The sequence below is a fragment of the Podarcis melisellensis genome (genome assembly GCF_964234715.1).
Source record: "Podarcis melisellensis genome assembly, chromosome: 2".
NCBI lineage: Eukaryota > Metazoa > Chordata > Lepidosauria > Squamata > Lacertidae > Podarcis > Podarcis melisellensis.
Window position 1 is genome coordinate 81,953,638 of NC_138529.1, and position 72,089 is coordinate 82,025,726.

At 43.0% G+C, this 72,089-nt stretch overlaps 1 protein-coding gene across 1 annotated transcript; it reads left to right on the forward strand.

Annotated features, from left to right (window-relative positions):
* The first annotated feature begins 18,213 nt into the window (after positions 1-18,213).
* Positions 18,214-43,087, forward strand: IP6K2 (inositol hexakisphosphate kinase 2). The gene is made up of 6 exons (XM_081899419.1): positions 18,214-18,372; positions 34,432-34,727; positions 36,818-37,040; positions 37,820-37,995; positions 39,969-40,144; positions 42,303-43,087. The coding sequence occupies exons 2-6, from the start codon at positions 34,526-34,528 to the stop codon at positions 42,798-42,800; spliced, it is 1,275 nt and encodes a 424-aa protein (XP_081755545.1). The 5' UTR covers positions 18,214-18,372; positions 34,432-34,525; the 3' UTR covers positions 42,801-43,087.
* The last annotated feature ends 29,002 nt before the right edge of the window (positions 43,088-72,089 follow it).

Genomic DNA, 72,089 nt, shown 5'->3' on the forward strand with positions numbered 1-72,089 from the left:
AGTTAAAGTGGTACCTCAGGTTAAGAACAGTGTATATGGGCTACTGCGGAAGGCCATTGCTTCCTACTCCCTAACCCATTTTATGAAGTAGAGCAGCAGCCAAATGGTGACCTCAAGGTGTTGTTAGCAAACAAGTTAATGCTTATTTTTGCTCTTTCAGTAGATAAAGATCTAACAGGGTTTATTATTTTCAATCCTATGACCTCTTCAAATGAACTTTACTACTTTTTTTAAAAAAACACACACACGCTTGACTGATCTTTCCTTTATTTTACTATGTCTGTGGTTGTTTCCAGCTGAGGTGTATATTGGGCAATCGTCCTAAGTTGTTTTCACAAAATCTGCACTGAGGTTATATGACATTGCCGCCAAGTAATTGTTATCCTCCACTTTCCACTGTAGTTTTCCATCGCTTTTTTTTGCTGCAGAAAGTCTGTTTTGTTTTTGTTTTTGGAAGAGCATTTGGGTACTACTTAGCCACTGTTATTTATCACAATGCATTCTCAGTTATGGGTTATGGAGAAGGGCTTAAAGGGCATACATGGGCATCTACTGAAATGTACGAAAGATTTTTGAAAACGTGTGACAGTCTGGAAGTGCCCTGAATTTTCAGTCACCAAACTTTTCAGGAGAGAAATTAACTATCTGCAGCAACAACACAAATAAATATTAAAGTTAGCCCAAGCTTTGATGTCTTCTAGAATCTGGATAAACATGGGCTTTCCAGAGCTCTATCCTAAAGGAGCAAAATGTTATTTGTTGAACTTTGGCTGATCTCTTCCAGACTGTGTTTTTTTGTTTTTTTAAAGCAGTTAAGTGGTCTGCAGAGCAGCTCTAGAACAAGTGAAAGTTATTCTTTACCCTCTCTCACCCTTTTTATCTATGGTGATGCAAAGGTTAGCAATTTCAAAGCAGCTGCAATAAGTAGCTTAAGCCACAGTCTGTTGACAGGGAATAACCATGATTACCTAGTAAAGCTGGCTTTGTGAAGAGGAGGAGGAGAAGCAGCTGCCTGTGCTGCTTTGCCTAACGCCATGACAACCAGTGATAGCCAGTTACCTACTAGTTCCGCTGTCCAACCCAGAAATCTCCCTAAATACCTTTTGCTACTGCTGCTAATGGTTCCTGTGGCACTTATTGCAACCGTTTACCTGTTGCTCTCATAAAAACAGCGCATATTGATGTGCTCTATTATAAATCAATGGCATTACTGGACAGGTTGTGCAGCACGATTGATGAAGATGCCTTGCCAATTCTTTACATGATATACGGGCACTGCAGTATGCCTGGGCACATTTACGGTTTACCATAAACGGAGCTTAGCTTATGTTAAGGCACAGATGATCTGCAGCATTACACTGGTAATTTATATATTGGGTGAAGCAGGAGCTTTAAAGAGCATCCTTTCACATTGTTCTGCCTTTGCAATAAAGATATATTGTGAATGGAAATCATGAAGATACTGCAGGTTCAGTCATAGGGCGATATGGATGTGCATTGAGATGGTCTATCTGCTGGGAGAATGGACAAAACAATGAGGTCATGTGCATGCCTTTGTGTGTGGTGGTGGTGTTTGCTTGTTTTGTGCAATTGCACAGTTAAAGCAAGAGCATGCAATCAATCATGTTGTTTCAGAGTAGTTGGAATGTGCAGTGGTGCATTTATCTGAGCGGTATTTGCAAATGCCAATCTATGAAGGTGTCAGGCAAGCAAATAGCACACATTTATCCTGCATAAATCTGAGTTATAACGAAATGCCAAGAACTTCTCAGGATGGCGTCAGAACTGCCTCAAAATACAAACAGGTCCATGTGCTCTAGATGTGACTGGTATCAATCACTTTACTCTCTTTTTAATTGCAGCCCATTCTGGGGATTAGCAAGTGAGACCTCTTGTGCTCTGGGATATTATCATTCAGCAACACAGAGGACAGAGGAGATCGTGAATAATAATAATCTCTTAAGCGTCTTCCATTGAGGAACAACATGTGCTTTATAAACATGAATGAGTTAAGCTGCTTGAATCCCCGTGACGAAGGAGAAACACAACATGAGCCTTCTCCACCTGCTGGGGCTGCGTGTAAGAACATGTGTGTGTGCCAGCTGCCTTGCCCAGCCTTTGTTGACATGACACCATTTTTCACATGGCCTTCACTGCTGTGCATTGTGGGCTTCCAATCTAACCTTACTCACAGGGTAATGAAGGGGCTGAGTTTGTAATCATAAGTATATTATGAATGGCCCAGATTACGAGGGTGCCTGCTGATAGAACAGGGGAAAGAAATCTTCATCGGGCTACTAAATCTTTCTCCACAATTTTGCTGAATGGGCTTAATTAAAAATCATGGATGCCCGTGCTATTTCTCTGCTGAAAGCTCCAGGCCCTGATTAAAAACTTTGCCCTACATGGACATTACTCTTTCGTTCCTGGCCCTGCTGCAAAACTCTTCTATATCTAAGGTAGTTTTAAGAATGTTTCACATCTGGCCCAGATCCAGCTGCAAGAAACCTATTTGATCCCAGGCTTCCCATTGTCAAAGATGGTTCTGGGTGAATGCGGGTTTACAACTCTCAAGAAGTTATTATCTAGGATGAGTTGTGAAGATAAGCCAAACTAGATTTCACAATGAGCCCACAATGAGTTCATTAGCTGCACCCACATACCATTTTCTTTAACTGCAAGGGAGGAGGAATCCTGGGATGTTTTCTAACAGAAGGTAGCTGATATAAATCTATGCATATCTTTCTTGCTACACAGACAAGTGGTTTTCCACCCATTGCCTCTTTCTCCTCTGTACTGTATGAACTGTGCCTGGTTCCCAGTATTGAGCATATGATTGATTAAGTTTATAGACCACTTTTCAGCCAGTAATACCTGCCAAAGTGGTTTTACAGCAACATTTGAAACATCCTGAACAAATTAAATTCTTAAACAAATTACAATTTAGACAGGCACTTCTGGGTGGCAACAACCTGGAATAAACCAAAAGTCACTGAACAACAGAAAAACCCACAGAAACATAACTTTCGCTACATCCAAACAAACCTACCTATGGCCTAATTTCACAAAGAACCCAAATGCAAACATTTTGGCTGATAAATTCTGATCAATGGGCCACATGAGAAGAGTCTTTCTCAGTCCTAGCTTTATTGCCCATTCTCTCTCTCTCTCTCTCTCTCTCTCTCTCTCTCTCTCTCTCTCTCATATAGGTGCCAAGTCTCTAGGGCCCTGGGTGCCCAAGCACCCACAAAATTCACCATGAAGGGGCCGAACACCCACAAATTTGGGTGCCAGGGCCATGCACGCTGCATGGCACCCATGACCCCAGGCACCCACAGTTATGGGGCCAAGCTGGCAGTCCTGCTCTCTCACTTACATGAACCCAACTACATTATCACACTTCCCGTCTCAGAATCCTAAAGCCTCAATCTCACTTTTTAAACCTCCTAATTTTCACCCTTGCAATTCTGCGCAATGTTATACTTTCCCGATCACCATTTCTCTCCTATCCCACCTGCCTCTGTCTCATCCTCCCCGCCCTTCCTACCCTGACACAGTTGAGGATTAGCATCCAGTGTATTATTTACATCGTTGCTAAATATTTAATTTAATCCTGGCTAGATTTGTTCTGCTGAGCCCTTAAACATGACCTGCTTTACTCTGTACTTACACCTAATCCAAACCCAAAACTTTCCACCTTGGGCAGCTGATTCAGCCTACCCTGGCTGCCACCTGAGTGTTGCACCTTCTCTTAAGGACACGGTGCTGCTGGGATGGGGAGCAAAGCTTGTGTCTGCACAAAACGACACTTGGTACTTGGGCTTGCACAGCATGACCTGGCCTTTCCCCTCTCATTGCTGAATGTCACAGCCAGTTGCAGCCTGAATGTCTGTTGCTTGGAGTCACAAGTGGGCAGAGAATTGTTGCACTTTGGTCCTGCTTTGGCATTTTCTAGAGGCACCTGGTTGGCCACTGTGAGAACAGTGGAAGCTTTATTTTTTCTGTGATGATTTCACTGTCTATCCCATGGGTAGGCAAACTAAGGCCCGGGGGCCAGATCCGGCCCAATCGCCTTCTAAATCTGGCCCATGGATGGTCCGGGAATCAACATGTTTTTACATGAGTAGAACGTGTCCTTTTATTTAAAATACATCTCTGGGTTATTTGTGGGGCATAGGAATTCGTTCATTTCCCCCCCTTCAGAATACAGTGGTACCTCGGGTTAAGTACTTAATTTGTTCTGGAGGTGCGTTCTTAATCTGAAACTGTTCTTAACCTGAGGTACCATTTTAGCTAATGGGGCCTTCTGCTGCCGCCGTGCCGCCAGAGCACGATTTCTGTTCTCATCCTGAAGCAAAGTTCTTAACCTGAGGTAATATTTCTGGCTTAGTGGAGTCTGTAACCTGAAGCATATGTAACCTGATGTGTATGTAACCCGAGGTACCACTGTATAGTCCAGCCCCCCACAAGGTCTGAGGGACAGTGGATCAGCCCCCTGCTGAAAAAGTTTGCTGACCCCTGGTCTATCCTGTTCTTCCTCCCAAAGAGCCCAGGATGGGGAGGAAAGGGTTCACCCCTCTCTGTGGACTACCTCCACCACCCCCATGCCTAGGATTAGATTTTTGAAATCCCCTGACATGTCAAATATTCATAAAATTAACATGACAGGTAATTAGACCTCCAGGGACAGAATCTGGTGCACTGTGCAGATAAAGCAAACAGCCTTAGGCTGAACAATCTCCCATTCCAAGGTCCACTGCAGATTTTCTTACTTAGAAATAGAACAACGGGTGCCAGAGGGAGACATAGAGGATCCCAAATCAAACTGGCTCCAGTGAAAACAAATCTGAAAAAGTGATGCAGGATTATGCAAGTCACTTTAACAGGATTACTGCAACAGGGGAGAAATGCCAAACATTCCCAGACGGACAACCTTCCCCTGGGCTTGCCCCGAAGTGAGCGAGGCTGCACTCCCCCAGCTTCCCTAAACAAGGAAATGGTATCTTTTTAAACACACTGCACACGATGTCCCCAGAGCTATACAAATGGGGCCCTCAGTTAACTGGATTCCCAGGCACGCAGACGTGGCTTGAGAGCCTGCAGCTGGCATTCCGCAGGGATCTCAGGTGACAATGACAAGAAGCAGATTGCAAGAGTATTTCTCCTTTCCCTCTCTGGTGCCATATGGTGCTCTAAGATGACAGTAAGCAGTGTGCTCATACAATGATGTGAGTCAGCCCCACAACCTCAAGCACGGGACTCCCATGCCCAGACACTGTCACGCGAGCGAGCTTGGTGGCAGGACACACACCTGGCATGCGAAAGGTCTCAGGTTCAGTTCCCTGAAATCTCTAGATAGAGCTGGAAAAAGTCCCCTGCCCAAAACTCTGGAGAGATGTTTCCAGCCAGGGTAGTGATCTAAGTGAACCCACAGTCTGACTTTGAGCAAGGCGGCTCCCTACAAATAGTAATAGTCTGGGAATTGTAAGAGGCTGGCTCTGTCACTCAGTTGGCATCAGCCGTCTTTCTGTCCTGAGTTTTATTGGCTGGGATCCTGTGAAACAGTAGTTTCTAGATTCTGCAGGGAAGATGGATGAAATGCAAACTGCGCAGGTAAGGATGTGCAGTTCAAACAATCCCAGTTTCACTAGAGAGGTGGAGCTATCAAACAAAAAGACCTCGTAGCTATTAGGATTTGGTTTTTTTTGTGATTTCTTGTTCAGATGTTTTTAAAGGATTGTGCTGTTTCATGGCTTTTCATCTGGTTGCCTAAGCCACCTACCACGTGTGCAAAGGGTGGCGTATAAATCATCTGAATAAATGAATGAAAGCAAGAAAAGTTGGCTGGGGTCATTAAATGGGAGCAGTAAGAAGGTCTTGGTGGGAATCAAAAGGAGTAAGATCTGGATGCAGGACAGGCTTAATGGATGTAGAATTTATTGTTCTGGCTCCTTTCTAGCATAACAGTGACTAACAGCCCCCTATTTCTTCCCACTAGAATATGGTTCATATAAGTCCTGGGATTGCTCACCCTGGGGTTCACAAGGCATTTTGAAATACTTTCGAGAATTCAGGCTGCTTGAAGGAGGAATAGGAACTGCAAGTTCTGGGGTTGATAAACCTGAATTTAGGGGAAAGGACAACTGAGTCTATATGGGGATGTTTTCTGTAAGGCAAGAATAGTATCTTAGTGACCTAACCATCAGAAACTGTGTGTTAAAATTAATAAATGTGGAATCAGGATGGAATGGACTTGTCAGGAGATACATGCAAAAGTGACATGAACCAATAATATTGTGATTTATCTATCCTTGCTTTCAACATAATTGCTTATGTCACAGGTGACAGAGACATCAGGCAATGTTATATGCCCATGCATAATTCTCTGGTTTAAATGCATGTTTATGAAATCTCTGAAAGTTAATCAATAATCTTGATTAGTAGAAGATGTGGCATACCGTGCTTTCCTGCAGGGTGATATCAGCCTGCATCTCAAGACGGGAGCGTGCGCATCAGTGACAAAGTGATATTGACGCAACCCTTAGCACCATTGCCCATCAAAGTGGATCGGTGTTATCTTATGGATAAATTCACTGACTTGCCCTTTGCTAGCTAGCAGAGGTGGCTGTTTTGTTTTTTTAAAATAAGTCATTCAACAAACAAACAAACAAACACCCCCTTGCACTAACCACTACACAGTGCCCCCTGTATCCTTTGTGCATGACCGTGATCAATTGAATATCTATTACTGCTCCTGTTCCAATGCTGACTTTATGAGTAGAGCTCTATTGTTACTCAGAGTGATTTATGAAGTCCTCTTTATTTAGCATTCTAGCTCCGTTTGGTGCATGTCAAGATATTTGCAGAAAATGACTATATGCAAGTCAGGACGATCTGCCTGGTTATGTAACACAAGCAACGCTGCACTAATAATAGAAAGCGGAAGAAAGCCTGGAGCAGGAAGAGCAGCGGAGAAGGGATAAATCAAACAAATGAAGTGCAGAAGAAAATGTCATTCTTGGACAAATGGTGACAGCGTTCATTCTGTCCTCTTGGCATTTCCCTCGGTGCTTTCATCAGTTCCCAGGAGGATCTGCATTCAGGCAATTCCGATCCGATGGCATGGAGGTCCAAAGGCCAAACGCAAACAAATGTGTGGAGAGAACCCACATTTCCTTGGCCCGTATTTGTTTCCTGGCTTACGCAAGAGGTGGATGCAATGCTAATTTGTTGCTGATTTAGGTTGTGCAGTCGTGGATGAGCAAATCCCATCAAAAACTCTGGGCTATTGGTGACTGAAGGACTGGAGTCCAGCTCACCGTTGAAATAAGCTCAACCATAGGAATACAGTGGTACCTCGTGTTACATACGCTTCAGGTTACAGACTCCGCTAACCCAGAAATAGTGCTTCAGGTTAAGAACTTTGCTTCAGGATGAGAATAGAAATTGTGCTCCAGCGGTGTGGCGGCAGCAGGAGGCCCCATTAGCTAAAGTGGTGCTTCAGGTTAAGAACAGTTTCAAGTTCGAATTAAGTACTTAACCCAAGGTACCACTGTATAGGAAACAGCCTTAGACCCTTAGATCTAGCCCAGTATTGTCTACACTCACTGGCCGCAACTCTGCAAGATTTCAGACTGGGGACATTTGCTTCTCTACCTGGAGATGCTAGGTGGGGATTGAATTTGCAACCTTCTGCATGCAAAGCAGATACTCTGTCGCTGAGCCATGGCCCCATAGGGCTGTTTCCCAGCATGGAATGACATGCTACATTCAACACAGGGCTCCTGTCAAAACTGACAGCTGTGGATTGACTTTGTCCATGCATGTCCCCATCATCTTTAGGCAGAGCTATAACCTTACCACGTTGTGTGTCTCTCTGCCAACATCCAATGCACACCACTGAGCGGGATGGGAAAGGACAATGCGCAATGTGCTGGTGATACTGCAGCATGTCCAGCATGCCAAGGGTGGGAGATCTTGACATGGTGCTGCTGCCTTCCTCTGAGGCTTCCGAATGTGGGTCTGTGTGGCACAACAGAAACACGTGTGCTCCCAGCACACAAAGGTGTGCATGCAATTCTTTAATGCAGAACTGATGTTTGTACAGGAAATTGATTGACTGAATGAATGAATTTATGTACAGTGGTACCTTGGGTTACATACGCTTCAGGTTACAGACTCCGCTAACCCAGAAATAGTACCTCGGGTTCAGAACTTTGCTTCAGGATGAGAACAGAAATCATGCTCCGGCGGCGTGGCGGCAGCAGGAGGCCTCATTAGCTAAAGTGGTACTTCAGGTTAAGAACAGTTTCAGGTTAAGAACAGACCTCCGGAACGAATTAAGTACTTAACCCGAGGTACCACTGTATTGCCTTTCTGCCGAGGTGTTCAAGGCGGTTTGACAATTTGAAACTGCATGAGGGGCCATGATTCATGAAAATAATTTGAGAGCACAGGAAGAAGGGCAAAGGGATTGTTGTTGTCTATATCTGTTTCGCTAGCAGTATCAAAGTTGTGCCGTCAATGTTTCGCTTTATTGCTCAGACACCCACAAGCACTCACACAGCCTGCCCTTCTAGTAGGTTGAGTGAAGTGGGTGCCTCAGATGGCAGATTCCAGGGGGCATCAGCAGCGTCTTCCAGCCATTTCCCCTTCACCCTGGCTTTTCCCATCTGCCTGAGCTGGTGCCCTGGTGGTGTTACTGCTTAAAAAGGTAAAGGGACCCCTGACCATTAGGTCCAGTTGCAGACGACTCTGGGGTTGCGACACTCATCGTGCTTGTTGTTTCAATGGTGCTGCATCTGTGTTCAAAGGGGCTGCGTGTATATTTTTTCATTATATTGTTATTTTAAATGTGGAACATTTTTTAAAGTGAAATACTGCTCCCGTGATTGGTGATGTGGGGGGAGGGGAGGAAAGTTTCTTAGTTCCATTTTGACTGTTAACTAATCAGTGCTGTGTACAGCCAGCATCTGTTGCAAACTCACAAAACCATTTTTTCAGATCTGAGCCCTAGAGAGAAGTATGTGTGTTTATGTGTCCCAGATTGGGCCCTCTGCTTCAGGAATATTGCATTTGTCTTCACCTTTAATCATACAAGAATGCTAGTATTCTTTCATTACAATTTGCTGAACTCAGCATTTCCTTAATGTGGGGGTTGATCTGCATATGGCATCTTAATGGGTCAGCAAGCCCAACTGATTTCAATAGACTCATTTCTGTTGATTGTGCTGTTAGCGTATGATAGATATTGATAGATGTTTTGAAATGCTTGCTGATTTTTTATAAATGTGAATTCTTTGTTGGGTTTAGTAAACTGTTGCAATAATTAATTGGATTATTCAGCAGGGTGTTACACTTTAGAGAGAAGCAAATTAAAGTGTACAAATATTTCAAATGAATAATGGTGGAAATCTGGTACTAATTATATTCCAAATGAGTTTCACAATGTCCTTTCCATCATATTTATTCTGTGGTAGCATTTTTGGTTAGTAATAAAAACCAGAGTATAAGTTCACTGGAATACATGCAGTATCCAAAAGCAATTGACCCTACAATTCTCATGCTGCTTACTCTGTGATCTCACTGGAAACATCTGGATTAAACAAGACTATAGCAACCTAAAGGTACATAAAGGATCTGGGAGTCACCTCTTTACGCTGAGCTTTGACACGTAAGAAAGTTTTTTAAGGGCCTGCCCTATTCTTCTGATGGTGTTTAATTTGTTGTGAACTGTTTTCAATACCATATTTTTAGTTACTACAACCTACACTGGGTTATGGTGATGGGTAAGTAACAAATCCTAATAATAATACTAACAACAACAACAACAACAACAATAATATCATCAGCACAGCTGACATAGAAAAGCTACATAATGTATCTTTTAATTTGAGTTTAAGGGTTGGGCTTAATTTAAGAATAAAACTAAATAAACAGAGCAGGTGTTTCTTTCCATAAAGGAAACCTGAAAAGACGAACAAAGGCAATGTTGTTAACCTCATTTTGGAGAGAAGGCGCAATGAAACGCAAGCAGAAGTTACTTTCCATCTTGGGCAGAGTTAGAAGAGCTGATGTTTCGGATATACCAAATTCCATCGCTTATTATCAGTTTGCTGAGCCAGCCAGTCGTGGTGTAACTGATATCATACAGAGTGTACATTTCAAACCTCCAAGCTTTTTCTGGATTGTAATTTAGAAAACAAATACCTCTTAAATTGCACATTACAGATTAATTAGGATTTGGTTGGATATGATTAGGCCAATTAAACTGAGCTTCGAATCAGGCAGTGATCACCCATTAATTACAGCCCTAGGCAAGAAAAGTACAAATTAATCACCTGTGACTCCCCCATTCCTGGCTTACTGGAAATGGCAGCTGCCCACCCACCTACTATCTCCGAAGCTTTGGGGAAATCCCTAAAGAGAATTTTCATGGTAGCAAACAAAGCCCTGACATATAGACATTTTCCAGCTGCTTAAGGACACAAGAAGAGCCCTTTTGATCAGACCAGAGGCCTATCTAGAGTCACTGAGTTGGAAAGGTCCACAGGGGTCATGTAGTTGAACTCCCTGCAATGCAGGAATCTCAGCACCCTGTTCCCAGTGGCCAACTCTGAGAAGCCCAAAACTGGGGCATGTGTGCAGCAGCACTCTCTCACTTGTGTTTCTCCACAACTGGTATTCAGAGGCATGCTGCCTTTGAGAGCCCTCATGCCTAGTAGCATCATCCACCAGGAATTTATTTAACCCCCTTTAGAAGCCATCCAAACTGGTGGTTCTCACACTACATCTTGTAGCAGCAAATTCCCTAATTCAGCTACGTGCTGAGAGAAGATGTCTTTCCCCATGACTGCTCCAAAGCTTCAACTGTTCAGCCTCACTGGATGACACCGGGTTCAAGTATTATGAGGAAGAAAAACTTCTCCTCCCATGGTGTTTCCTCCACACCATGAATGATTGCATACGCACCTCTCATGTTTCCCATCACTTGCCTTATTTCCTAAAGGTGGCAAACATTTCAAGCTTTTTTCGAAGAGAAGTTGCTCTACCCGGCGATAATTTGGGCTGCTCTTCTCTGCACCATTTCCAGGCAAGTGCACACAGTATTCTAAGTGCAGATACATTTGGATAAAGGCATCGTGATATTTGCCGTTTTGTTTTTTATTCCTTTCCTAATGATCTTTCGCCACAGCTTAGTAAAGGTGTCCAGCTGAGACCTAGCTCTGCCAAGCAGTCCTTTCAGAATAATAATAATAATAATAATAATAATAATAATGTCACCCATCTGACTGGGCTGCCCCAGCCACTCTGGGCAGCCTCAAACAAATTAGAACGCCGTAAGACAGAAAGGCTCTGGGCTCACTGAAATGACAGGTTCAACAAAGCCAGCTTTCTCCAACCATCTAGAGAGGTTTTGAACTGCAACTCTCATCAGTCTCAATCAGCATAACTGTGAGCTATAATCCAAAACATCTGGAGGAGGGCACCAGGCTGGGGAAGATGAGCTAAGCCTTTTTAAACCCTTCCGCTTTTCGAATGACTTTGCTCTAATTATTATTTCATGAGATCTTCACGGACCACAGAGAGAATTCGGAGGACATAGCATTCAGTCCTAAAGCACTCTTTTCTTTGGCACATCACTCTTAATGGCTTCAGCTACAAAGGCAGTCTGTGAAATCAGGGCCAGTTAACACTTTCATCACTCATGCGCGCACACACACACAAGCCCAAACATTATTGTCAATGCAAAGTCCTTCCAGGGCCCTTAGCTGGTATGCACAATGCATTGACTGTGATAAAATGGATTCTGAAGGCTCATATTGTTACAGGCTATCAAGTGACTGAACTGGATAGGCTCCAGTGAGTGGGTACATCCATTTTTTAGAATGGAAGCTTATGTTCAATGTCAATAAAAAAACAAAAACAAACCACCTGTACCTCCATGGTCACAAAAATAGCCTTCAAACAGCAAACATAATCCACTATTAATAATTAGTCTGGCTGCGCAAGTCTTGTTTCCGCACTCATATAACTGAGCAGCAGTGTCTTTCAGAGCTGTGTCAAAAGGGCACTGTGATCCCGAAGCCCAGCCTTGTAACTGGCAACTTGCTTTGTCACCCTAGGCAACAAGGAATTCTATCCAGGCGAGTGGTTGGGTGGGTGGGCGGAAGAGGGATGGGTCACGCCACCCATCCTCCACCTGCTGACTCAAATGATGAAAGGTCCTTGCCATGGCTGTGGACCCTCCAAAGTGCTAGGTGCTAAGAGAAGAGCTCTGTGCCTTGTGTCTTGTCGTGGCTGCCAATGGTCAAGTCTTAGGCGCATTGGGTTGGTCACGGTGAGAGGAAAGTGCTGGGCTAGATGTGCCCCTGGCCTGATTCAGCAGGACACTTCTGCTGTTCTTAAGGATATAGGGCTCAGACGAAAGGGCACTGTGGAAGCACTGCATTACTGAGGTCCTATTCTAAAAGCCATCCTTCAGATGAAATCTGGAATTGCTAAGTAACGACAGATCCGAGGAAAAGAGGCTAACCGATTGTTCTCAAAGGGAACATGAAATGCATCTGAGCCAAGGGCAGAAAGGCAAGTCCTGAGAGCCAAGGGATGAGGACCGAGAGGTGAGCCATAACATCACACCTGGCACACAGGTTCTGATCTCATCCTCTTATTACACTCTTCAGCTACAGCAGCCGGTAAGCTGATCATTGGCAAGGAGTGGGGGGGGGGGTTCAAGGCATCTAAATGACCTGTGTAAGCTGCAACCAAATCCCACCTAGCTAATTAAGAAAGGCCGGGTGCAGTGGAGGGGGGGGGAACCAGTGAAGTCTGAAGAAATCTAATATGACTATAATAATGTGATAATTATCCTAAACCACACGGGAGTGTAAGATAATCTCACATCTTCCAATAATAGCTTCAAAGGGCTGTACCTCAGCAGTCACTTTCCACTAATTGTTGAATTACAAACAAAATGAGCACATTGGGGCAATTACATAATTTATAGTTTCTGAATAAAGTGTTTCGAAAAGAAAAACCCGGGTTGAAGGGCTGATTCAGTTCATCAAGGGAATGCACATCTTTTCTGCATTTCAGCTTTCCCCTAATAGTCCCAGAATTCAACCCTCACTTAAAACTAATAATCAGGGTAAATGTGCACTCCAGTGCTGGAGCTCATACTCTTCAATATACAAATATGAGTCTCTTTTTTTTAAGAAAAAGAAAAAATTCATAAAATGGAAAGATGTTGCTGCAGGAGGACAGTAGCCATTCTCTTGTCTGAATGAATGGATTAACAGTTGATGGACAATTGCAATGCCTCCCTTATCCCTTCTTATGGAACTTTATATTCAAATTTGACTTGGACTGGACAAATAGAGGACATTATGGAGAATTATCCTCCGTAATGTAGGATGCATGGCTGCTGCAATAGGTGATGGTAGTTTGTCGATGTTCTAACCCTTTGAGACAAGATAAATGGAATGTATTTGCCCTCTGTCCATTACAGCATACTCTGGTGTCTTGGGGAAAGAATCACATGCAATAACCCTCACAACAGAAACAATGCCCCAAGGGGAAACTCTCTGTACTGTGAAACAAAAGAGTAATTATTGAGGAGAAATTGTGTCTCCAAACACAAGAAGCTCATAGCATACCACTAACTACCGTAATGACACAAAACGAGCAGTTCCACAACTGAACTGTGTTCATCTGTCACAGACCATGACCTATGCAAAAGACCAAGAGAACAGAAAGATCTTAAAATCTTTTTGAGCTGAGATGGGGTGTGAGAGAAAGAGACACAGATGGATAGGTGGGGGTGGAAGTTGTGAATACTAGAGCTGAAAATGATCTGCTCTGCAGACAAATTCATCTGACGCTTTTCGAGAATCAGCCCCAAGTTGGCCTTGCAGTACCAAGTGGCAAGAACACAGGCAGGGAGATTGGATCAAAAGTATACATGCTACTCAAATCTCAAGGCTGTTCTGCCAAGAAGAATGAACATAAGTGCTGGGACTGTACTCCTAGTTTTTATCAGCAAACTAGGTGGCTGAATGTTAACAAGAATCAAAATGAGGGGACAGCATGTTCGGCTGAACATTTTGAAACAACAACCCCCACCCCACAAGAGGGCACACATCTTCGCCTTCTCCAACAGTCAAATACAGACTTAGTGGTCTCCAGAAGCCACAGAATGCTGAGTGTCAACTGGAAAAGAAAAATGGTAAACTGCTTAGGCAGCAGAGGAAACCTGCCTGCCTGAGCCCTTTATAGCTTATAGTACTCTGGGGGAGGACATAAGATGGCTCCATCAATTAGAAAGCAAGGACATGCTGCAACATTTTGTTGCAGGGCCCATTTCAGAATGCTAATGATTTACAAGGGGAGTAGATCAGTGTTAAGAGCACCTGCCTTGCATGCAGATGGTCCCAAGTTCAATCCCCAGGTAGGAATGGGAGAGACTGCCTGCCCGAAACCCTGGAGAGCTGCTGCCTGTCAATCAGTACTCAAGTAGATGAATCGATGGACTTGAGCTTCCTATGTTCCTGTGTACAAGCCTGACAAAATGAAAGACTTGCTATTATTTCCTTATTATTAAAATTTGTATTTTGCCCTCCGACCCAAAGGCTCTCATGGCAGTATGTAACAATTGATCAAAATGCACAAATCAATAGAGAAATTATAATATATAAAATAGGTATCAAAAAACAAATCAACAACACAAATCCAAGCTATCCAGCATCAGTTTGCATCACTTTTAATTTGCATTGTCTAACAGGAAAGCCTTTTTACCCATTAGTAAACCCCCACACAGGGTGGGGCGGGGCAGTGGCTTCATTTGACTATATTCAAGGAAAAGTCTCTGCAACCTTTCTGGCAATCCATTCCATCGCTGAGCTGCCCTTTATTCCTAACGTTTCCTAATGTATGTAAATGAACCCACTCCTTTTCCCCTTTTTTTGTTTGGCATTTTGCAGAGGGGCACAAATGCTGTCCCTCTCCCTTTTGACATCCCTTTAAATATTTGACAACTGTCAAGCAATCTAATCTTCTCCTCTTTCCTCCTTAAATAAATATGCCCAGTTGCTTCAGCTGTTCCCCAGACAACTTTGTTGTGTTGATCCATTCTGCCACTTGCAGCTTCTCACAGAATCATTTCCCCCGTTTGTCTGCAGCCTTCTTGAACTCTGAACCTTTACTGAACTAAATACAGTATTGCAAATATGTTCTTTGCCACTGCTGAGCAGAGATGTAATATTACTTTTGGGGTTGTGGATGTTTCTATTAGCACAGTCCAAAATGTGCTACAGCAACTCATTGTTTACTCTTACAGTTCTCTACAAATGCTGAGCACATTGTACTGCTGTTGTACACACTGAGTTCTTTATTATATGTCCTCTTAGGAGAGGGGGTGTATTTGCTTTGGCCCCTTTTACCCTGCCGACCTTTCAGATGTTTAATATTAGCACAAAATGCTAGCAATTTGGAACTGCGCAGTACTGTCTCATTCCATGAATGTGATTAATTAGGTGGCACAGCCCAACTACGTTAATTGTCAGAGAGCCTGTCACTTGGCAAATACACCAGCAATGATCTTTTGCAGCTGCTGTTCTTTCAGAGATGACATCTCTATTACAGCTGGCTTATTTAGATGGTTTCAGGAAGGATGTACGGTAATTCATACACCTTCACAGCATATCTGGACCAAAGCATCATTTGCAATAGGATCAGAGCATGGATACCAATAAAACAGTACATCAAGAACAAAAGAGGTGCACATAGTATTATGTGGAATTCGGGGGGGGGGTGAGTGGCAGCAGCGGAATTCAGCTGATGTAAAACTCTGAAAAACTTTGACATTAAAAGCTTCAGCATAATGCATTATATAAATAGTTCAGACTAGAAAAAAATGGAGTAGTGACTAAGACCATTGCTGTATTTAAACACTTTCATTTTTCTGGGGGGAAAGACGTTAAGATAACTTCCAGATTTGAGCCTGCTTTGCTTGTACAGATTTTGTGGGGAGGTTATGTGATATTAACTATTTACTGAGCATTCTTTCTGATTTGCTTGTGAGAAGGCTGCATCAAACAATTGTTATCCCACAATTTCCGGTGCATATTCCTGTTGTTTACCTTATTAAAAAACCAATTTTTTGGGGGGTGGGGAAGAAGGTTTGCTGCATAACAGCATCAAACCAACTTTAATTGCATGACCTGAATTTGTCAGTATGTGATTACGATTACGATATCTTTATTGTCATCGTAATCGTAATCACATACTGACAAATTCAGGTCATGCAATTAAAGTTGGTTTGATGCTGTTATTAAATCTCTCTCTCTCACACACAAAAATAGTGACAGCCTGGAAGTGTCTCAACAAAAGGCAGAAGGGTCACCAGGAAAATAGAGAATGACAATAGCTGGATGATGGTGTTGTGTGGATGCTCCATAAAAAGTAAGGTATCTGAAGGGGGGCAGAAGAATTCCACACTAATCACCCACATGGAAGCTCTTTGTGCTACTAATTCAAAGTCCTAGGTGTATGCACCTTTGAAATGCACAAGATGGATAAGAACAACGATTTTGATTTCAGCAGCTTTGGCCACTTAAAATGAACACTTTCCTTAAATAAGCAAACCCTTTAGGCAAAAGGCTAGATTTGCAGATGAGCTTATGCAAGCTGTATGAAGGTCAAGTGTAATGGGAAATTAATGATCAGTGTAATGAATTAAAGTACATGGTTATTCTTGTTACATAAGAATTAAGGAAGTTATTAGTAATTACCTTGAGTAATCACTGTCATTCTTAAACAAACTTTAACCCTTGCCCAACCTTTTAGCAACTCAGTCATCAGTTGAACTAGGTAGGGGTGCTTAAAGGGGGTAAGGAGAGGGATGACATTTTGGGTCAAATCTAGTGTTGCTCTTCTGCAACCAGAAATGCTTCTTCCATTTGTGGAAGGAAACACAATCCAGTGGAGACTCCAGATGGATAATTTTTCACCAGTTCCCTCCACAGACTCTGCACCATCTTCCACCTGATTTTCAAGGGGCACAGGAGGCATCCACAAAACAAATGGCTTCCCTACCCCTTTCCTCCAGAGAGAACATCCCACAAGTGAGTGGAGTTTATAAGTGTGGTTATTTTTGTTGAGGCTGACTGTCAGGGCCAACCCAACCAGACTGAGAAAGCTGCCTAAGGTGGCAGAATCCAAGGAGCACCTCTGTGGGCTGTCTTGCAAAATCTCACTGGAACCCCCAAAACCACAGCCTTGCACCCCCAGTGAAGCTTCAGCAGAGGCAGCAAGGGGTGGGTAGGTGGGTGGAACGCGTGCAGTGCAGCACCTTTACATTTTGCCTCAGGCGGCCAAACAAGACAGGCTGTTACTGTCTATGGTCACCATTTTTTAAAAAACAAGAACTGCTTTTCTTACTGTGGAAACAATCTCTTTTGTTAAATGGAAGCGCTCACGTTGCAAATCAAACACGCTGCTTTTCCCAGCCTTGTTAGGTGGGTTGAAGTGAACCAGTGTCCAATCTCCACCCGACCCCACAAATCCTTCTTGCTCAGGGACCCTCGGCCTTTACTTCTGTGTAAAGATACTGAGGTCTGTGCTGCACAGACGGTGATTCCTAACCAGCAACAAAGGCATATTGGGGGGGGGGGGGACCAAAACCGGCCCAGGGCAGTCCATGATAGAGCAAGCGACCGTCACACAGAGTACGGTCTGCTGCTGCTCCTCCCGTGTTACTGAGGGAAGACTAAAGACCCACCACAAGCTTGTTGTGGAGAAAGTCCTTTAACGCACGACAACCAGGACAACCAGGACGGCCGTCGCCCAAAGCTGGGCAGGTTGCCGGGTCAAAACCGCGCGGGCGAAAGGCGCGTGCTAAGTTATGTGACGCCTTGATGTTCTGGAGCGGCTCGGGAAGCGCTCAAGGGACCCAAGCAAAGCTGGCAGTGGCACATAAGCTGAGCTTAACCGCCTATTTATAAGGAAGAGCTCCCCGCCACCCGCTGCCTTTTAGTAGTCTCTGCCCACATTTGGCTCCCCGCTCGCTGCCCAGTCCGTGCTCTTCCTCCCTCCCCATCCTTGTCATCATCCTAACTGCTCCCCGCCCCCCCACTAGTCCCCATCATCACGCGGCGCACGATGCCTTGCCGCCCGCCTCGGCTCCCCTAGCAACAGAGCCTGGCTCCCTTAACTCCCCCAATCAGCGGAGGCTTGCTCCGTCAGAGCCAATGGAGATGCACGGGGCGGAGCCTACCCTCTGCCAGCGGGGGAAGGGCCGCCCCGCTCGGCGCCGCCATTTTGGCCTCTGAGAAACAAAAGAGTCGAAGCCGCTGCTGGCGGGGAGCTATTTGGCAGGTAACCGCATCTCTCGGTTTTTTATTACTGTATTATTATTATTATTATTATTATCATCACCACCAACATTACCGTTCCCACCCTTGGGTGTCTCAAGGTGTGAGGAGGAACCGAGGAGTCTCATCCCGTCTCGGGATAGGAGCCCAAAGGTCCCTTCCATGCCGGCTTGAGAAGAGCCGGTGGCAGGGCCACCATCTTCCGCCCCTTCTCCCTGCGGGTGGAGCCGGTTGCCACATCCGCACCCCGTTGCTTTCTCCCGTCGTCCTCAGGCAGCCCGCCTGAGGTATTCGGCTCCCTCGGCTCCTGTAGCCGTTGAAACCCCAAAAGCGCCGCCGTGGCAGCGTCATTGGAGGCAGGAGATTTAGAGGGAGGCTTGCTGTTTCCAAGGGATGCTTCTAGGAGAGGGGTAGGATGAGGAAACGAAGCCTTTGATGTGCGCCCTACCTCCCCCCCGCAACCCCACACGTCCTAGTACCAGCCAGGTATCAGTGAATATGGTGTGGGTCGTTCCCCCCCCCCCGTTTGTCTCTCTGCAATCCCCCTCCCTACTTTCTACCCGGCAGGAATTGGTTTGCCGCTCGGTATATCTGAGCACCGCTCTCTCGCGCTCTGTGTTGCGTTTGGCTTGTGATGTGGGCCCGCATCACCGGGCATCCAAACTGAAAATGGTCGGGCGGGGGTGGGGAGGAGGAGAAAATTGCTGCGAACATTTCAGCCCCCCCCCTTTAATTGCGTTTTTATTATACATGCGCTTTTATGTTGGGTTTGTTTTAACACTTGAATCGTCATCCTTCTCCCCTTGGGTGAGATTTCTCTCTCTTATCGGAAGGTGTATGCAGGGTTAGAAAACCTTTAGCGTAGGGCCAGGAGGTCATAAAATGGTCAGGTACTTTGAACTTCTGGGTGGGTGTGGTTTAAAGCTTTTATTGTGATGGGAAATGCACGACTCATTGTTACTCTGCAATTTTGAAATAAGCTGGATGACTAACCAGGTACTTATATATGCCCTCCTGATTTTTTTCTTTCTCCACATGTTGCACCTGCCTGGTGTATTTGTATGAGATTTGTATCATGAATTTGGAACATCTTGATCTTACATTGTAGTAACCTATTACTGTAGTTATTTAGTTGAATGTCTAATTGACTTCTTCCCAGGCAGTAGTACACTGTGTGTTGAAAGACCTTTTATTGCCCTGAAAAAATATTAGAAGCAGCCCTGAGGTACTGTGGTTGTTTTGACATGCACATGACACAATCATGGTGTTCTGTATTTCTGATGTAATTTTCTTATGTTTTGGCCTGATTTTATAGCACACCATGCCCTACAGACTTGCTGTGGTTGGCATATTATTAACATGGCAAAAAATAAGTCAGTATCTACCCAAATAACTTCCTCTTAACAGCTCTTAACATTTTATTAGAATGCTTTTTCAGAGCAAATTGCTCAAAAGTGTGCAAAAATGTAGGTAAAAGAAAACAAACACATGGAAGAAGTTCAGTGATTACTAGCAGTCATGTTGAAAGTTAGTTGAAATGTTATGAGAACAAAGTTGTAACCAGAAGGCAACCAGTGAAGTAGCTTGCCAGGAGACTGCAGGAAGCTTTGGAGAGTCCGGAATGTTGATAGAAATGCATATGGTGGTCCATGGCCTCTTGAGGGGATGTGGATTATTATCTGTACCACATCAACCTTAATAGCTTTCAAAAGCATCCCAGTTTACAGCCTGGTACAGAATTATCCAAATTATACAGAATACATGAAGATGGCTACCATATCTTAATCATTGACAAAAGATGTCAGCCTTCTCGCCAGATGGTTATAGTGAAAACAGCTTAAGTCACCAGTGAGTACGTCAAGGCTCCATTGTGCAGTGAGCAGGAGTGGTTATTTCCCATCAGTTATGAGTGATCCTTCAGTTTCTAGACAACAGACTGTCAACCATCATTACATTGGCCGTGTCACCATATTTTCCACATTCTTCTGATATGTGATAAGGTATGATATAGAAGACAAGCTGGACATAAATTGGCTTATTTAGGATAGGGGTATTTAACCTGTAGCCTTCCAGATGTTGTACTACAACTCCTGCCATCCCTTACCATTGACTGTGCGGCCTGGGGCTGATGGAAGCTGAAGTTCCAACATCTGGAGGACCACAGGTTCTCAGTCCCTGATTTAGGTTTTGTAAATGAAATTAACGGAGATATATTGCACGTAGTCAGTTTATAATAAATGCTATTGACATCTTAGTTAACTGGATTGTTTTGGTTGTTTACACCCCCTTTGCCAGTAAGGGGCAGGACTCTGTTGCTTGAGGTGAAGTATTTGCATAATCCAAATTTATTTATGTGAGTTCCCCACAGTCATTGGGGATGTTTGGCATGTGAGAGCCAAGATCTTATAGCTGTCTGCCAGTCACTTCACAGCCACCAGTGATCCTTCCCTTGCATGTTTAAGGGAGAAAAGGTGGAGATCTTGTTGATGGATGGGGTGAAACTACAAGACGTCCCACCATCTTCTAACCGTTGACTTCAATAGGAAGCAAAAAGTAGTAGTTTCTACAAATAGGGATATTATTAAAAGTGGGATTTGGGCAGTGTTAGGAAACTCAGACATATAAGCTAATCGCCAAATGGTGCCTTAAACCTAGGTTACTGTTGTCAAAATGGAATGTCTAGATGTCTTCTTCCTCAATGTGGTTTTTTATTACAATTTTTATTCATTTCATTTCTATACTGCTTTATATTTTAAAGAGAAAATCTCAAAATGGTTAACAACACATTAAAACAAATTCAAGCTTCAATGAAAATATTTCAGACTGTTTCCCCCATATTTATTTACCGTACCTACTTAATTTATATAGCTTCCCCATAGTAGAAGTACTCTAGGAAGCCAGGGTGGTGTAGTGGTTAGAGTGTAGGACTAGGGCTTGGGAGATGAGGGTTCAAATCCCCACTCAGTCATAAAGCTTCCTGGATGATCTTGGGCCAGTCATAGCCTCCTAACCTATCTCACAAAGTGTTTGTGGGTATTAACTGAGGAGGGAGTAAACTATGTACACCTTGGAGGAAAAGGTGGGATATAAATGCAATAAATAAGCTTTTCTGCTTACCTTCTTAAGAAAGCTTGAGGGGCCAGCTAGATGGAGATGCCAGTTGTGAGCCTGGTATCCAGAGATTTATATGTAGTTGCAACTGGACCTACACCTGTCACAAAACACAGCTGGCTGATTTTGAACACTGATGGCCAATGAAGGGATTCCTCATCCCCCTCACACAGCATAGAGCCCATTGGAGATAGTGGTGATGACACAGATGGCTGTATGACCCCCTTGCATTTTCATAATCCATTTAGCTGAATTACTTGGATTGGAGAGACTAATGCCTCTGCTATCCATTGCAACAAGCTTGCTAAATACTTTATAAATAAAATGATGCCATATTTGACTAGGATGCCATATTTCAAATATAGATAACTTTAGCACCCCTTTACAATTGTACCTCGGAAGTTGAACGGAATCTGTTCCGGAAGTCTGTTCAACTTCTGAAATGTTCGGAAACCAAAGCATGGCTCCTGATTGGCTGCAGGAAGCTCCTGCAGCCAATCGGAAGCTGTGGAAGCCCCGTCAGATGTTTGGCTTCCAAAAGAGGGTTCGAAAACCGGAACACTCACAAGGTACGACTACATTTATTTGGAATGGGCAAGGTAGTAGTATAGATGTCTGTATAAAAAGTTTCACAGAATCTAAAGTGAGATGACGTAGAGCCTGTCCAATCTCCCCAGGAGGGTATTTTGGAACTGGCACCATCAGTGAGAAGGCCCTGCACCTGATACCCACCAGCCATATTTCCTGGAGATGAACTGGAGAGTAGAGCCCCTGAAACCATTCTTAAGGAATGAGCGCATTCATGCAGATGGAAGTGGTCCAGTTCCACTGAGGGTTTTAAAGACTAAAAGCAACTCTTTAATTTGAGGCCAGAAAAAAATGTAGTTGATATCAATGTGTTATGTCCTACACACTAACTAACATTCTGGCAAATACACTTTGTACCAATTGCACTTTTAAAACTTTGAAAGCAGCCACACATAGACAACATTGCACCAGCTCAGATGATTACTGTGGTTTATGGATGTGACTAGTGCATGAGTAACGAGTCAAATCCATGCTTTCGAAGTAAGACCTCTAGACAAAACTGATAAAAGGCACTCTTGCCTGCTTACATAGTCTGATTAGTTCCAGGAGTACCCCCAGACTGCATACTTAGTCCTTCAGATGGAGTTCTGTCATTGCCTGGATTAAGGATCATTTTGTTTGCTCCCATGCATGCCAAGACTGACTCCAGATACCAAGTTGGAGTTTTCACAACTTCTCTGTGGTTAGAGGATGGAACGAGAGATAGAGCTGTGTGTCATCAGCATACCAATTGTACTACATTTCAAAATTCCATATTATGTCTTCCAGTGGTGCCATTTGTAGAATAAACAATGCTGAATCAGAAAGCACTGAAGTTGTTATTGTAGTGGACCTGCTGAAGTAGGATGTATGTAGCATGATGGATGAAATTATACATGCTGTGAAAGGTGAGGTACATAGCCTAGGATCCTGGGAGCAGCCCAACTTCTGGATGCCCAACTGATATTTGTTATAGACACATGCTTCTTCTCAGTTAATATTCAGCATGCCATCTTCCATCCCTTTTGGAAACCAAAGGCATTTTGATCAGTGTAAGTGCTTTGGTAATAGGAGCGTTAAGCTGGGTCAGACAATTTATCAGTTGAGGCCAGTATTGCCTACTACTTTGACTGGCAGTGGTGCCCTACTTGCTACTTGATTTGTTTTTACACTAATGATATCAGTTTGAATATGGCACCCTTTTCATCAAAGTATGTGCCCTGAGCTACAGTTCCTCCCCTGATAAGGATTGTTTACTATATGAGACTGTCCTTGAATGGGCATTTATATCATGGCTACTACACTCTACATTTGTATTCATCTTAAAACACACCATATATATTATTTCAGCAATCCTAACAACTGCAGCTCTCTTAAGATTGATCAGTATTATTAGTTCCATATTTCACATGTACAATGGAGGCTTGTCTAAGGCATCCAAGTGACTTTCTAGTTGCATGATTTGAATGTAAAACTAACTTTTAATAGCACTGCCTACTTTGGCCTCTGACCCTACCCCACTAGTTTGTCCAGAAGGGAATGTGGCTCTCAGACTGAAAAGAGTTCCCCACACTTGCAATGATCAAATTTTCCATCTTTGTGTTTAGTAAAGAAAGCTGAAAACTTTGAAATGAAACTGCCAAGTTTGCATTATATTGTATTTTCAGTTGGCATCCATTAATTCTTATTAATGAACTTTTTTCTGTGGAAAAATAAAGCATTGGTGCCCCACATAACTTCTAAGTACCGGTACTCCTTGTTCTACAGCCCCATCCCAAGAAGTAGGAAATTCAAGAGCTTGTATTTGATGTTGGTAGGAAGACCTGGCAGTTCTATGGCTGGTCACAAATTACAGCAGTAGCAACTTTTTGGGAAACGAGACCTTGAGCTTATGTGTTACGCCCATTCAAAAGCATCCAGAGTAGTTTTAAAAGATGATGCACACACATTCCATTCCAGCAGGCTGCAACAGTGAGAGATAATGGGAAGCAGGGCCAGTCCATCAGTTATGCCTGAAAAACCCAGCTCCACCAGACCTACTCTCCTTTAACTGGCAGCAGCCATTCCAACAGCAAGAGAAAAGACGCTGTGTCTTTCTGCCAGCTCTGCTGAAAGGACCAGCTTCATCAAGCTTCTCCTGTCCCTAAACTCTTTTTCCAGCTAGTCAATATAAGAACTACATACCACGGAGAATTGTGGGTTTGGTTCCAGACCACCACAATAAAGTAACTATCACAATAAAGCAAGACACACAATGCTTTTTGTTTCCCAGTGCATATAAAAGTTATGCTTACATTATACAGTGGTACCTCGGGTTACATACGCTTCAGGTTACATACGCTTCAGAGTACAGACTCCACTAACCCAGAAATATTACCTCGGGTTAAGAACTTTACCTCAGGATGAGAACAGAAATCGTGTGGCGGCAGCAGGAGGCCCCATTAGCTAAACTGGTGCTTCAGGTTAAGAACGGACCTCCGGAACGAATTAAGTACTTAACTCGAGGTACCACTGTACTGTAGTCTATTAAGCCAGGCCCCCCTGACTGCAGGGCGGGAGGGGGAAAACCTACACACATAGGAGGATCTCCTCTACAGATGTTCCCCCTCAGTATGCATAGGGTGGGTGGCATGATGGCAGAGGTAGTAAGTTTCTCACATGTCAAATTCATGAGGGAATCACCCAACTAGGGCTGTGAAGATAGGCTGGAGCACAAAATAAAGTTATATTAGAGTCCTTTGCTGTTCTCTTTATAAGGGGATCTGACTGTGTCATTATTTTTTTCAGGCAAATTAGAACTTTTTTCTTAAGCAGATGACTCTGTTTCCGTTAGTTGCAAATCTCTATACAGTAGGCCTGCCACTTACATGAGGGTTTGGTTCCAGGGGTCCATGTGCAAAGGCAAAATCACATAAAGCCAGCAACCCCTGGAACTACCCTCCTGTGTGACCATCCCTGCCTGTCTGGCTCGGACCTTGCCCTCTGCCTTCCTAGAGACTGGAGGGCTCAAAAAGCTATTTTCACAACTGGTTTCTCCTGCTCCCCATTTACGGTATTTTTCTGTGTATAAGACAACTTTTTTTGCTGATTTTTTTTCCAGTCCAGAATTGGCGGTCATCTTATACACAGAATGTGAATGTGGGGCAGGGCTGGAAAGCTTGACTGCTTTCAGACTACACTGTGGGGAAAGGCGCTTTGCTCATGCTCAGAGGCGCCATTTCCCCCTCAGCCAGGAGTGAGCCTGGTGCATGGAGTTCAAGCTTCACGTGGTATCCTGTAGACGCCTCGGCGCCCTGTCTGGAAGACTCTCCTCTGCCCGCCTTCCTAATCTTTCAGCTGACCTTCCAAAGTTTGGTGACTTAAGCTGTGCGGCTGCCAATCCGCACTGAAGGTGTTATTCTGGGGAGGGAGGGGGTGGCTTCTCTGGCTCCAGTGCCCACCTGCTTCACCTGGCCCTGTCCATGGAGATGCAGTTGGCTGCGAGCACTCCTGGATTGCTCCCAGCTCTGGTGGCTCAGAATCCAGGACCTGGACGCTGCTGCTTTGTCTTCATGCAGAGTAGGATCAGGCAGGTTGCAGCTTAGGCTGCAAAGCGCGGGAGGGCAACAGACGGGCCCCCTCTCTTGCCCACCTGTTTTGATCCTGGGTGCTTTCTGCCTGGGCTTGAAGGCAATCTCCCCCCAAAAAAGCTCTCCCTGGAACTCTAAATGAAAAAAAAAACTTGTCCGATTTCATGTTTTAAATACTGATTTCTTAATTTTGAGTTAAAAAAATAGAGATCTTCTTATACATAGGGGCATCTTATACATGGAAAAATACAGTACGGTCAAACCTCGGTTTCTGAACGTCTCGGCTGCCGAACGTCTCAGAAGCCAAACACCGAAAACCCGGAAGTGAATGCTTCTGTTTTCAAATGCATCTCGGTAGTCGGATCGCTTCTGAGGCACGTTTTTCAATTTACCCCATTGAACTTGCTGACAGCCCTTTGATCCTTGGTTTTTGAATGTTTTGGAAGTTGAATGGACTTCCGGAATGGATTACGTTCAAAATCCGAGGTTCCACTGTATTTATTTTTCAGTTGCGTGCCTCAGGTCCCAATCACGTATGTATATTATGTGTTGTTTGCGGGCCCATTGTATAGTATTTAAATCAGTAGCAAACTGCTGTGACTAGTAGAAGCAATCACTAGAAGTTAACAGGAACTGAGTCACAGTAGGCCTGTAAATGAGTAAAACTGTAAGGTGCCATATATTGGAACAATTTCAAGAGGTGTAAGTAAGAATAAGGGTGTGGTCCTACCATTGAAAAAATATATTATAAAATCACACAGAATAGCTATATTCTGGTGAAATGCCTGGCAGGTATTCTAACGCCATTCTAACAAGGGTATTGAAAACAATAGCCACCTTAATCATTACCTTGTTTTTTCAGATTTGCCAGTTCTGTCCGATTACTTTTTGTACCAGTCTTAATAGGGCTTGATTTTTAATAAAAAAATTAGTTTACTTGTGACAACTGTTTAATATGTATCTACAAGTATCTATTTAGGATGGATTTAACTATGCCTACCTAGACTTGTCCATACTTCTTTCATGCTTTCCCCCCCCTTCCCCTAGGTGTACATGGGAGTTATTTTCTCCTTGCTAGGCATGGCCTGGGATGTAGTAGAAATAGGCTGGGCAACAGCACATGTATTTCTATCCCCACTCCCCTGTGGCTGTTTGCCACTTTGGACCTTGCCCCTGTTAGATGGGTAAAACAGAAGATTGATTAATTTCAATATGTATTGATTGCAACAGGGATGATGGGCCATCAGTTAGATTCACAAACAATACAGTGGTAAGTGGTACCTCGGGTTACATATGCTTGAGGTTACATATGCTTCAGGTTACAGACTCCACTAACCCAGAATTAGTACCTCGGGTTAAGAACTTTGCTTCAGGATGAGAACAGAAATCATGCAGCAGCAGCAGCACAGCGGCAGCAGGAGGTCCCATTAGCTAAAGTGGTGCTTCAAGTTAAGAACAGTTTCAGGTTAAGAACAGACCTCCAGAACGAATGAAATACTTAACCCAAGGTACCACTGTAATGCTAACTGAATGTATTCTGTTGTTATCACATATACAGTGGTACCTTGGTTCTTGAACTTAATCCGTCCCAGGAGTCCGTTCGACTCCCAAAACAGTTCAGAAACCAAGGCGTGGCTTCCAATTGGCTGCAGGAGCTTCTTGCACTCAAGCGGAAGCTGTGTCGGACATTTGGCTTCCAAAAAACTTGCAAATCGGAACACTTCTGGATTTGCTGCGTTCGGGAGCCGATTTGTTCGACAACTAAGCTGTTCAGGAACCAAGGTACCACTGTATTACATTCTTCCTAATGCAAGTAGATGTACACTCATTATGGAAACTCATAATAGAACGGATCTGGACATTGCAGACAGAACCAACCAACACACAACAAGCAAGGATCTTTCCAAAACCTTAAGGCTACATTTTGTTCGAATGATTTTTTTTGGGGGGGGTGTCTAATAGGGTGAGTGTTTGTTGGGTTGGGGGATCCTCATATTTCAAAAGAGTGTCCAAGCTGTGTTGTTTACCGGTAATCAAATTACAGACAATTTTAGCCAAGTCATTTTGTGTCTTGGTATTTTGTATAGTTTGTGATAGAAGAGGAAAGCAAATTTTTGAAGAAATATTTTGCTAGATAAATTGAAATTGATTAGATGCTACTAAATAAAGCCCAGTATGGTATGTTTTAAAATGTATAATTTATTAAGTGACTAATGACAATCAGTTCAAATACGGAGTCCACACCCTACTCCTGCATTGTTTCAAAATCCAATAACCTTTAAAGAGGAGAAGTGAAAAAGAACATGGGAACAGTGGAAAAAAACTTACCCTGCAATGGAAAATTTTAATCTCTCATGCAAGATGCAGAGATGCTAAACTGGATCTTCTACAGATTATTTTTTTTTGTCAGCTACACAATGTGCATTGGCTTGCAATGCAATTAAGAAATCAGCTATATCATAGAGGAGCTTTTACTTTATTTTACCCTGATCTTGTACAACAGGTGCATGGGAAATCTGCAGCCCTTCAAATAGTTGTTGGACTATAACTCCCATCAACCCTGAAAATTAGCCATGCTGACTGAAGGTTGCAATCCAACAACATCTGGAAGGCCAGAGCTCCCCCCGCCCCCACTGTATCGTTGTTCATTTAACGGCTCTGTGCATACATGGATTCGTTAAAGCTGCATCATAACCCTAACCAATGTCACAGAATTGTGACATTACCTGTGTATGTCAGAAATGTGAAATACTATTTATCTGTTCTCACATTTTCACAAAATTCATCTGAGATTGTCTTGTCAGAATTCACGTTTCTTGGCATTTACCAAAAATGTTCTATTCTTGTAATATGTACATGTAAGGTTTATAAATTAGATAGTTGAGGAGACATTGCCCTCTTGCCTTTAATGTGATCTTGCAGTTTTCTAGACTGATACACTGCACTTTAAAGGTTTCACCTTTACTTAACTATGTTGTTTGCATGTCCTTTGCTGACTACAGGTGTCCTGTGAGAGTACAATGGAAATAAAAGCTGAGCAGTGTAATCATGATATGGTCATAGTGCTCCTGAAATTACTTTTAAAAGTTTTAACAAGGGAAATATTTGACTGCTTTTGTCGGTGTTATTTTTAATAATTCATCTTTCTTTATATAAGAGGGGATCGTTTTGTAATTAAAATGATAGTGTATTAAAGCTTATGTGCCATTTGGTTGTTGAAGAAGTTAAGGAGCTGATTTCTCTCCCTCCCTTGCCCCAATTATGATTCCAGCAATCAGCATGATGAAGCCCCTCTTTTTGCCCCTCTCCATTTGTACAGCTAATGATGCGTGAAGCCTTATTATTATTAACCCCAGTGTAGGTTTTAGTTCTACCATACTTTCAGAGGCAATCATCTCTATCTACTGTGACTTTTATTTTGATTAATATTATGCAAAAAATAGACTTACATTTCTGCTGATCTTGTTCTTTTGAATTGCAAGCCACCAAACAGCATTCATCCGTACTGTGACATTTTATTTCAGATGTGTGTGTTCTAGATTGATAATAAAACTTTCACCATTTTCCATGGTTAAGATGTGATGCTTAATTTTAGATTTAACTTCCATCAAGGAGATTTAAGGATCACATGCTTTTAAATAGTTGAAATAGTCTCTACATGTCCTGCCTCAAAAATAAGCTTTTTTGGCAAATATGTAATAAACAGTTCTATTTTCTCTTGACCTTTTTTGTTCTTTGCACTGTTCCATCATTGTGTTCTTGCTTTACTTGTTTGTATTTTCTCTCTCAAGAGAAACTTTGCTTCCATCCCTGCTGCTGATGCTGATTTCTTATGGAGCTCTGCTTTATTAACCTCTTGAAAAATTTCCATTCATACATAATGCTGCTGGTACTGACGTAATGAATGCAGTAATAGGACTTGAAGTAGGATTTCCATCCAGTTATGAAAGCCAGTGTTGGAAGTCTGTTGGTATTTAGCATAAATTTTTATCTCTTAAAACTAGAAAAACTAAACTTTCTGAAACAAAATATATCTAGATAATGTGGGCTCCCTGTTAAGTCAGTACTTACTTTTTGCTCCTTGTGAAGCTAGGAATGGGGACATTGAAATGTTCTTCTGTTCTTGGTATCCCGTGAAGGTGACTAGACATGTCTTCTGGGGACTGGGGCGGCTGTGAGGCTATTCACTTCTACTGCCCTGATCCTTTGGACAAAAGGATAGATAAAAGTATTATGGATGGATTTCTCACCTCTCCCAAAGCAGGTTTATGTGTGGAATGGTAATTCTAGCAATTGTGAGTGTAAAGCCGGAGGATTATTCCTGGTTCATATGAAATGAAAGGGAATGATTTGGGAATAAACTGCATTCTCAGCTTCTCAGGAGGAACTTCCATGTGTAGAGAAAAACCAGAACATATTAGTCTAGTAGGGCAAGAAAATCATTGTAAGAAGTAGCTGGAAAATATTTATTGTAGGTGTCCCAAGTACCAGGGAACTTTCTGATCCTCAACATCCAGTCCTTGATGAGTAGGTAGTCTGTTCATTTAAGCAAAATAATTGAGTGAGGGAGGGGAGATAGGCAATTTGGTATTGTGAAGAGTCTGCCAACAAAGAGAGGGATGGAAGGAGACTGATCTGAAGGAGTTTCACTCACGTGGCTTGCTCAATGGGAAAGCAAGAGTTTTGCAAATTTTAAACTTTAAAAATTTCCACCTCAATTCAGATTCCCTTTACTCTTTTTAAAGTAGTGACTATTAATGGCTCCATTCATATCAACACCCAATGTTTATTCTAGGTTTTGTATTTCAAGGATGGATTTAGTTAAATGCTGAATGCTCGAGACTGTGCATAGCCAGTATTTTGGATAATTTTCTAGATAGTTTAATAAATACTTGAAATTTTTTTCATTAAGGGGATAACTTGTAGTTAGGCAGAAATGAGAGAGCAGAAATAATGAAAATGAAGTAGAGACAGTTAGCCATTTTGAAAAAAAAAGAAGACTTTTAGAAAGGCTATTGCCAAAACAAAAGCATTTGTTGTATTTCAGTAATTGAACTCCATGTTCCCAGGCACATGGGTCATTTTTTACATCTTAATATTTAAGTAGGATATTATGTTCTTGGAGAAGATTGTTAATAATTAAAATACTTTATGTTTTATACTCAGAAGATTTAGCAGGAGTTAAAACGCTTTTCCTTTAGAGTTATATAAATGGTATTATGAGGGAAAAGATATAAAATCCTGTTTGGGGTGGAAGTGTGAAGAATAAAGATGCCGTTGTTACCTTGATCTAAAGCAGGAATGGATCATTGGAAAGCTGTACATAACAAAACTTTGCCTAGGGACATCTAGTAGCTTAGGATTGCGTTGAATTGCATTCAGACAGGTTTTTTAAATGTCAAGTATGCTGCAAGCCCCACAGGGACTGTTTTTAATCCCTCTTAGCTTACACATGGACTTCTGACCAGCAAGATCAGTATAGGTAACACAGTGTCTAGATTGAAAATGTGCGGTAAATAAAACCATGAACCATGAAAACGTAGTGAAGTGGTTAAACACACAAGTTATGAATTGTGAAGCCTGTGATTTAGATCTCTGCTTCACCATATGCTCACTATGAGGTATCATGCTCTGGTATGGGAACAATAATGTAATCACAAGTAAAATTCCAGGGAAGTGAGACAAAGACTACTTCAGGGCCTGCTCCAGCTGCTTTTCCCCTCTCCCTCTCAGATGTGTGTGATCTACTGTCATCTACCCAATGGGAAGGATTCAAGGAAGAGAGGTGATATTGATGATGATGTCTGCTCTCCCAGAGAAGTCTATTCCAAAGAGTAGATGCCAGAGAGGGCCAGCTCCACTTCTAGATCTTGACAGCATGTGAAAAGGTGTAGAGCCCATGCCAGATATTATGTGAGGAAGTATGTATTGAGAAGATGCTCTGTGGTGTGGTATGCAAGACACAGGCTGTTTAGGACTTCAAAGTTAAATTTAAAAAAGCAGCACCTATGAGTTGTGCTTTGAAGTAAAAAGACAACCAGTGAAGTCACAAATACTTTAATGCACATCAGTCAATAAGGGACTGCAACATCTGGACTAACTGTGATGCTTTTCAAATCCATTTTCAAGGGCATGTTAATAGGAAATGTTTTTCTGTAGTGTAAGCAGGAGGTTACCAATGCATGAAGAACAAAAGCAAGATTCTGTTGCATAATACTGGAATATTATGCATGCCCCTGTATGAGAGACAGCTTTTATGCTCATGTTTGAAGGTGGGGCCTGTTGAATCATGTCCTGGGTGATACCCAAGAGAATGCTGTTTTGTAAATACACACAGTTCAGCATCCTCTGTGGACTGCTCTGAACATATACGAAAGAAAACAAGTTGTGAAAGCGCTTGAAAAATTAATGAGCTCACTGGGGAAGAGTGGAGAGTGGCATACGTTTGCGTATCAGGTGAAATCTCTAGCAAATACATTTTTCTGTGAGGATCAGAGGTTGTAGAGATCATTTTGACAAAGTCTTTATGTGTTTGCACGCATGCATGCATTTTCTGTTACGATGACAGAGCACAATTTCTTGAATGTATTGTCATGATTACAATAGCTTGTTTATTTGGAAGTAAGCTAGGGTTGCCATATTTCAAAAATAGACTCAGTGTCTGTTCTGAGTAGGAATACAACCCAATGCATCTTACCCCGAGTAGATGATCATTGGATGCATCTTTATCTGGGGATATTGCTATCGTAGAGTAATTCATTGGAACTGGAAAAATAGTGCCATCTTCTGGATAGAAGTGTGTTGCAGAAATGGACTGGATGCAATAGTAGTTAGGTAGTCAGAATGTGCTTCACACCAGTAAGCCATTAAGAGTAAACATTAGGTATACTCATTGCTTATCTTCTGTAGTATCACAGGTATGAAATTATTGAGCTCAAAATATTTTGTTAAGTGTATTTTCACCGGGTAGTGTGCCTGATGATAATATTGTTAATGGTCCAGCAAGTATTTGTTAAATTTCTGTTCACTCTGCCGAGGGCAGCAAACAGCAAAACAATGCACAAAATTTGAAAACGATCTAAAATGTATCTTAAAAAGAATTAAGTATCCTCAGTGCTAATAAGTTCAATATTATCAGTATCACATACACATCTATTGTTTAAAATCCCTCTGTGTGTCTGTGTATGTTTGTGCATGTGCACACACACACACACACACACACTTCTAGAAATTTATCGATTTTTATAAAAAAAGAGTTGTTTGCTTCTGCAATCCATTGCCATTTAAGTTTTAAGATAAATTTTGTGCACACCTACTTGGAAGCAAGATCTTTGAATTCTGGGATTTATTTCTAAGATGACATGCTTTGCACTGTGATCCTGTACTTGGGTCTATCTAAAAATAAGTCTGCGACCTAGAACACTTTGTGGTCTCTCAGAATTAGCTGCATGATTGTTCATGTAACACTCTTTATGGGAGAACCAGTGGTCACATTATTTTTAGCTACAAATCTTAAAGACTAAACTATATTAGACCTTTGCTATATTTGCTAATAGGATTTAGCTCATCTCTGCTTTTCTTTTTCAAGATGATCAAAATAGACCATTGAGCTTCAAAATGTCTGATCCTCAGTCTTGAAGACCACTATAATTCTGTACGATATAATGTTTGTCATCTTATAAGGAGAAAAACATATGTAGATACAGAGTAAACTTTTAAGATTATCCTCCTGTTTAAGTTGGAGATAAGGTTGCTAAGAATAAAACAAGCAATGCTGAACATACTACTTTTATAGAAATATGCACAATAGGTATTGACGTGTTTTAAAAATGAGGGGGATTGTGAATTTCTGTCTATTTGTGTGATCTATGTATGCACAATTTTCTGAACATGAATTCTTTTTAGTTCTCTTTTTGGAAGCTGCTCTCAGAAGTCTAAAGCTTTTCTTTAAACTCTTGAGTTCAAAAAAGCTAATTTGACATTCTGATTCATTTTATATTTGCTGTTTATATGTTTTTAAATGGATTTGTATATTTTAATATATTGTTAAGTACCATCCTGAGAACCTTTAAGTGCAAAATACAAACTCACTAAATAATAATTAAATGGAAAATGCTTGTGTTTATTCTTCTGGGACCCCTCTCTTAAAAGCTCAAAAAGCTAAATTGCAAACTCCTTTATTACCTGGGGAGTTCAAAGTGGTGTTGAGGAACTCTTTTCAAAGGCTAGTTTAGGTTGTGGCCAGGCTCTTTCTTTTAAAAATGAATAGTAATAAATAGCGTGTGCATGCAGACTAAAAGAAAGGAAGCATCAAATGGAAACACTGGTTTACAGTGTTATTTGCATGTTCTATCTACAACAGGCTTTAGAAGGCTAGATGGGTATCCGTAATATGATATAGAGAAAAGAGTGGAAATGCGTCATTTATCTACAGTTTTGCCCTGTGGACTATTGTGCTGATAATAAAATGCTGCAAGGGTTAGCAGATTTGAACAGCCAAGAGAAACAGTGTGAGTGCTTCTCCCCCTTCCACTTTCTGCACTGATATTCTCCCTGCTCCTTCGTAATAGGCACGCCTAGTAGCTGTGTGCTAATCCCAATTGGCTAAAATTGTGAGAGGCGTGGTATGCAGATTATGGTATGACCTCACTCCTGTTTGTCTCAGTGCTTAGAGCTTGTTGGCTCTTTTCAGTTTCTGCTTCAGAGCGGAGAGTTTCACTTCTCTTTCTCTCGCTCTCGGTTGCGAAAGAATCTGTTATTTGTGCTCTTTCAGACAACGTTGCTAAACGAAAAGGGATTTTCTTCTGTTTCCATAGACTTTCTAGCGGGAATAAACATATACTGGAGAAGCGATCTCTGTGTGAGCTGCCTTCACAACTGCCACATTGGTGTGTCTAATGTGCTACAAGGATGAGCCCGGCATTTGGAGCTATGGAAGTGGAGCACTATTCCAAAGGCGTCCTGCTAGAGCCTTTTGTTCATCAGGTTGGAGGTCACTCCTGTGTCCTCCGGTTTAATGACAAGACCATCTGTAAGCCCCTTATCCAGCGAGAACATCTGTTCTATGAGACCCTTCCTACAGAAATGCGTAAATTCACTCCTCAGTATGAAGGTATGTTACCAACCTTAGAAGGGGGTTGGGCTTTTTTATTCCTTTTGTAAATCCAAATGTGCTGTTTTGTCTCTAAAGTCTCTTATGCTGAAGAGATTTTAGGGGGTTTCTTTTCATGCATTTTGATATTGTCTGAGCCAGGCTGTGGAGATACAGGGTGGAGATGCTTGCCAGTGGGTCTTTGGGCTGACTAACAGCATTAGAGTAGAACAACTCTGCTGATGATAGCCTGTAGATCGGCCTTAGGCACAGGTAGGTAAGTATATTGATAATAGCTTGTAAATGTTTTCAGTAATAATGTGCTGCTTCTTTCTGATTTGTATGTGTGTGTGCACTTTTTAAAACAAAACAAAAAATAAACTGGATAAGATTTGCTTGTCTTACGGAACTTTATTGTGGCTCTTTGGATTCTTTTCTACCTCTAACAATTTGGTCAGCACAGCAGGGAAGTTAAAATTTACTGTTAAAACATATTCAGCTTGTTTTTGCCCTTAAGGAGATGGGGGGGGGGATGCGGTCATTAGGTAGGCAAAAGGTGAAATACCGTTGAAGAGACTGTCTCAGATGGTATGTGGGAGTAGATATTCCAGTTCTTAGCATTGCATTAGTTGACCAAAACTTTTAACTTTGAATGAGGTACTACTGGAATTTAATTAAAGATACCCGAATTTTAAAAATCTGATTACCTTTTTACATTGTATTATATTTATTCACTGAATAAAGCAACCACTATTTCACCAATTAAAAGACTAAGAGATGTCTCTTAGTTGTATTGCTATATGATGTGCACGCTTACTGAAACATTTGAAAACTTCTCATTACAAGCTTTTGGAATGAATAGATGAAAATGTACTTTATAAATGTTTGATAGAATGTAATAAATTGTACTAGCATATGTGGTTTTTCTCTTTTGGAGATGTGTGGGAGGGATTCAGGGGTAAGGGGGGGCCTCATTTGGTCCATCTCTGTTGTTTTTTCCAGGATAAAGTCAAAGGCCATTTTCTAGCTGGCTTCCCCCCCTTTCCTGTAGCTCTTTCCTGTGTGGGCAGCAGGACTGTCAGTCAGAGCTTCCACACTCCCTACCCTTGCTACTGTAGGTCCCAGAGCTGCCTGCCCTGCTCAGAAGTGCCAGTCTCTCGCCAAGAACTCTAGTGATGAGCGGCAAGAATGTACAGATTGATTGATTTCAGGATAAAGAGAGAGGACTGAGGAAAAAAAGCCCCATTCAGCCAGTTGTTACAACTTCTGCCATAGCATTCCTATATGGCACTGTCAGAACTTGCCTCTAAGACTCTCAAAACATAAGACAATGCTCTAGAGACTCTGAGATGAGGAAGCAAAAATGCTTTCAAAGTTCACCATGTTTTGATGTATCTCAGTCAAATTCATTTTGTACTTCATTTTGTTATTTCCTTTGCAAGACTGCTACATAACTGAAATCAATAAAATATATTCCCCCAAGGAAAATAAAAATTGTAAAATTAAACGTGGTGATTCTAAGTGGAACCCTTTGAATTAGTTGTCTGTTGTAATGTGTGATGTTGTTCTTGTTTTGCTCTGCTCTTGCAAGCCTTTCCTTTCCCCTGGAATCTATTAACCCTCCTGAAAGCCATTTGTTTGGATAAGTGCTTTTAGCTTTGCTGTTAAGCAAAACTTAAAGCTTTTGGTGTTTCTGTGCAGGGTACATTTCACTGCAAGATGTAAATATACAATGTTTTACATCTCTTCTAGGGACAGATAAGTCAGATTTTTTAAAAAAGAAAATAATAAAAATTTTCAATAATTGAAAACGTCTCCTGTTATTATTTGATTCCTATGTGATTCTGCTCACGAGAAGAATCTCCTGTATCATTAATGTGTTGTCTTCATGATAAATTGTCTTCTCTGTGAGGTGTCACTTTGTCTAGATGTTTTGATATTTGTTAGGTTGACAGATGAGTTTTGGCCTGTGGCAAGATAAAAAACTAAGGACTGGGGTAAGAGAAAAACCAAAGTTGCTATATTCTTAGTGCAAAATTATGTTGTGTTGTAAGCTGTATATGCTTCTCATTTCTTTAATTTTAACTGTATATCTTATTTTTCCTCTGAAGGTGTGGTATCGGTAAGCTTTGAAGAGGATGAAGACGGAAACCTGTGTCTAATAGCATATCCATTAAACGGGGACCATGATAACTTGGAAAGCCTAGATAATTCTGAATGTGAACCTAAAAATAAATTGTTACGGTGGACTAATAAAAAGACTGTATTGCTAGAAAATGAAAAGTTAACTAAGGAGTGGGTTCGACAGCACCGAAAAGAAGAGAAAATGAAAAGGTAACTAAAAAAAGAGTAAGCAAAGCAAAAGCTAATAACATGATTCTTCTGTGTACACTCAAATTTCATGAATTTTTTTAAAAAAAATATGCAGTGCAATCCTAAGCATTTTTACTTGGAAGCAGTTCCCATTGTATTTAATGGGTTTCCTTATAGATAACCGTATAAAACTACAGACTTAGTGTGGTAAAACTGGATAGGGTTGTATACTGTACATTTTTGTGCCTAGAAAGTCATTTTTCAAATTTAAGTAAGGAGCTCTGAAATTCTAGTTTTTCAGGCCTACAATATATTTAATTTCATTGATTTCAGGATTAGATTGAGGCATTTTCAGTAGGAGAAGAATATCTGGAACATGGTGTCATTTGAATCTTGAAAGTTACAAACTGTGGCAACTGTTAAATAATGCTCTTCAAATATATATATAAGAGGCCATGTTAGGCTGATGCTTCAAAAGCAATCAAAAATATTGTGGCACCTTACAAACAAGGCACTTATTTATTTAGCTTTTGTGGACTAGAATCAGTGCTCATCGGATGCCAGTACTCTTTTAAAAACATGGGTGAAGGCTTGACTGAGAAACCATGGGACAAATTACTTGTTAATATAAGAAAGATAGTGGATACCACTTTTCAGTTTAAAAATCATTGTGAAATAGGCTAGTTGTAAGCAATGCACGAGTGAAGGCTAGCAGAGCACAAATATTTTCAAATGATTTTTGAAAGGCTAGGATACTTCCACTTGACCACTAATACTAAGGTTTGGTTCTTATTTTTCAGCCATAAGTTAGAGGAAGAATTCGAATTGCTGAAGAAATCTGAAGTGCTGTATTACAGTGTGGAGAAAAAAGGAAATGTCAGTTCTCAGTTTAAACACCATAATCCTTGGAGTATGAAATGTCATCAGCAGCAGTTAAAGCGAATGAAGGAAAATGCAAAACATCGGAATCAATATAGTATCCTTTGTGCAAATAAATGTATGACAACTGAACAAGAACCACATTATCGTAGGAACTGAATAGTTAAATATCAAATGTGACAAGTCACTCAAACGGGAACTTTTAGACCAAATTTGTGTTTCTCAGCATTGGCTGATGGAAGTGACTACAATGTACTATTTTCTGCTGTTGGAATACAGGCTCTCACATAGTACTTAGGCTGATGCTACATAAATCTGCAGACCATTTACCTTTACAGTAGCCCACAATTGATGTGTAATCTCTGCAGTTGGTGGAGGATATTGATGGTAGTGCTATTGTCTGCATTATGTAAGGAACCATGTTGGTCATGCTGCAGTCTAAGCCAATCTACCTCTAAGCCAGTACAGTTTGTTGAGGAGTGATCTGTGCTGACAGTGGTATGAGTACAGATGTGCCTTTAAATCAAGATATTCCTTAGTGCACATCTAATTTTTATAAATGGAACCTCGTGCTTTAATTAGTGGATAGACCCAGTGAAGTAAAGTTCTGCTGTTTCTTTATGTTGGAACCACCAGCATTCTTTCCTCAAATGGCACCAGAGGGCTTAATCTCTACCTCTCATGATCACACGTTCAAATGTATCTTGGTTTGCTTTTTTAATCGGCCCAAAGAAGTATGTATGTTTTTTTGTTCAGTTGTATGGAGAAAAATAATGCTATCTTAAGTGACAGAGGCAGCAGCTTACTGTCTCTTCTTCTCTACTTTGTATTTCCAGTAGAATATCTGATAGAGGGAGATCATGTTTAACACATGTATATAAAGAGCTCATGTGCTACATGTAAACCCACTTCCCTAAATCATATAGATACAGTCTAGAGGGAGTGGCTTGTCGACACCTTGACATTCTGTGATTGCCATTGGAGGCAAATAGATAAAGGGGTCTGTGTGCCGAAAATAATAAATGTGCTGCTGGTTCTCCTAACCTGAAACTGTTCTTAACCTGGGGTACCACTTTAGCTAATGGGGCCTCCTGTTGCCGCCACGTGATTTCTGTTCTCATCCTGAAGGAAAGTTCTTAATGTGAGGTACTATTTCTGGGTTAGCGGAGTCTGTAACCTGAAGCGTCTGTAACCCGAGGTACCACTGTATAAGAACTGCTAATGGGTTTTTTTCAGGGGGACATTAAACGCTTAGAACACTGAAAAATGTTCAGTGAAAATATGCAGGTTCTCTGCATAAGCCTTGTAGAGAAATTTTCTGATGGAGTTGTCTGAAATATTGATAACTTATCAATATCTGATTGGGATAGTTTATAATATTTTTATACAGTTGAGAAGAGCAGCTGAATAGTTTATCCAAGGTTATACCTGAGTCATGTGTCAGAGCAAAAGCTTGCCAAAGCCAAACTGATTGTTTCATCGGTTCTGTCCTAAATCTCCATCATCTCAGAGAACAATGCTTTTCTTTGGTTTGTGGAAAACAAGGCATTTTATGATACAGACCTGCCTGACTGTTAAAATCAGCAGGGGAGGCCTTGCTGGGGGAGCACTGCTATTTGAGGCCCGAGAGGTAGTGGTATTGTGGGGACCTTCTCTGTATTTACCCCTCCCCCATATGCCCAGTTATGGTACTCCTTCCCCATGGCAAAGGGGCCATCACTCTACCTGGCACCACCATCAGACTCTTTACATTGGTCATCTGGGAGCAGATGAGTAATTTTATATTGGGTTGTTCCCCCTCCTTTGCACTATAGTAATCTCTGTGTTCCAAGTAAGGTATTTAATATGTTTTATTGAATGTTCGTATCCTGCCCCGAGACCTCGTAGTGAAAGGTGGATAACAATAAGTTTAAAATGCCAGTCATTAATAGTGAAGTTAAGTTGTACAAGTTCTAATAATAGGGGCAACATTGAGAATTTTAATTATTGGTTGGAACATTTCTTTATTTCGGCTTCAAGTATAAGAGTAATTTTGGCCACAGTTCTTCTGAGCTTTCCTTAACTAAACAGAATTTATCTTACTGGAAAACCTAACCTCGCGTTATGAGGTGCCTTGTGTGTTAGATCTCAAGATGGGAACCCGGCAGCATGGAGATGATGCATCTGAAGAAAAGAAGGCGAATCAGATCCGGAAGTGTCAGCAGAGCACTTCAGCAGTTATAGGAGTCCGGGTTTGTGGTATGCAGGTGAGTTTCAGAAAGAGCAGGAATGAATAGTTTCTGCTTATTAGACTGTGAGTGAAACCAATTTCTATTTGCGTTCTCTTCAAGTGGAAAAATTCTGGCTTTCCTTAGGCAAGCATTGCACTGTTCTGAATTTTGTGAACTACTGATTACAGTTGTCATCAAATAGTAGAATTATGTGCAGTGGTGCTGTACATTTTTCATTATATATTTCAGGCAATTTAAGAATGATGTCCTTATTGTCTCTAATTCAAAAAAATTCAGTGGTGTTACTCATTTTAGGCAATTTTGTAACCTTCCCACTTCCTACTTTTCTAGCTGAGAAATTTTACATTTTATTCACCATCTTGCTGAAGAAAGCTCCAGAACGTGGCAGTATCACTGTAATCAGGCGGATGGGCCACTTGAGAGCAATGCTCTTCCTTATCAAGAGCGGAGAAAGTGAGCCACTGTGCCTTTCTCTCACCATGCATGGAATTTGCTATTTAACCATCAGGCTGTCCTTGATTAAGAAATCCAATATGGGAGATGATCGCAGAGAGTTCATTTCCACATGCATGTGCATGGAGTGAAGCATGCACTCAAAAATCCTATCTAGCAATGCATTCTCTTCCCTCCCCATACTAGCAGATTGATTTATTTTAAATGCAGATTCTCTCATGGAGTCCTGAAAGACTAAATTTGAATGCAGTTAAACTGCAAATTATTCACGATACTAATAGGCTGCACCCTTGCTTTTTTAAAAAAATAGTTTTTATTAAGGATTTTTTTGTGTTGGTCTGCACTAAGTCTTTGTAGTGTGCACACTTCATACAGCCAAAGGAAGGCTTCTTCCACAAATAATATGATTGTAACTGTAAGGCAAGCTGTTACTATTTATTTGGGTGTTTGTTTCACCTTTCATTCTGGAAAGATTTCTAAGACACCTTGCAGTTTAAAAGTAAATAAATAAAATTACATTGAAGCTGCTTCTTTTCCCTTTGGATCATTATGGCTGTTCACGTTGACTTTGATCGCAACATATTGCTGAAAAGGACTGACAGCTGGGTGGAAGTTGCCTAGCCGTGTGCACTTTATTCCCTTCACTGCAGGCATTTTCACTGTCCAGAGGTAGAGTAGGTGATAGCAGTTAGCTGTTCTGCTGCCTGGCTGTTTAGTTATTCCCTGTAAGTGAAAGATGCAAGTGAATGGGGCAGTATGGACAATAAAAATAGTTAGGGCTCCTTGCTTCTCTGCTGGCTCTTTGCATACTTTCATGCAAGCTTGGTTTGAATGGAATGACTACTATGAGAGAGGAACTTTTCACCTTCCTGTACAATTAGAAGAGGTTATCTATCCCACCTTTCCTTTGTTACTTTTAGTGGTAAACATCTCTGTGCTTTCCCTTTAACAGCAGCATCTTCTTTGCAAATGATGCTTGGAAGGTATAAACATGGTATTCATAGTCCCTTTCCATATTTCAGGCTGCAGGATATTGCTCCAATAGTTTCTTAGTTCATTCTTTCTGCTTTTAGAGATCCTAGTTTTAGTCACCATGCTTAATTTTTATCCATTTGAGGGCCAGCTTGTACCGTCATTTCAGTTTAGTCTTCAAGGACTGACTCATTAATCTTTGCTACCATTTTAGCAGATACTAATATGATTTGTTATGGTGTGTTAAAATATATTTTCATTGTCTCAGTTATATGCTTCAAGCTATTGATTTCTTCTGCGATGTAAACATACACAATAATTTTATTTAAAGGGCCACTTTCCTCTTCATGAGATTGCCACCAGTAGCTTTTCAAAATGAATTAATAAGCATAGGCATGATACTGCTGTTATTGGGCTGAGTTACCAAATGCCATTATGCATGTTGTAACTTGACTTTTGAAATAGTGGCCAAGTAAATTTCTAATCCTACTTAAATTCCATGGTCTTATTTCGTCAGTGGAAAAACAATAATATACACCTTAAGAATCTGTTTTGGAATTAAAACGTGTTATATATGAATGATTTGGCCGTTAGAATATTCCACCTCTGACTTCCTTCAGCTATATCAGAAGATTTTTGAAAAGTTTTCCTTCTCTTCTGAAGCATATAACTTTTTGAGGGTTTTAATTGAAAGTTACTGTTTCATTCAGTGCTAACAAGTCCTTTTCTTGCCATGTATTTTCTACAGGTTTATCAGCCAGGTTCTGGCCAGTTAATGTTTATGAATAAATACCATGGAAGGAAGCTTTCGGTCCAAGGATTTAAAGAAGCACTTTACCAGTTCTTTCATAATGGGAAATACCTGCGAAGAGAACTCTTTGAACCTGTTCTAAAGAAACTGACTGAATTAAAATCAGTCTTGGAGAAACAGGAATCTTACCGTTTTTACTCCAGTTCTTTGCTCATCATTTATGATGGAAAGGAATTACAAGAGGTAGCTGTGGACTCTGATCCAGAAGACCTTGAAGGCCTTTCAGAGGAGTCTTCAGATGAATCGGCAGGTGCATATGCCTATAAGCCTACTGCTAGCTCAGTTGATGTTCGAATGATAGACTTTGCCCATACAACTTGCAGGTATTACGGAGAAGATAGCGTGGTGCATGAGGGCCAAGACACGGGTTATGTTTTTGGACTTCAAAACTTAATAGTTATTATTAAAGAAATAAGGGATGAAAGCAGTGAATAAACATTTAGAATGCAAAGCAGTAGAAAGCACTATAGTGACTCTTTGTATTCCAGAAATATTGACCACTTTCTGGTGGTAGCAACCTGTACAGACTCTGTTGGGATGGCCCCATCGGAGTCAAAGCTGTTCGGGCATTTCCTTTTAGTGGTGCTAGAGTTAGCACTGACACATCTGGGTATCTTTATTATTTATTTTAACTCTCGTGAACATTCCATATTTGATTATTCAAATACCTCTGTTATTCCTGTGTGTATATATACCAATAAAATTCTTTTTGTTCATTGTAAGTGACAATGTTCTCTTTCCAAGGACCTGGGATGTTTTTGGTTATTTTGTTAAAACAAGCAGATTATTATCCCTTGCTTAAGGTGAACAGATCTTCCCTTCACATCCTTTTCATAAAGTGAAATATTTATTTTTAAGAGACTATCCTAGTGTATTCCTAGTATTAGACTCACCCACAAATAGTAGAACCAGAACAAGTTGGAACTACCTACAAGTAGGATTTCCTTGGTGGAGAGTATGTGTTGGAGGAACACATCAGGAAGCCCATGTTGCTGGAGTCTGCACTATTCCCTCCAAAAGCGATTGGTGACCTTTTTAGAGGAGTCCATAAGTCTTGCCTGCAAATGGGTGAAGCCTTTTGCGGAGCCTTAATAAACTAATTAAAAGCACCCAGTTGATCCCAACAATCAACAGATATATGAGATGTATCACGCCTGCTTTAAGATACCAAACACACAGGCCTTGGCAGCTATGGTTATTCCCAGCTCTTACCTATCCTCATTTCTTGGTCTTTCTAATCATGTTGTGGAGCAGGGCATTTGTTTTTCCTCTTTGACTATTGTGTTATCTTCTTCTTGCCCCCCCCCCACTGGAGCCAAGCTTGGGGGTCGACTCTTAAATGTAAGCATTTTAACTCTTCCCCTTGGAGCTGTACGGTATGGCTTTTAAGTTGTGCCTGCTGAGAATTCACATAAATTGTCCTGTGTGAGATCTCTTGCTTGTGTCCTGGGGATGTGTTTGGCTTCAGTGTTTATTTTTCGCCATGTTATCAGAATATGCAATTTCATTTTAAGTCCTGAGCCAAGTCACACACAGTTTTCCAAGGCAAGAAATAAAATGTTTTTATTTTATTTCAACTAAGAATAATAATTTTATTATTTCTAGCCCACCTATCTGACCAGGTTTCAAAGGGCTTAATCCTAAAGAAAGACATTTATGACCAACACAATCTGTTTATAAGCAGTACAAACCTAGGACATTTATACATCTTTTTAGAATAACTGAAACCAGGAAATACCAAAGAATTCCTGCAAATGAAACAGTGGTTAGACAAGCCCGTCTCCCCCATATGATTATGCTCTGCTAATCAATGTTAGTCTCGTATTAGTGAGATCTGCTATATGAAACACTGGTGCTGTTAATGAAACTGCACCTTCAAATAGCTATAAAGCACGGCCTTTCCCCACATTTCCCTTAGTTCTCTTTGATGCTTGTCTTTGCCCATGTATGTCAACTTTCTCTAGCTTTTCTGTGTGCCATTTGCCCTTTCACCGCTGGGTCAGCCAGTTGGTGTGAGCTGGGATGAAACTATAGAGCAAGGGTCAGCAACCTTTTTCAGCTGAGGGCCAGTCAACTGTCCCTCAGACCATGTGGTGGGCTGAACTATATATTTTTTTTTGGGGGGGGGGAAATGAACAAATTCCTATGCCCCACAAATAACCCAGAGATGCATTTTAAATAAAAACGCACATTATACTCAAGTAAAAACACCAAGCAGGCACCACAAATAACCCAGAGATGCATTTTAAATAAAAGGACACATTCTACTCATGTAAAAACACGCTGATTCCTGGACTGTACGTGGGCCGGATTGAGAAGGCGATTGGGCCCCATCTGGCCCAAGGGCCTTAGGTTGCCGCCTACTGCTAAAGAGTGCCAGAGTGTGATTGCCCTTCGTCAAAATGTTTGTGTTGGAACTGAGACAATTGGAAGAGTGCCCAGCATGAAATGTTGGAGTAAAAATTAACAACATACTGTTGAGCATTAGGTGAATACCTTTAAAAAGTCATGGATGAATTCCACACAAATACCAGTCTTCATTGTGGGTCTGCTCCCTACCCTGTTATTTCTAGCCCTGTCTTAACAAACCAGTGACCGCTAGCATAACACTCAACCACACACACACATGTTCACTCTTGCTCGATCGCTCCTGCACATGCTCACCATGTGCTCACACAGCTTCCCTGGTCCTGAGCTGGCCCTCTCTGGAGGAATGAAGTTGTAGCTGCCCTTTCCACCTCCAGTGCTAGCTTCAGATGTCCAGCTACGTAGGTCAAGCTTGCCTTAGTTCTCTCTTGGCTGCTTTTTAATGGATGCAGCTGCTGAAAAGAGTTGGATGCTTAGAAATGTGTTTTCTGTATATCTGAACATGTGGACTATGGGGCTGCTGGATGACTACATCTTTGCTGCTTCAGCACTCAGTAAAATACACTATAATAGTAGCAAGATCTGCAAATGTTGCCTTTCCAGAGGTGAGAGAAGTGGGGTGAAAGGTGGGTGCCCCCATGACCTCCAAAAAAAAAGTAAGCAATAACTTTACCAAGCTGTACTGTGGTCCTATTCAAGCAGTGCATCATTGAGCTGTCTCTGATGCCTTCAGGTATCCTCTTTGTTCATCCACATCATCTCTGCCCTTCAAACGGTTTTAAAATTATTAATATGTATTTGGGAAACCTGTTCCTAGCATAGTACTCCAAGCATATAATAATTGAAAAGCTATCAAACATTCAAATTGTGAAAGCTCAGTTTTTAAAAAGAAATTAAGTAGCAAACAATTCATAAATATGGTTTTATGGAAACTGGTGGAGATGTTGAAAATAGCAAAGGAGAGAAGTCTCTTTCAGTTAACACAGAAGGATTTGATTCTTTGTAATTGCCAATTGATTATGCCAAAGTCTGCCTTCCTCTTGCACCATTTTGTAGTTGGCTCTGTCCCTAACACTCCCACTTTGTGACTAGTGGGCCCACATACAGTTTGGCCCTGGTAGTAGATCGTTTGAGAATCCCTGGTTTAAAGTTTTATATGTAAGCATCAGTACTTTGAATTGGGCCTGGTAATTTTACTTTCTCGGGCTCCATGATCACTGCAGATGGTGACAGCAGTCACGAAATTAAAAGACGCCTGCTTCTTGGGAGAAAAGCAATGACAAACCTACATAGCATCTTAAAAAGCAAAGACATCACCTTGCCGACAAAGGACCGTATAGTTAAAGCTATGGTTTTCCCAGTAGTGATATATGGAAGTGAGAGCTGGACCATAAAGAAGGCTGATCGCCGAAGAATTGATGCTTTTGAATTATGGTGCTGGAGGAGACTCTGGAGAGTCCCATGGACTGCAAGAAGATCAAACTATCCATTCTTAAGGAAATCAGCCCTGAGTGCTCACTGGAAGGACAGATCGTGAAGCTGAGGCTCCAATACTTTGGCTACCTCATGAGAAGAGAAGACTCCCTGGAAAATACCCTGATGTTGGGAAAGATGGAGGGCACAAGGAGAAGGGGACGACAGAGGACGAGATGGTTGGACAGTGTGCTCGAAGCTACTAACATGAGTTTGACCAAACTGCGTGAAGCAGTGGAAGACAGGAGTTCCTGGCGTGCTCTGGTCCATGGGGTCACAAAGAGTCAGACACGACTAAATGACTAAACAAAAACAACAACAACAAGCCATAAACCAGGGCAATTGATATAAGGCAAGCATAATATGGCCTGGAAAATATACAAGAGAAAGTAATCCTGCTGCCGCATTATGCATTGCTCTGTGATAGTTTCTTTTGTGGATGGAACTTCCTCCAGCATTTAGAATGAATCACAGTGTTTCTAAAGGTCTTGTAGTTGAACTGCAGGAACTCCCCTGGTACAGCATCCCAAAAAGATGTCCATAGCCTCTCCTTACAAGCTTCTAACCAAGGAGAGGCTGCCACCTTCTGAGACAGTCTCCTCCTTCAACTGCTTCTAATAGAATCTGGTTGTGGTTTATTACCAGCCATAAACAAATTTAAGATTACTTTGCATACAGGTGGGCTGCCAAAGTAAATCCAGGTGCACATAAATACTTCCAAAATGACCTATGTGGGACCTTGAAAATTCCAGGAAACAGCACCTAAATTTCTAAATGGGATACCTCTTGTTCTTTCCTTGTACATTACAGTAAACATGACTCAGTGAAAACAGTATTAATGGTGGGAACCATGCAGATAAGTGATACACAGACCATTTCACACATTCATCTCTATCATTTGATCCATCTTCACTCATAGAATCAGAGTATGCAAAAAAAGAGGTGCCAGGGTTGCTGTAGGAAAAGAATATGTCACACTTTCCTGTGAAATACTCATTAGTGCTGCTTCCTTATTTTGAGCAACATATTCGGATAACAGCACAGCTGAAAGGAAAGGGCAGGTTTCCTGCATATCCAGACTTGATGCAAGCCCAGTTTTGTTTTAAACATGCCAAATTAAGATGTAACTTAACAATGTGATTCATATCTGAAGCTGAGAATTGCTGCTTAATGTCAGAACATCCTCACTCTGGAGTCTAAAATAGAAAGAAAAGGGGAAAAAAGCCATCTCCACCCAAAACTTGGAGAGAGTCGAATGACGTTAATGGAGTGGCTATTGTGAGAGCAAGACTTGTTTTCCTTCCTTGCTCCTTGTCCCCGAATTCTTTCAAGCGGCTCCTATGTTTGCAGAATGCCAGTTACATAACTGCTTCTTCTGAGTTTGCCAGCGCTGAGCACCATTAGTCTGTGGGTGGAAGTACAGTGTGTGATTGTTTAAACAAAGTCTGGCTTTTATTGCACAAGTATCCAGGTGGCAGAGATTGTCTCTAGGGCCGGCACTAGCTTTTGGAAAGCCTTGGTAGGAGGGATGGAGGTTAGCCTGAACTGTGGAAGCCAGTTCCCTTCCTACCACCTCAAGAATCTGGGTTCAGAGCAGACAGCATGAGCGCCCTGCAGTTCTGGGAAACGGCACAGTGGTTTTAAAAAGAGCCTCTCAAAGCTTAAAAAGAGAGCCTCATTTGAGAGCCTCTCAAAGGTTTTCCATCGGAAGAATGCCAAGGAGCGGGTCCAATTTGCTTTACATTATTTTAATCCGAATTGCTGTGTAGGATCAAAATTAGTACTTGGTTTGCAGGTGGCAGGAGCAGATTTTGTTTCCGGAGGTTGATTTCTGCTTCACTCTCTCTTGCTGCCTCTCATCCATATTCAAGCACAGAGGCTGCAGCGGTGATGCTTCTCCTGCAGATGTGCCAGTCACGTTTTGTGCCAAAGATGCACCATCATCTTCTGAGAGCATCGGGAAATGCGATTGTAGCAGCAGCAACAACAGCCTGAGTTGTGTGCCAGGACAGAAAGCCAGGCTGGAAAAGGGAACATGGGAGGAATGCATAAGAGAAAGAGACGTCCTATTTTAGTCCTTGGTGTCTTTTGGCTGACAAGCACCCCCATCCGATTTGCATCTCCATCCTCCGTATGTCATCGTCAAATGCAGGTTTAAAATTACTGTCCTTCATTGGATAATTCATGAGACACTTGAGCCTGCAGTGAGTGAGGATCAGCTGTCAGCACGTGGGTGGCTACGATGGGAAATTCCACCACAGGGAGCAGCAACTCACATCGAAGCATGACTGTGAACAAAGGAAGTCATGAGACGCAGCCGTAGCCCACAAGAGGGTCAAACAGCTCCCCCCAACCTGTGTCTTCTGGGTACTTTGGAATCCAATTTAAGGATGGGGAGAACATAGATTCAGTTCACATTTAAATAGCGAACTAAATGATGGGTGCTTTGTGAAACAATGCACAGGCCAAAACACAGCCATCCTTCAGCTTTCACAGTTGTGTTGCAGTTCTCTGGCACAGATAAGGGTACAAAAATGCACATGCTGGGGTAAAGTGACCCTAAAAATGCATGTATTTGTGGAAATGGCGTACAAAAATTCATCATGTTAAAGGAAATTGCCTTGCAAAAATGTGTATCTTAGACAAATTTGTATACACAGATGTGCATATCAGAAGATATTCACACTAAAATGTTGATCAATTTTCATTAGGACTTTTTAAAAATGCAAACTGATGTGGAAAACTGAAGACTGCAAAAGTGAGAACCCGAGAGAAACTGAAATCGACGTATTCACTCCAGTTCCATCAGCCGCAACCAACAATGATCTACAGTCAGGGATAATGAGCTACAGTCCAACCACATATTGGGGTGGGGGGACAAACAGATTGAGAAAAGTTGGGTTAGTGTTCATGTTTGCTTAACTGATAGATTGGGACGGAGTGGGGAGAAGAATTCAGAATATTTCCCTCCTGGCAGGAGCGCTGGATTTAGGGTGATTGACAGGAATGAGCCAGCAATAAATCATACCAAGGAAGTTGGAGTTAACTCTTTATTAGCAAAAACAGGATCTGCACAGGAGTATCTGGCCTAATGAGCACAGCAACTCATCTCTGGCAGGTCTTGCCCCCATGAGGCAGTTGTGGAGGTTGAAGACCCCTGCGTCCCCACAGCAGCCTAAGTCCTCTCCAGAGTTTTCCCCAAGCAATCTGAGATTGCCCCTGCATGAAGCCAACCTCTCCTCTGCCCTTTTCATGCATCTCCTGGTTGTGGGAGACCAGCGGGGAAGGGAGCTTGTTGCAGCAGGAGGGGGAGACACCTGTGCCTCTTCACTAGCCAGATCCACCTCTGCCTCTTAGCTTCCCTCCTCTCCTGCTTCAGCTTCTGTCTCTGATCCTGGACTGCTGTCTGACACAGACTCTCCCAGCTCACACAGCCCTGTTCCCTCTTCAGCTTCCAACACCTCCTCTTCCTAGTCTTCTCTCTCTGACCACTCATTGTTGTCCAACCACCACTTCTTGGGCTCTGAGCCTTCTTCCCTTGCAGTTCCCCGGCTGGTTCCTCCCACCATTCCTCTGCGACCAACCAGTCCATGACAGTGGTGCAGGAAGTTCCATTGCACATGGTGCCAAGCTGAGGGGACAGAAAATAATAATATAATGATGATGATGGTGGTGGTGGTGGTGGTGCCTATATTTATACAGTGACCTACTGAGAAGATCTATAAAAAGCAACTGTACTAAAAGGAATTATTGGGAAAATAAGAAATATTTAAAGCAGGGGGTGCCAAATTTTGTCCTTGCTTAGGACTCCATATTAACCAAGTCCGCCCCTGCCTGCAGTTTTGCAATCCTCACATTTCTGACATCCATGCAGAGTTTTTCCCCTCTTTCTGAGAGGTCAGTTGTACTGTGAGAAAGAGCCTAAAACTGCTGTGTAAGGCGCATATCAGTTGCAAAAGAAAGAAAGAAGAAACGCTGCAAAAAGAGGCTCATTATCTGGGTAGAGGTGAAGTCAGGCAACTGCCTGGACAACAACAGGCATAAGTGCCCATCGATAAGGCTGTCTGGGAGACGGAAAGTTTGCACGGGGACTTTGAAATGCTGAGCACACGGCTGGGCGGCGTCTGCAAGGATTTTTCCGAGGTGGTGTTGGTGGCAAAGTAAATACTTAAGGCAAATAAATAAACATCCAGAATCCCCCGCTACCCCTTCTAGGTAATGTCAACACCTCATCCTAGGAAACTCTTCTTTGACAGGGACAGGTACCCCAAGGTGTTTTTTCCCCATTATTCTGGACCTTAGAAGAGATCATTTTTTTAAAAAATATATTTTATTAAGGGTTTTCTTGTTTTACAGTGTAAGTGTAGTGCCTCGTATTTCCCCCCCCCCCCCGTGTAACATTTTTACAAATCCATTTCATTTGTTGAGGCATTAGGAGGAGAAGAAAAAAGAAAAGAAAAGAAAGGAGGGTGGAGGGAGGGGAGATGGATGGGGGTAGGGTAGCGGTGTTTCTATTATGCTTAATGTATGTAGTTTGGTGTCAGCGTGCTTGTGTTATTCACTTGTGTTCCTTTGGTGGTGAGAGAGGTTGGGGTTGGCCTAGGGTGTGATTGTTTGTTTGTGATTGGCTGTGGTGATCTTTGTTTTCATGTGTGAGTGAGGTGGGTGGGTGTTTTGGATCAAGTTAGCCATATTGATTTGTATGCTGTTGGTGGATTATTGTCATTGTCCTGTTGGGCTGTGTATGTGATAAAGGGGAGCCATACCGGGGTGAAGGTGTCTTCTTCTGTTTGTCCCCGTGTCAGTTTCAGTTTATTAGTTAATTTTTCTAGTAGGGCTGTTTCCCATACTATTTGGTACCATTGGTCCATGCTTACTCCTGACAGGTCTCTCCAGTGTCTGGTTATGGTGTTTCTGGCTGCTGAAAGTAGGTGGGTTATGAGTTCTTTGTGGTGTAAATGGGCATTGTTGTCTTGGAAGATGTTTAGTAGGGCCAATTCTGGGGTGAAGTCTAATACTTGCTTTGTTATTTTACATATTTCTTGTATGGCTGTTGTCCAGAATAGTTGGATTTTGGGACACTCCCACCACATGTGGAGGTATGTGCCTGAGGAGGTACACCCTCTCCAGCATTTTGGTGAGGTTCCTGGGTGTATTAGCGCTAGTTTCCTTGGTGTTAGGTACCACCTGTAGGTGAGTTTCAGTGTGAGTTCTTTTCTTTTCGTTGATATGGATTTAAAGGGGGGTTTGGACCACATTCTGGTCCATTGAGTGGGGTTAATCTCATAGCCTATGTCATTCTCCCATTGTTTTTTGATTGCGTCTAGGGGATTTGCGGGATTTTGGAGTAGTATTTTGTATATTGCGGATACCGTCCCTTTACCATTTCCCTTTGTTGTTAGGAGGAGGTTTTCAAAGGTTGTCAGGGGCCTAGTTGCTGCTGATTTTACTGTTGGGTTGTTTAAGAGGGCATGTAGTTGGTGTCGTGTTAACCAGGTCATTTGGGTGTCTTCTAGTTTGTCTTGTATTTCTTGTGTTGACAAGGGTTTGTTATTTTTATAAAAGTCTATTAGGCGATATAAGCCTTTGGTTCGCCAGACTTTTATCTGGAGGTTTTGTGCTGCATGGTGGAATAATGGGTGGTGCGCCAGGGGGATTAGTGGGGATGGGCTTGGGGATAGTTTGCCTATTTGTGTTTTCCATGCTTTGAGCATGGTCTGTGTGTACCTGTTAAGTGTTGTGGGAATTTTCTTTAGTTTGTTTGGGAGGAGTGGGTATGTTGTGGTGCAGGTATTTTCAATTGTGTCCCTCTCTAGGTGTACCCATTGTTTTGTCTCATCTTCTAGTATGTATGGAATTATATGACGTATTTGGTTGGCAATGTAATATGCTTCTATGTTGGGGATTCCCCATCCTCCTTCTGAGGTGGGGAGGTGCAGGTATTTGGGGCTTATTCTTGGTTTTTTATGTGAGAAGATGAAAGAGTGTAGTTTTCTCTGCCAACTGCGGAGTTGGGTTGAGGGGATCCAGATTGGGAGGGTTTGGAAGAGGTAGGTTAGTTTTGGGAGTGTGATCATTTTGATCATGGCTATTTTGTCTGAGAGTGTGAAATTCGTGTTATTCCATCTCTTTAGGTCTTTGTTAATTTGTCGCCACAGGGGCTTGTAGTTGTGGAGGTACAATTTGTTGAGGTTTCTGGTTATTTGTACCCCTAGGTATCTGAACTTGGTGCGGCAGAGTTTTATTTTGGTGACCTTCGTGAGCTCTTTTTGGGTGTGAGGAGGGGTGTTGAAGCACATAGCTTCTGACTTTGTAAAATTTACCTGTAGGCCCGACACCATTGCAAATTTGTTGAGTTCTCTGATTAGGGAGGTTGCTGTGCTTATGGGGTCTGGTGTTGTCACCATTAGGTCATCTGCAAACAGCCCTAGTTTATAGGTTCTGCCTTTTATTTCCACTCCCTTGATGTCTGTGGCTGCTCGGATGCGGATTGCTAAGGGTTCCAGAGCCAGGATAAATAAGAAGGGAGACAGTGGGCATCCTTGTTTCGTGCCTCTTTGGATAGCTATAGTATTAGAATCCATATTGTTAATTCTGCATTTTGCTGAGGCTTGGGAGTATATTTGTTTGAGGATTTGTAGGAAGTTGGGGCCAAATTTCATGTTAGTTAGTACTGCTAATATGTATTTCCACTCTAAGCAATCAAAGGCTTTGAGGATGTCTAAGGACATAATTGTCAATGGGAGTTTTGTTGCCTTGCTGTGTTCGATCAGGTTCAGTAGTTTCCTGATGGGGTCTGTTATATTGCGGCCAGGGACAAAGCCAGTCTGGTCTGGGGCTATTAACTTGTGTAGGAAGATTTTTAGGCGGTTGGCCAAGATTGATATGAATATCTTGTAGTCTTGGTTTATTAGTGAGATTGGGCGGTATGATTCTACTTTGAGGCTGTCTTTTAGTGGTTTTGGGATGGAGACTATTTTGGAGTGGGTCCAGGTTTTGGGGATGGGGCCCCCTTTTATGATGTCGTTGAATAGGCGGGTCATGTAGGGCATCAAGGGTTCTTTGAATTTCCTATAGAATTCTGCTGTGAAGCCGTCTGGGCCTGGGGCTTTGTGTGGTTTCAGGTTTTTGAGGACCACATCTATTTCCTCTGGGGTGATAGGGCTGTCCATGAATTCCTGTTCCTCATCAGTTAGGGTAGGCATGGTCAGTCCTGCTAGAAATGTTCTGATTTCCTTCTCTGGTGGGTTATGGGAGGTGTATAGGTTGGAGTAGAATTCTGCAAATTCTGAGGTTATTTCTTCAGGGGAGAATGTTATGTTGCCGTCTTTTTTGGTGATGCAGTGTATTCTTGTTTTGAGTGCTTTTTTCCTACATCTATTTGCTAGTAATCTGGAGTTTTTCCCTCCATATTCATAGAAACGTTGTTTAGAATATAGAATGCTGATCATTGTTTTGTTAATTTCTAGGGAGTCTAGTTCTCTCCTTTTTTGTTCTATAAGTCTGAGGAGTTTTTTAGATCCTGTTTGTTTGTAGCGTGTTGAGAGGGCTGTGATGTCTTGTTCTATTTTGCTAATTTTTGAGGAGGTTTGTTTTTTAAGGAATGTTTTCTCTTTTATGCAAGCTCCTCTGGTGACCGCTTTCATTGTGTCCCATAGGAGGGGGGTTGTTATATTGTCTACATCGTTTTCCTTGAAGTAGTTTTGGAGGGTTTTTGTGAGACTCTCTCTAATTTGTTTGTTTGTAGTTAGGATGGGACTGAAGGACCATGAAGGGGTGGTTTGTGTTCCTTCTCCTATTTTAACAATGACTTCTACTGGGGCGTGATCTGTGATTTTAATGTTACCTATGTTTGTTGATTCCACTGAGGGGATCAGACCCTGTGTGAGTAGAATGCTGTCCAGTCTGGACACTGTATCATGACGTCCCGATTGGAATGTATGGCTGATGTCTCCCGGGTTTTGCTCACCCCAAATGTCGTAGAGACCCGTTTTTTAGCATTTTTAGTAACTTGTAAGAGTTCCTAGTTGTTGGGGGTTTCCTTCGGAGGAAGGTTGCCCATGGGGTTGTAGGGTGGATATCTTTCAGGGATATACCTTTCATATTTAGATTGAGGTCGCCTCCTAGGATTGCTTCCCCTTCAGAGAAGGAGAGGAATTTGTTTAGTGTCTTCTGGAAGAATTCTAATTGTTTTGCGTTTGGGGCATATATGGAGCCAATTGTCAGTTTGATTTTACCATCTAGTGTCCCTTTAGCGAAAATGAATCTGCCTTTTTTGTCCCTGAGGACTGTTGTGGCAGTGAAGTTCAGGTCTCTACTGAGTATTATGGCTACACCGCGAGCTTTCCCTGAGCCTCGTGCAACCCACTGCTGACTGAAGCGGGGGTCGCTCAGGAGTTTGCTGCCTTTGGGTGGGTTGTGTATTTCTTGTAGGAAGGTGATGTGTGGTTTCATGGTGTTTATGTATGAGGTGATGCGTTTTCTTTTGATGGGGTTTCCCAGCCCCCTCACGTTTAATGTAATTGCTTTTAGGTTAGCCATCTTGCTTATCTATTATGTGGGGCGATTCCCTGCCAACCCGTTTGGGTTGTCTTGTGTCTCTCTCTTTGTGTTGTTTAAAGAACCAGTGGGGTTGCGCTGACCTAGGGTGTGGTGGGTGGGGGGCTAATGGGATTGGAGTGAGATTTGGGTTAAAGAGTAGGGGGTAAGTTGTAGAGAGTTTCCTATATGTAGTCATATAGGTGTTTGTTTGGGGTATTTTAGGCCATCTGGCATTTAGCCGGTTGGTCCTAGGTCTCAGCTGGTGTGGAAGGCCGTGTTCAAGGACAGGCCGTCCCCCCTGTTGTTTGCGAGAGGGGGAGATCAGTGAGACAGTGTGAAGTGGCTTTGTTACGTCGCTGTCAAGTATAAGGTTCATGAGCAATGTTGCCAATGTTATGAGCAACATTGTTGGTGTGTTGGGGTGTGGGTGTGGGTGCTGGTACGCTCTGGTGCCACCATAGTGCTGGTTGGGTATCAGATTTTAGCCTGATTGTGGGTTGTGTTATTGAGGTTGGAGGAGTTGTTTTTCCTCAGTATGGAGTATGGGAGTGTTGAAGGTGTGGGTGGTGGGGAATGTGGTTGAGGTCGTCTGGGCTGGTGTTGGGGTGGGGATTTCTGTGGGGGTGTGGGGCTGGGGGGGTGTTGATGGTGTTAACTAAATCTATGTTTGGGGGGGAGGGGGAACGGGGGGGGGGAATCACCAGTCCTTCAGTTTGTGGTTTTTTCCTGGTTGCTTCATTCAGCTGCGGTTGTTGTTGTTGTAGGGTTGTCCATCTGCGATGAATTGGTTTGGTTAATCTTGGTCTGGTTTCTTGTGTCGTATGGCCGGCGGGGTGGTTCTGAGCATGACACTTGTCTGTATTGGTTTGCGTTGTTGTGCCGCTTCTGTTGTTTCCTTTTCTTCTTCTGTACCGTCGTCCAGTTGTTTGCTGTTGTTTCCTCGTGGTTGGGGCTGTCTCTTGGTGGGTTTGTCGGTTGCCATTCCGGTGGGACGTCGAGTTCAAGGTTCTTTAGTAGTTGCAGGGCCTCAGGTATGTTGGTAACCATGTGTTGTGTTGTATTGGTTGTTACAATGAGACGGAAGGGGAAGCCCCATCGGTATTTGATCCCTGCTTGTTGGAGACGCTGGGTGCATGGGCGCAGGCTTTTCCTCCGGTTTAGGGTATCCTGAGATAGGTCCTGTAGGGCCAGAATGGGGGTTTCTCCATATCGAAGGTTGGTTGAGTTTCTGAGGTTGTTCCATACCTCTTCCTTCTTTTTGTAGCGCGTGAAGCATACAATGATGTCTCTTGGGGGGGGCGCTGGGTTTTGGCATAGGTTTTAGGGCTCTGTGAGCCCTCTCCAAGTCATCTGCCTCAAGTTTCAGGCCTGGGATTGTGTTTTTCAGCCAGTGTATAATTAGGTCTGCTGGGCTTTTCTCCTCTGTTTTTTCAGGAAAGTTGCGGAAGCGGATGTTACAGCGTCTATTGCGATCTTCAAGGTTGGCTTGCTTTATTTTCATCTCTCTGTGTTCTGCTTCCATTTGGTTTACCAGTTCGTCCAGTTTCTTGTTCACACGTGCGTTCTCCTCCCGGTATTGCTCTATTATTCTTTCTTGCATTTGGCTCTTGTTCTCTAGAGCTTCCACTTTGGAGGTTAGATTGTTGATTAGTGCCTGCATGGGAGCCATTGTGGCCTTCAGTGTTTCTTCTAATCGTGCTTCTAATCTTGCTTCCATTTCCCTCAGATCTCGTTTCGTTACTGGGTGGTCATCATCTTGAAGGGGAGTTACGGTCTTAGCATTGTTTGCCATCTCCCTGGTTGGTGTTGTCTCAGTCTCCCTAATGGTTTTGGTTTGAGGTTGGCTTGGCATCCTCTTGGAGTAGAGCGGTGGTTAGGAGTTGTGGCAGTGGTGGTTCCTGGGTATTGTTGGGTTGCTGGGCTGATCAGGCGTTGCTGGTGGCTTTTACAGAGCGTTTGGATTAGGTGGTCATTTGTGTCACTTCTAGCCTGTGTTTTAAGGACTTCTCTAGAGTTTCTGTGGTTGCCTCAGCGTTGCCGCCAAAGCGGGGGGGGGGGGGCAGGTAAGTAGAGATGGGTAGACTAGATGGGTAGACTAACGGACAGACAGTTCATATAAAGGGGGGGTTAGCAGGTAGAGATGCAAGAGATTAGAGGGGTGGGGCCAGGGAAAATATGTGTTTAGGAGGGGGTTGTTTATACCCCAAAAGGGTACTGGGGTCCGGTTAAGGTGGAGGTTGGGGTTGCGCTCAGAAACAGAGACAGACAAATAGGCTATATGTAAAGGGTGGAGGGAGAAAGAGGAAGAAGAAGAAAGAAAGAAGAAGGGGGGAGACGGGGGGAGGGGGGATTGGAGTAAAAGAGAAGAGAGAGAGAGAGAGAGAGAGACAAGAAGAGAGTTGAAAGATAGGGGAGAGATAGTACAGTAATATTGGTGGTATTAGATTGCCGTAGTAGTTTTAGCTATAGTATGAGGGGGGCAAATTATGATATGGTGATATGAATGTGTGTATGTGTTTCCTTTAGGGGAAGGGGGGGGCTGGAGAGAGGGAGGAGGAAGAGAAAAGGAGAGGAGGAGGGGGAAGGGTGGGAAAAGGAGGGAGAAGAAAAGAGAGGGGGAGAGAAGGGAGGGGGAGGGAGGGGGAGCTGTGGCAATGGTATGGGGGGGAGAGTCTTATTTTAAAAGAGGGGGTGGGGGGAAAGGGCTCCCCCCTCAAAAACAAGCTGACGAACAGGCTAAAAAGGGGGAGTTGATTTTAAAAGATAAAGGGGATAGAGAACAAAATTGGGGATGGAAAGTGAAGAGTGGGATAAAAGGAAAAAATAAAGGGGGTGAAGGGAGAGAGGGAGGAGAGAATAAAGGGAGAGAAAAATAAATGGGGGGGGGAGTATCAATAGCAATAGTAGTGATATGGAGGAAATTTTTGTTTAAAAAGAGAGTGGTGGTCGTGGCTGGGGGTGAAAGATCCCCCCTCAAGAACAAGCTAACAAATAGAATAGAAATAGAAATAGAGTAGAGAGGGGGGGGATTGTGGTTTTTTTTAAAAAAATATTTTTTAAAAAAACCTATTTCCCCCTAATTATTATTATTATTATTATTTTCTGTTTGAAAAAGGTAAGGGTGGCTGCTGCAGCAGTGGCCCCTCTTTTAAAAAGAAAAATGATAAAAGTAGGTATATGGGGGGGGATAAAAAAGGGACTTTTTAAAAAAACAAAACAAAAAAAGGGAGAGGGGGAGGAAGGGGTTAAAAAAAGGATATATCTTTTAAAAAAAAGGGGGGGGAAGAGGGTAGTTTCTTCCTTTCTGCTATCTCTTTTGTCATGCGGTTTTCCTCTGTTTTCCTCTGTCTTCTGGAGGGGTAGGCTCCCGTCGGCTCAGCCACGTGTTTTTTTCGGAGCCGTGCTCGCTCACCTACCTCTCCTCTTCTTTCCCGTCGGCAGAGATGTGGGGCAGCAGCGGTACAGTTGGGGCTCTTTTTTCTTTCTTTCCTTTTCTCCTTCTTTCCCCCTTTTCTTTTCTTTTTCTCCCTCTCTGCGTTAGCTCCACTGTCCTCCTGGTTTTGGAGCTCCTCTTAGCTGTTGGGGGGGGGGGGGTCGGGTGCCTTTCCGGGTGCCTTTCCGGCTCAATCTCAGTCCTGGGGGGGTGTTTTGGCTCCTTTGATAGACTCCCCGGGCACCCCCAATTCCTCTCTGCTGGCAGTGCTGGCGGCAGCAGTCCTGGGAGTCCGGGAGTCGGCCAGACAGAGCCTTTTACTCTGGCTGGCTTCAGGAGCTCTTTTCTGCTGTTGCAGCCGCCATGCTGCCTTGCCGGAAGTCCCCAGAAGAGATCATTTTGAGAAGATTTGGATCCCAGGGGAAGCTACCATGTGAATGTCATGCTCCTTGTAGGGGTGATCTATGTATGGATGAAGTTAGCTAGCCTGTCAAGAGCAACTCCTGTCAGTGGTCTGGGTCATATGAGCCCTGTCATGTTGGGACAGCAGTGGCACAGTGGCAAATTCACTTCACGACAATCCAAACCAGCAAGCTCCTTCAAAAATCTGTCTGTCTCAGGAGTCAAGGGAGGAGTGCACCTTTGGGGCTGAAGTCAAATTGTTGGAAGGTAACATCATCTGCTGTGGCTGCAGGGACCAATGCAGGAGAGACATGTTTTGTTGCAGCTGGGGCAGATGAAGGCGTCTGGTTGTGCTACTGCAGATGCACCATGGAGTTTCATATCTCTGCACTCTTCCCAGTGGTCATTCCTCCTCCGGTCACAGCTATGGATGCACGACCTGACTGTCTGTCTCCAGGCTCTGTGGTCATCTGCAAGGGATTCCCACCCAGCAGGGTTGATGTTGCCAACCTTCATGTCACATTTCCAGACATCTTTGTAACACAGAGTTGGTCTGCCAACAGGCCTGGCACCTGAAGCCAGCTCCCCAAAGCTTAGAAACAACTGCTGATGGTTCAGCATCTCTTGTAGATGGAGTGCTTCGAAATTATCCTGCCCCCGACTCCTGCTTTCTTTGACAAGGATGTGATTAGCATGCTCTCCCTCCCTGCTGTGTTGGACTCCCTGCTATCTGCCTTGTTTGGCTTTGTGCATGGTCAGCTTAAACTTCTGTGCTTGGCTTTGCTTCCTTGGTCCCTTCATTGAGCAAACTAGAACAGCAAAAAATGCTTGAGTTCCTGGGCTCAGGGTGGAGTTAGGTGGAGATGGCCTTTCTAACTTGGCCACAACAAAAGCCCTTTCAGGTGGCTCCAGAAGTGCTAATCGCAAGGTAATGCTAACACTTGCAAATCGGACTGGTTCTTGCAACCTGCAGTCCCTGCTGACATTGGAAGCTTGTATGCGTATATGTGAGACTTGTCCTTGCTCCTCTGAAGTCTTGGTCACACTATAAACTCTGAAGTCCTACATTTTGCTCAGCTGCTAAGCAGGTCTAAAATGCCTTTTAAAAATGCAGACTGTCCAAGAACAGGCGAATCCGTGAACAAATCCGGTTGAAATGCTCTCTCTGTCTCTCTCTCCTTGTGTTGGGGTTACGTCCTCATTTTCCTGCCTGCCAGGGAGCAGGATGACAAGACAACTGCAAATGAGATTCGGCTCTGAGGACACTTTGAGTCTCCTCGAAGGGGTTATGTACACAAATATACTCGTCGTTGCAACATTTGTGCTCCTCATTTTCATAGGAGAGAGAATGACATGAAAGACAAAGCTGACACAGGTCTCTCTGTGTGTGTTGCGCTCCAGCTTTTCAAAAGACAAATCTTTTAGGGATGGAAACGGGCCCGTGAAAAGAGCTTAGTGCAAAATAGGTGGAGCAGAGCTTACAGGACTGCCTGTGATTATGCTGGGAATCACAAAAAATAATCAGGATCTCTCTAAACTTGGCTTCCCGTCACTGTGTGCAGACCAAGAGGCACTGGCTCCTTTTTCAGTCCACATAACAGAGGACAAGGTTTCCAAGGGTGCCTGGTGATGCTTTGAGACCGGGCCAACTCTCCTGTTAGGCAGAGAGAGGCAGCAGTCTCAGGCAGCTGCAGGGCACAGAGTGTTGCAGGACAGATCTCCATGTGCTACGCTGGTCCCAGGTAACTGATTAGCGGCTCTTCCACTAATTGTGCATTGGAGGAGGATGTTGACCTATGAAAGAGATACCAGGCAGCTAGTATCAGGATTCTGTACCACACCAGCTGCATCACCCATGCTGATCCTACAAGTCTGTTTGGAGCAGCTGTGAGCAGCATGGAGACTGCTCCCATTCCTGTGTATAGACGAGACATACCAATATGGCACACCCAGGAAACGTCCCCTCTGGAAGCATGTTGAGTTTCATAAGGGTTGATTACTGAATTGCAAGACAATGAGGCTTGGTCCCAGAAGTCAACCTAGGCAAGGGGTGGCTCTCTAAAGGTTACTGGACCCCAGCTCCCACCAGCCTCAGCCAGAATGGTCAGGTATGATGGGGAATGTAGTCTGGCAACATCTGGAGGGACACAGGGTCCCTAGGCATTTGTGGAAAATTGGCTCATGGGTAAGTGATCAAAATGGGTTGCTTACTCATTACCTGCGTATTGCATCCTTCTTCTTCCATGAAACATCATATGACAGCAAATGGGAAGGGTCCTTTGAGCGAGAGCTGTTTTCTCAAGAGCAAAGCCCAGCCAATAAGTTTAATGGCTTGAGCAGGCATTTGAGCTGAGATCACTCTGTTCCCCCTCCCCGGACCATGACCCATATCCCCACTGAGTCACACTAGACTAGATAAGCAGGCTTTGGATCAGGGCAAGTACGTGCACATCAACAGGGTGAGCAGTGATCTGTTAAAGGCATGATGTAAACCAGAAGAAACAGGATAATATAAAATGGCCTGTTAATACAAAGCCTCATTTACAGGTGAAAAGGAAGCAGAAGTGGATAAACTTTAAATAGAATCCCATGGATAGAATCCTGTCTTGGTTAGTTGGTCTGCAAAACCAAGACCTGGTCCCTTTCGTTAGCCTGCGATCCTTTTGCTATACAAAGAGTCATCCCAGGGGGTCAATAAAGCTTTATTAAAGGTAAAGGGGCCCCTGACCGTTAGGTCCAGTCGTGGCCGACTCTGGAGTTGCGGCGCTCATCTCGCTTTATTGGCCGAGGGAGCCGGCGTACAGCTTCCAGCTCATGTGGCCAGCATGACTAAGCCACGTCTGGCGAACCAGAGCAGCACACGGAAATGCCGTTTTCCTTCCTGCGAGAGCAGTACCTATTTATCTACTTGCACTTTGATGTGCTTTCGAACTGCTAGGTTGGCAGGAGCAGGGACTGAGCAACGGGAGCTCACCCCATTGTGGGGATTTGAACTGCCGACCTTCTGATCGGCAAGTCCTAGGCTCTGTGGCTTAACCCACAGTGCCACCCGCGTCTCTAAAGCTTTATTACCAACTTCCAAATGAATCATAGAGCTGGGTGTGTACGTGTTGTAAGCAGCATAGTCCAACCTCTTGCTCAGTGCAGACAATCCAGGGCTACAGCATCCCCAACGCTGCTTGTGGAGCTCCAGTGCGTAAGAGCCCATCCCCCCCATAGGGTAGTTGTACATTGTCAAACTGCTTTCAGCATCACAAAGTCTCTCCTAAAGTTCAACTGAAATCCACCCTCCTGTAACTTAAGCCCAGTATATTTAGTCCTGCCCTCTGGGGCAGCAGAGAACAAAATGTTGCCCTACTCTGTATCATAGATATTCAGGTATTTGAAGAGTATTATCTTGTCAACGTCCCCAACCCTATCCTTCCCTTCTCCAGACTAGACATCTCACTCTACTCTTTGCCTCAAAACTTAGATAACTTTGGAATAGTTTTTACTCATTTTTTGTGGGGCTATTTCTGTCTTGACCAACCTGCTGCCCTCCTGAGCTTTCAGCCTACAACTGCCACCATCCCCAGCTGGCATGGTTCTACGAGCGTGGGCTGATGGGAGTTGTCCACCCAAACTGACCATGGCTGGGGTATTCTATTGCATCCACTGAAATTGCTCCTTTAAAATCCTGACTTGGTTGGTCCAGACCAGGACGAAATGTGGGCTTGTATATGGTCTTGCCCTGACAAGGTAAAGGTAAAGGGACCCCTGACTCTGGGGTTGACTCTGGGACTGCGGCGCTCATCTCGCTTTATTGGCCGAGAGAGCCGGCGTACAGCTTCCGGGTCATGTGGCCAGCATGACTAAGCCGCTTCTGGCAAACCAGAGCAGCGCACGGAAACACCGTTTACCTTCCCGCTGGAGCAGTACCTATTTATCTACTTGCACTTTGACGTGCTTTCGAACTGCTAGGTTGGCAGGAGCAGGTACTGAGCAACGGGAGCTCACCCCGTCGTGGCAGGAGCAGGGACCGAGCAACAGCTGGCCCTTAAAACAGTGTGTGGTTGAGCAGAGGGAGGAAGCATATTAATAAATTATTTGCAAGCTGCTATGCCGAGAGAGCTAATATGAGTTTCTGCTTGGCAACTGCTGCTAGTGCTAAGATCCTGGGAATGGCTAGGCCTGGCTAGGCGCCCCAGTCTCCCAGCCCTTCTTGGTATTTAACCTTCTGAGCAGACGGGAGGAGTGGAAAGTTCCTCTTGGCTTCCAATCCACCTTTTCTCACTCATATACAGCTGGCAAGCTTTCCTTTCTGGTGCAGCTTTGTCTCACCTGACCTTGCTAAAGCCAGCGCCTGCAAGTCTAGTCTCAGCTGGCCATAGTTTCCCATAAGAAATGGCTGGATTCCCAGGGAGAGAGAGGGAGGCTGAGATGGTTCTTTGAGCAGGACTAGGCAAGAGGGTAGATTAGGGTCTACAGGCAGATCAGTGGGTGATTTGCGATAGATCGGCAAGGGTTGCATGCTCCCAACTGTTTAACAATAGCAAGAGTAAAAAAGCTTCCCTGCTCACACACCTAAATTAGATTGCTGGAATGAAGAAAGCTAACCAGGAGTGGTGTTTTTTGTTTTGTTTTGTTTCATTTTGTTTTTGAGTGAAAGGACTCTTGAGCTCAATACAGTTCAGTTTTACAGTGGTACCTCGGGTTAAGAACCTAATTCGTTCTGGAGGTCTGTTCTTAACCTGAAACCGTTCTTAACCTGAGGCACCACTTTAGCTAATGGGGCCTCCCACTGCTGCTGCTGCGCCACCGCCACACGATTTCTGTTCTCATCCTGAAGCAAAGTTCTTAACCCGAGGTACTATTTCTGGGTTAGTGGCATCTGTAACCTGAAGCATCTGTAACCCGAGGTACCACTGTATTTATTTTATTTTGCAAGATTTACACGCCAATTAAGGCAGGGTATGTGGCTTGTCTCCAGTGTTAGTCCTGCTCAGAGTAGATCTATTGAAAAGCATGGATGTGACTCACTTCAGTCCTTTAATTTCAATGGGTCTGCTCTAAGTATAATTTAGTCAGCTGCAACCCCATGGATGAGATTAGACAAATAATATTATTAGTATTATTTATTACAGTTGTTAGCTATTTTATCTTGCCCAGGTCAACTCAAAGTAACCTACAAACAAACAACCCCCCACATAGATACATTAAAATCAAGGAGGGAAAACAATACATTAAAAACATCCCACCCACCTCTTAAAGGCCACAGATAGTTAAAGGCCAAATGCATGGTTATGGAGGAAAGCTTTTGCCTGGTATTTAAAGATACATAATGATAGCACCAGGTGAACGTCCTTGGGGAGACCATTCTACAAATCCTGCCAGCAGAATTCTTACACAAGGACTTCTGCCTTGTGTAATGTAGCTCCTCCCACACATCCCAAAATTGGCCCAGGAGAAGAGAGGAGGGACCGTTCCATCTGATAGGCTGAGATGCACAACATCGGAATTCCTCCCTATAGCTCTAAGCAGTTTACATAGAATACCATGAAGTATTAATTAAAAATAGCAATAAAAACAGACGTAACAAAATAGCCTCCAGACATAATAATATGATTTGAATATAGGCAAAAGCGACACAACAAACGTACATTATAACATTTCATGTCCAGGTAGGCTTGCCTAAGCAAGAAAAGTTTTCAGCAGGCTTCCCAAATATTACAACGAAGGCATCTATCTACCTAATAGCAATAGGCAGCGAGTTTCACACAGTAGCTGCTGGTACTGTAAACAAATCCATCAGCTCAGAAACACATTGTTTTTTGTTTCTAATTGTGTGTCTTTTACACCTGGCTCTGATAGGCAGCTCCTGGGGTTCAGGTCAAAAACTACATCTGAGAAGCCTGACGTCTATCCAACTCTGCCTTGTAGTGGCCACACGGCCATCTGACAGCAATAAGAAACCGAGTCTTTCGCATCAGCCCAGTCCTGTGGAACACTCTGCCAACAGAAATCTAGCAGGTGCCTTCTGTTTCAACCTTTAGACACCTGCTGAAAAATTTCCTGTGCCACTAGGCTTAAGCAGGCAATTAAGAAAATACCTTGCTGTAATAGTTAGTTGATGACCTCTGGTTTTAAACATTTATGTTTTTTAAAACATAGATAGATGATAGATGATTGATAGATGATAGATAGATAGATAGATAGATAGATAGATAGATAGATGATAGATAGATAGATGATAGATGATAGATGATAGATGATAGATTAGATAGATAGATAGATAGATAGATAGATGATAGATAGATGATAGATAGATAGATAGATGATAGAGATAGATGATGATGATAGATAGATAGATAGATAGATAGATGATAGATAGATAGATAGATAGATGATAGATAGATAGATAGATAGATAGATAGATAGATAGATAGATAGATATAGATAGATATAGATAGATATAGATAGATGATAGATAGATAGATAGATAGATAGATGATAGATGATATAGATAGATAGATGATAGATTAGATAGATAGATAGATGATAGATAGATAGATAGATGATAGATTAGATAGATAGATAGATAGATGATAGATAGATAGATGATAGATAGGTGATAGATAGATACTGCTTTAATATTCTTAGAATATAGTGATTGATACACACACAAAAAACAACAACAAATAAAAATAAAAATAGCTGGCTACTGTGGCTGTAGAATATAGAAAATAGCTGGCTACTGTAGCTGTAGAAATTTAGCAAGGATGCTTATGCATTTAGCTTTTCAGATGACAATAATAATCTATTCCCAGGTTAACTTTTAGAAAGAATGTATTTTCCTTATCCCGCATCCCCCACCCTGGTCTTCTTCCAGGGGTTTTGATCAGCTTATGTGTGCTTTCCCACCCAGGCAGCCTCCAGTGCTAAATGTGCTTAGTTTTAACTGTACATCATGTGCCCCACTCCGCCCCAATGCCAACAAGCAAGTACTTGCCTTTTGTAATTGTTTGCACAGCCTCTTCAGGGAGGGTAGGTTTTATTTAGTTCCCATGTTGCAAAAAAGTAGGAACCAGAATGGCCACCTCAGAATTCTGTGAATCTGAAGGAGGCAGTCATGACCCCAGAGTCCAGCAGCAATCGAGGTTAAAGGTGCAGTGCTCCAGGGTCGAAGACCTGTCGCTATTTCTGCAGCAGGGCCCCTGTCTCCAGCATCCTAGAGCTGCCCAATCAGCATGAAAGGAGAGCTTTTTAGACACTGAAAATCTTTCTCAGCCTTTGCGCTGATTGGGGCAAATCAGAGTGAAAGGAGGTGAGTCAGCTACTGAGGATTGGCTCCTGCGGGACTTGTTCTGTGTGTTTCAAAGGTGAGTGCTTGGCAAAAGTGAAAACACAAGGTGCTTCTGTTTCAAGAGAATGGCGTGCAAGCTCTCATGCATGCAATGGAACTTGAATGGAAAACACAACTTAAGCCACTCCAAAAGGAGATATTGGAGCACTCCAAATCATTCGCCCATGTACATGCAGAGAAAATGGTGCATCTAGCTGAAAGGCAGCACATAACAATCTCCATTGATTGTTGCAGCGCATCCCAAATTATTATTGTTGTCTAATTGCAAGATTATTGTGTAAGGGTGTATAAGTTCAGAAGGGGGTGTGGTTGTGACTATGATGAAGAGACCCCGGACTTCTGAATTTACCACTACACTACTGATCTAGACTCAGAGTCCAATCAGGTATAGGGCTCTTTGAGCCTTCTGCTAGAGATCAGGGAACAACTGAGGCAAGGGAGAATGAGTCCCCAGAAGAACCTCCTGTACCTGCAGGGCTAGAGCCTGGACTCTCCAGGACACCTTTCCCTGATCCCGAGGAGCTAAATGCATCCCCAAGGAGATCACCAGCGGAGCAAAGAATGCACCAGATTGGAGACCAGGCCATGGAGGAGGAGTGCCTGTCTTCAGGCCAAAGGACAGAAATCTATAGTTGCAAGTGGGTGGAGTCTGAGAGTGGGACCTTAAAAAGGTGCAGCTTGCCTTCATCTTTTGTAGAAGCAAGTTGCTCACTTGGACCTATCCGTAGTCCTGCAACTTCTGATCAGCTGTGCCTTTTTCTCTGTGGGATGTGGTAAGAGAGGCAGCTTTTGGGAAGCGCACTCTATCCAACTTGCTTTCTTTTCTTTTTTTGCCCAGGATAATAAAAGTATTTATACTCTGCTCTCAACTTAGCTTACTGTCTCTAGCAAGCCCCACAAGAAGACCTGAAACCGCAGCTGGGCAAATGTGCCTCATGTAGTGATAAGGAGGGAAACTCCTATCTGTAGCTCTAGCAGTAGCCCCCTGAACTAATCCAACATGCTGTCGAATTTGGCCCAGACTGACCAACATGGTTCCCTTCAGATGTTGCTGGATTGCATCTCCTGTCACTATGGACCATCGGCATTGCTGGCTGGGGCTGATGGAAGTTGGAGTCCAACCACATCTGATTGATTGATTCTATTTCTATTTCTATGCTGCTTTTTATTCAAGTAAATCCCAAAGTGGCTTACAAACAAAAGCTGAAAATAACATAATGGAACATTGGGAATACAGCATAAATCGTATAGAATACTTAACAAATCATCAGTAAAACAATCACAAATCACAAACAAAACAATTGCCATCTATGTAACACTATTAACAAAACAACTTAAAAAATAAGGTAAATATCGCAGGTACACCAAAAATCATATTATAAGGATTCACAAAGTACTATAGCATTCATATCTATAAAACAATCTTAACAACATTAACAAAATAGCAGCAAAACAAACAAGGCCCTGTTGAATTTGTACACATGGTCTCCCCACTGCCATGACTCATAAACCTTCATTCTATTCAATGCACATACACCTGCACATAATACTCCGGGTCTAACCAGAGCCCTATTCAGGCCTTCAGTTGGTGAGTGGTGAGCGTGGAATGTGAGCAGCTAGAACATGTGGACCAGCCCTGCCCTTGGAGGCCGACGTACCCATTGATCATATTTTGATATTTTGCATCAGTCTGAAGGGCAGCTGTGCTGAATGCAGATATGGGCACACCGCACTTCCTCCACAGTGACGGCAATATTGGTTGAGTCCATACATACTCAAATAGGTTTCCTTCAGAAGGATGGAGGGGGATGTGCTCTTGTGCTCAGGTCCTGCTTGCGGGTTTCCCACAGGCATCTGGATGCTGGGCTAGATGGACCACTGGCCTATTCCAGCAGGCTCATCTTCTGTTCTTAGGCTGAACATGCCACAGCAGGACCCTTGGCTAGCATGCCCAATATAGCACCCAGGGGCAGGGCTAGTTCAGGTGTTCTTGCTACCTGCTTCACACATTTGGTACCCATGATTATCACACACCTGAATAGGGCTTAGATGCTACAATGGGTGAGTGGCTGCTACATGCATTAACGTCATGGATTCTGCCAGAGATACCGCAGGGGAATCTGCACACAAAGGAGTCTTCCCCCTCTCCCCTTGGTATCGCAGATGAGGTTTTGTGGGTGAGTCATAATTTAATTTGAACAGTCCAGGCTCAGCTGTAGGAAGGACATTTGGTAAAGAACATACATTCCCCCTGGGAGAAGAGTTCAGGCAGAGCTAACATGAACAGGAAGCAGAGAGAGAGAGAGAGAGAGAGAGACCAAAGTGCTAACAGAGGTCAGGGCTGGCTGCAAGCACAGCCACACATTGCAGCCCAGCAATTCCCCAGTGGGATCCTCTGTGGCTGTGCAAGACCCAAGGAAGTAGCCGCTTCATTTCAGTTTGGACAGCTGAAAAGTGGAAAAAATAAAATAAAGAAAAACCTGTTTTTGCCTGGAATTCAACAGCCATCACAATGAGTCACACGTGCACAGCCTGGTGGCTCTTGCAAAGGTTTGTTGCATCCATTGTGAAATATTTTTTATTTGATTTTACAAGTGTAGAGTTACAACAATACAAAATGCATATCCATATTTAGACATTTCTCTGAATCTCGAACTTCCCACATGCCCTCCATGGGTCCTATTGTTGACCTTTTCAACTGCATATTATTTCATAATCCATATTTTATATCTTTCCATATTAACCATAATATTTTCTACATTACAAGTGTTGTTAAAATTCTGCCAGTGTTTTCATCTGCTTACAGTGGCCTCCTAAATAAATTATAATTTCCCCCCATTCTTTATTGAAGTTTTTGTTTTCTTGGTTCCTGAGCCTTCCAGTCAATTTAGCCATTTTGGCATATTTCAGCATGGTCAATTTTGCCATTTTGGCATATTTCAGCTTGGTTTGCCATGCCTCTCTGGTAGGGACTTTATCCTCTTTCCATCTCTGGGCTAGTAACATTTGTGTGGCTGTTGTCGCATACATAAAAAGTCTTTTTTGCTCCTTTGGGATATCATACCTACAATTCCCCCCCCCCCAAAAAAGCTACTGTTTATATATATACACACACACATATATGTGTGTGTGTGTGTGTATAGATGTGTGTGTGTATGTGTGTGTGTTTGTGTGTGTGTGTGTGTGTGTATATATATATATATATGTATATATATATATATATGTATATATATTATTTTAAACATTTTTTTCCAGTTCATTATATATCATTTCCCAGAATGCTTTAGTTTGTTGCGTCCAAAGCCTCCAAACTTTATGAGCTTTCTATGCATTTTGACCAAATAAAAATAAAAAATAAGGCTGTTGCTTTGTACATCATTCAGCCCAGTGCTGTTGTGCCTAATGAAGTCTCTCCAAGGCCACAGGCAGAGGTAATTCCAGACTCTTGAAGTCTTTCAACTAACTGAAGTTGAGGTAGAATGCTGTATCTGCTATTCCCACCACACACATTTTAAAAACTTTTTGGTCATTCATATCCTGCCATTCTAAGGCATGAATGACCATGACAAGCTCTGGTTTCATAAGAAGAATCCTGGTGGATCAGGCCAGGGGCCCATTGAGTGCCATTCTCACAGCAGCCAGCCTGATGCCTATGGGAAGCCTGCAAGCAAGACTGAAGGAAACAGGACTCTCCCCATCAATGGATTCTAGCAATGGATAGTCAGAAGCGTACTGCCTCCAACAGAAAAGCAGATTTGTTTATTTTTTAAGGCACACCTTGTAAACCAGATAGGGCCACATCTCCAAACCAACTCAGTCTTATGCCCTCAAATATTCTGCAGATGACGATATAGGCGTGTTTCCAATATCCCTGTTCTCATAGTAAGGATCACTTCCTGAACGGCACTCCCTTTGTTGTTACGCATTGTTGACATCTCTTCACTGCCTGCTATAGTCATTTACTCTGTGATAGCACCTGTTTCCCCAGTGATTTCAAAGTGAGGTCACGATGGCTGGCCCATGCCCTGCCTGTCCTTGCAGAAGGACCCTAGCTCACCGGGAGAGGATCTGTTTTGCTTTGCAGAAGTCCCCAGTTCAATTAAGCACTTTTCTGAACAAAACATACTGTCAAAGACTTGTCTGGCAGTGATATGGGGAATCTTCTGCATCCTAAAATATGTCTCCTTTGGAATGAACCTGCAAGGGCAACACATCATATTAACCAGGCTGCAATTTCCCAGTTCCTAGAATGAGACCCTGAAGGCCATGGATGCCCCTGCAACCTACTAGCTTAGAGGCTCTTAAACAGGTGGTGGCAATGCTACCTAAGGTTGCAAGCTTGATGTCTGCAGCAGATGGCTCCTCATTGTGGAGCTTTATGCTGCTGGTTTCCTGCTATTGCCAACAGGGCACCTATGTCTTCCACCTTTAATTTTTGGGGATGCTCTCCTACACTCAGTTACTCATTCTGAGCCTCAGAGAAGTCAGTCTGATAAAGGACAACTGGAAGAAGGTCTTGTTTGTGTTGGTCAATATAACGTGGGCTGTTTGATTTTGCCAGTAGCATTTAGAACCTGCGAGATTTGGAAAACCTCCAGTATGTGTGTGTGTATGACAGAGGTGCCGAACTGAACCCAACATTGGAAGGTGGGGCATCACACATGCGTGACATTGCATGCACAATACGTAAAGCATGTGCATGATGTCACGCATGTCATGACATTGTGGGACTGTCACAGATTTCCTAAGTATCTGTGCGGTGTCTCCCGATGCTGGGTGGGCTGGGACAACTTCCTACCAGGCTACACCAGTCACACAGCCCAGGGTGCCCTCCAGCCAGGCCGCGCCAGGCTGTGCGGCATCTCCCAAGATTGCAAGGTGGGGTGACTGCCAACCAGGACGTACCAGGCTGCGTAGCATCTCCCAAGGCAGTGGAGGGCAGTGGAGGAAGGTAGGAGAGAGGAGGGAGGGAGAGGACTAGTGGGCAAGGAAGGGCTCGGCCTCCTTTGCCCTCTCAATATTGTGGGGGTTCAGCCTCAACAGATGGGGGTGTGTGAAGATGCTTTAGCTCTATAGTGCCTATGGTGTATGAGAGACAGAACAAAAGAGAGTAAGACTGAGATCGACTGGCACCTGAAAACAGAACTGTGATCTCTAGATTTTGAAGAGTTTGTGTTTTGTTTTGTTTTTAAAGACAGCAGCATAGCCTGTGGGAATTGTGGTTGAGACTCTCGTCACAGAATGTTCTCTTATGAGGAAGTCTCTCACTATCGTGCTATCAAATTTGAGCCTGGAAGCAAATACAAACAGTGCCATAAACACAAAAGTACTTTGGCTTAATCTGCAAAAAAGCAAGCCACATGTCGGATCAAGTATGTATAAGACAGTCATGCCACCGTACAGTGTGATTGATAAAATTAACTGCCGGTTGCTGCGAACTGTTAGGAACTCTGACAAGGCACAGTAATAAAAATGTAGCCGATAAGACTGCAGATGGGAAGGAAAAGACAGATGGGCTTAAAGGGGGATTAGTCTGGTGGTTATAAGTGGAACAAGACAGGAAAAGCAACACTATAAGATTTTCTGAAGCAGAGGAGGACTCCCCCTAAACCGAAGACTCCTGGAATGCCAGTTGTTCACCCTTTGAACAATGCTCAGCGCCATGGTAGAGGGCAAGAAAAGCCCCTAAAGAGGTTCATATCCAATTGGAAAGATACTTTTGCTGGTTTTCCCCCTTTCCAAACAGCAAAATCTGGATTGTTTTAGCAAAGTCTGGAGTGGCAAGGACAGGAAAGAAGCCTGGAGGGTGGAGGATCATCAGGAATAAGGGCCACTGACCCAGATCCCACCCAGGAACCAGATCCCACCCAGGAACCAGATCCCACCCAGATCCCACCCAGGCTGGATTCTCAAACCTCAGTGGCCACACCACTCACAATTTTTTGAATAAAATCAATGGGATGAGAACTTCAATTTCAAAAACGAAAACTGAGATTCTTAACAAACCAAATGTTGTGTCAGATTTAACAATGTACAAAATACATAGGGCAGTGTTCCTTGGTCTTCTGCAGAATACTGCCAGGGAGTTTCCATCAACACGGGGATAACATCTTGCCCACAACTGTTTTTTACAGGGTGGATTGGGGTGACATAAATGGAAGCAACC

Coding starts and splice junctions, on each gene's coding strand:
- IP6K2 (XM_081899419.1), top strand. CDS start 34,526: ATGAGCCCGGCATTTGGAGCTATGGAAGTGGAGCACTATTCCAAAGGC. Junction 37,041..37,819: donor AAAGAAGAGAAAATGAAAAG/GTAACTAAAAAA, acceptor CTTATTTTTCAG/CCATAAGTTAGAGGAAGAAT. Junction 40,145..42,302: donor TCCGGGTTTGTGGTATGCAG/GTGAGTTTCAGA, acceptor TATTTTCTACAG/GTTTATCAGCCAGGTTCTGG.